At 45.5% G+C, this 52,307-nt stretch overlaps 5 protein-coding genes across 5 annotated transcripts; all 5 read left to right on the plus strand.

Moving 5' to 3' along the window:
- Positions 1-21: 21 nt before the first annotated feature.
- On the plus strand, positions 22-1,707 carry LOC119345853 (receptor-like protein EIX2). The gene has a single exon (XM_037615711.1). It carries the CDS (start codon positions 22-24, stop codon positions 1,705-1,707), a length of 1,686 nt encoding a protein of 561 aa, XP_037471608.1.
- A 10,247-nt stretch (positions 1,708-11,954) lies between these two features.
- On the plus strand, positions 11,955-13,997 carry LOC119345851 (LRR receptor-like serine/threonine-protein kinase GSO1). Its single transcript, XM_037615708.1, has one exon. It carries the CDS (start codon positions 11,955-11,957, stop codon positions 13,995-13,997), a length of 2,043 nt encoding a protein of 680 aa, XP_037471605.1.
- Positions 13,998-14,682: 685 nt separating this feature from the next.
- On the plus strand, positions 14,683-16,510 carry LOC119345854 (probable LRR receptor-like serine/threonine-protein kinase At4g36180). The gene is made up of 2 exons (XM_037615712.1): positions 14,683-14,723; positions 14,797-16,510. Exons 1-2 carry the CDS (start codon positions 14,683-14,685, stop codon positions 16,508-16,510), a joined length of 1,755 nt encoding a protein of 584 aa, XP_037471609.1.
- Positions 16,511-20,887: 4,377 nt separating this feature from the next.
- LOC119345855 (LRR receptor-like serine/threonine-protein kinase GSO1) lies at positions 20,888-22,996 on the plus strand. Its single transcript, XM_037615713.1, has one exon. It carries the CDS (start codon positions 20,888-20,890, stop codon positions 22,994-22,996), a length of 2,109 nt encoding a protein of 702 aa, XP_037471610.1.
- A 5,830-nt stretch (positions 22,997-28,826) lies between these two features.
- LOC119345852 (receptor-like protein 46) lies at positions 28,827-35,181 on the plus strand. Its single transcript, XM_037615709.1, has 2 exons — positions 28,827-28,860; positions 33,167-35,181. Exons 1-2 carry the CDS (start codon positions 28,827-28,829, stop codon positions 35,179-35,181), a joined length of 2,049 nt encoding a protein of 682 aa, XP_037471606.1.
- The last annotated feature ends 17,126 nt before the right edge of the window (positions 35,182-52,307 follow it).

Below are 52,307 nucleotides of genomic sequence, written 5' to 3' on the forward strand. Positions count from 1 at the left end.
AACCTCCCAGACTGCTGGTGCATGCTCCAGGCTCTGCGGTACATCAACCTGTCAAAAAACCAGCTCACAGGGAACCTCCCAGACTTCTGGTGCATGCTCCAGGCTCTGCGGTACATCAACCTGTCAAACAACCGGCTCACTGGGGGCCTCCCAGGATGTTGGTGCGGCCTTCATGCTCTATGGTTCATGAACCTGTCCGAAAACTTGCTCATTGGGAAGCTCTCGGACTGCTGGTGGAATTTGCAAGCTCTGGAGTACATGAACCTGTCCAACAATTCCTTCTCAGGTGAAATCCCAGCTATTATGGCAGGCCACAATTGTTCTCTCACTTTCCTAAATCTTGCCAAAAATGCCTTTGGTGGAACCTTCCCACACCTAGAGGGTTGCAACTCATTAGCAATCCTCGACCTCAGTAGCAATAGTTTAAACAGCACTATCCCGCCACAGCTCGGTGACATCAATAGCCTCACCGGCCTCCGACTCTACAATAACAACCTTGTCGGCACCATTCCGTCACAGCTCTGCGGGCTCCTCTCCGTCAGGGTACTCGATCTATCAAGTAACCAGCTCATGGGCGATCTCCCAGCCTGCTGGTGCAACTTCCAAGTTCTGCGGTTCATGGACCTATCCAAAAACATGCTCACTGGGAAGCTCCCGGACTGCTGGTGGAATGCTCTAGAGTTCATGGACCTGTCCAGCAACTCCTTCTTAGGTGAAATCCATGCGGGTAAATCAAGCCACAACTGCTCTCTCAAGTCACTGTATCTTGCCAAAAATGGCTTCAGCGGTGTCTTCCCACAGGTCCTATGGGGTTGCAAGTTGCTAGTCACCCTAGACATCGGGAGCAATAGGTTCTTTGGTGCTCTCCCTCCATGGATTGTGATTCAAGTTCCATCATTGCAAATCCTTAGCCTCCGATCAAATAACTTCACCGGAGAAATTCCTTTGGAGCTATCACGGCTTCCACAACTCCAGTTGCTCGACATGGCAAACAATAGCTTTACTGGAGCAATTCCGGTAGCCTTCGGAAACTTGACCTCGATGAGGGATCCAGAAAATACGTCGACTCCGAGACGGCTCGACGGAACGAAATACCAGGATAGGATCAACATAAACTGGAAGGGGCAAGAGCTAACTTTCCAAAGAAACCTCCGTTTACTAACTGGTATAGATTTGTCGCGCAATTTCTTATCCCAGTGCATCCCTAAGGAGCTAACCAAACTTAAGGGCCTCCGGTTTCTGAACCTATCAAGAAACCATCTATCATGCAACATTCCAGAAGACATTGGTAGTTTGATTTTTCTCGAGTGCCTCGATGTGTCATCTAATGAACTTACAGGAAACATTCCTCTGAGCATCTCAAGCTTAACGGCGCTTAGCACATTCAATATCTCGAACAATCTTTTGTCAGGCAAGATACCTGTTGGGAGTCAGATGCAGACCTTGACCGACCCATCGATTTACTCCAACAATTCAGGGCTCTGTGGATTTCCTCTAGAAATTCCGTGTGCAAATACTTCGCTTGCACCGGATGAAAGAAATGATGAAGAAGTGGACCATTGGATGTACTACTTTGTGATTGCTGGGATTGTGTTTGGTTTCTGGTTGTGGTTTGGGGTGCTCTTTACAATCAAGACCTGGAGATGTGGTTTTCTCTTGTTTGTTGATGGCATGCAATGTAATTTTACAAAGAATGTGTCATATTAGTTATGTTTTTTTAACTTTGTTACACCGACGTGTGTAAAAAGTGTTAACGTGCGTATCCATAGGGATCCCAGGAAGACATCAAGAAGGTTGGGAGGCAGAGGGGATTTCGTTCAGTTTATATATCGTTTACTTTGTGTATTCTGCTTTCCATTATGTGATCCTCACGTAGATGTAACAATCTCATGTATGCATATCCATGGGATAAGCCCCATCTATATATATAACACGTGCACACTTCAAGAGGGTGCGACGCTTTTCACACAATTTACACAAGACACTCTTGTTTTTGCGAAAAGGATCCGGATATCTATTCTATTATATATAAAAAGTGCTTGACAAACTCACTAGAAAAAGAGAATATACTAAAAAATTCCATAATAATTAGAAACATCTAACCATTAATTAGGTGGTCCTTTTTCCAATCAACGAGCTATAACCGTCAGATTTTCGTAAACCAAGATGGGCCCTTAACCTAAAAAAACCTACTCCCTCCTTCCATCTATATAGGGCCTAATGCATTTTTCGAGGCTAACTTTGACCAAATATTTGAACAATAATATATGACATGCAACTTACACAAAGCATACCGTCATATTCGTATGTGAAAGGAGATTTCAATGATATAATTTTCACATTATGCATGTCATGTACTATTAAGCTTGCCAATAGTCAAAAGCGGTCTTGAAAAACGCATTAGGCGCTATATAGATGGAAGGAGGGAGTATACACGATCTAGACAAAACCATACATATGCAATATCTTACGATCCAACAATCAATTAAAGCTCCACGTCCCTGTAGATATGCAATCTCTCACGCCTCGGTCGCTGCCGCCGTCATGCATGCATCTTGGTAACTTCCTTGTGATTCCTCTTGTCTTCGTCTGCATGGCCGGAGATCCTCTACTCTCCCGGACACTCCTGGCTCTACCAACACCCATGCCAGAAGCGGAACTAAGCAGTGGGGTGCCGGCGGCCTGCCTCAGTCGTCGCTCATAGGACTGCATGGACAAGTAGGCGTGCTTCAATGGTGGACGAGGAAGCGAGGACGATGGTGATTTAAAACATCCAAGCGACGTACTCCTGCATGAGGAAAAAATCAAGAAAGTCAGCACCGTGTGTCCTCTTATGTGAATTCAGATCATCTCCTAACCAACAAGTACGTCCATGATTGATTTTATTTAATTTTTCATACAAAAAGATAGGACCACAAGATGATCCTCAATAGGGAAGCTCCCAGACTGCTGGTGGAACCTGCAGGACCTGCAGTTCATGGATCTGTCGAACAACTCCTTCTCAGGTAAAATCCCTGCAGTTGTGGCAAATCAAAACTGCCCTCTTAGTTCGCTTTAACTCGCCGGAAATGGCTTCGTCAGTGGCTTCCCACCGGTCCTAGAGGGCTGCAATTTGTTGTCCACCTTGGACATGGGGAACAACATGTTCTATGGTTCTATCCCTATATGGATCGGGAGTCACTTCCCATTGCTGAGAATTCTTAGGCTCAAATCAAACAATTTCACCGGAGTTATCACAGCTATTGCAACTTCAATTGCTTGACATGGCAAATAATAGCTTGTCTGGCTCCATTCCTATAGGCTTTGCCAACTTGAACTCCATGAAACATCCACAAAATCTGTCGACTACGGATACACAAGGTAATTTGAAATATAATGACACTGGTAGAAAAAGGGCCTATAGTCCCGGTTCGTAAGGGCCTTTAGTCCCGGTTCCTGAACCGGGACTAAATTGTCGGTACTAATGTCCCGACCCTTTAGTCCCAGTTCAATCCAGAACCGGGACTGATGGGCCTCCACGTGGGCAGTGCCGACAGCCAAGGCAGGGGGGCCTTTGGTCCCGGTTGATGACATAAACCGGGACCAATAGGCTTCCACGCGTCAGCATCTGGCTGGAGCTGAGGTTTTTCTTTTTTTTTAAAAAAAAGTGGCTATTTTAGGGGTTTAGGGGGTTATTTTTAGGTTGTTATTAGCTAGCTAATAGAGAGAAGTGTCCTTTCTTATATCTTCATCCTTGGTTTACCTACGCTACTGCTATGTTCATTTCACCCGCAGATATATATATAATAACTCATGCATGCTCGCATCATACATCATCATATATAATAACAAGTCCTACTAATTAATCAAGCATCATCATACAACTTCTACTCGTTATTAATATTAAGTCATACGATCATCATCCTCATAGTCATCGAACCCAACCCTACATAATTATTCTTAGCACATGATCATCAGTATCAGGTAGGACCTAAACACACTTAAGGTAAAATAGCATAAAACAATATAGACCCTGACTCTCCATTATGAAGAATGGAGATCATCCTGTCTCCAATTCTTGCGCCTCGCTTCCTTTTGCTTCCAAGAAGCTCCTTACGACTGTCCATATATTTTTTCCATCCTTTGATTGTCATGTCTCCACTTCTTTTAGAAATCCGGTATGGACAGTTGAGATTCGTAGGATGACCTGGATATATGTTCAAAACACGAAGGCTGCCGCCATTCTGATACATCAAATGAGGCACACAATCCTCTGAGATTCTCTGTTGAAAAACATAGTAATAACTTCGTAGTAAGCAATGATGTACTAGTTTTAGAAGTATGCAAAAAGATGCACGGATGTCGTAATAGTAAAAAAACTTACCAGGGTATCTCCATGGTAGTTACCATAGTTCAACACGTGCACTAGTGGCACGTATTGACCATAATGTTGAGGAGTTCGATTGTAGATATTGTAATTCTCAAGATCATTACAAAATCCAACCAGATGAGTTTTCTCCTTGTAAGTTAACTCAGAGCCATCGGTGTAGTAAGTTCTATCTACCATCTTCTGCACATTCTTTGATACTTCAAAATAAGCTGTCAATGGAAATAAGCTGTCAACTATTTTGAAATGAACAATATAAATTAGTTAATAATTAACTATGTTTGAGAAACTCACATAGCGGTAGAACTGGAGGAGTATCAACAAGGACCCAAATGTCCATATTGTCTTGCTCGATTTCAGGATCACCAAGATCCATGGTGACAAGCATACCCTCATCAAAACCATACAATTTGCAAAATGCTTCCCAATTTTTGCAACCAAAATGAGTTACGCTCTCAGCATTATACAACTTTATTTCAAAATCCACATCATGATGGGTCCTTAGATGAATTTTCTTCGTTTCAAAATTTTCATGGTCTTCAAAATCCATCCTCTCCAAGACATAGCGTCTTGCATGGCATGGGATAAACTATACTCGAATTGTAAAAGATAAAAATTACACGTTGAAATAGTTGAAGTCATGCTTAATTATGAAAAAAAAACACTTGTCGTCGTTGTGTACCGTTTCAACTTCGAAGGTCTCCTCGAGCTTAATGCTGAAGCGCCGACCATCATCCAGGTGAGGCCTGTCGCACTCACCTCGATCGTCGTGGCACCAGTCGCACTCCCCCGGGAGACTTTCGTCGTCCGACGATGACATTTCCTATACGTTCATAATTCGAAGACTAAATTAGATCATTATTATTCAATTAATCATATGCATATGCCTTGCATAGTGCTCTCCAATTTGAACATTCAATAAGAAAAATCAAATCGCAAAATAAAGTAGTATTCAAATTAGGATGCCTTCAATTATAAGAAAAACTACATCATCTCCATGTGTCCGTACATCGAATATTATCACACTAATACACGTCGAATACTATATATCATACATATCGCCAGTACAGCTAGAACCGTAGTGCCCGACGGGTGTTGGCGCGGGCGGTGGACACCCAAAGGGAAGGAACCATCACATGATCATAGCTCCAGTGAGATCCCTGAAGAACCTGCCAGGTATTCTCGAACCTGCCCTCCAACGCAACCATGTAGCGACGGACGTGCTCGTCCTCCTTGCTGACACGGTGACGTACCACCTCCGCGGTGTCCGGAAGCCTCGGCACCGTCACTGGCCCACGCGACCGCCGCCAAACAAGGATCGGGTCAACGACGGGCTGGCTCCTCACCAAGCTACGCCCCCCGGAAGGTAGCGCCTCCCAGTACCACCCCGGCGGAGCCCAGTCCCGGACATGGCCCATCTGGTCAAGCAGGTGTCGTCCGCCGCCGACTCGACGACGAGGATGCGGGATAGGCATCGTCCACGTCGATGCGGGAATAATTGCTTTAACTAAAAAAATAAACTAGTTCTATTAATTTTCTTGCTAAAAATAAACTACTTCTATAGTAAAATAAACCAGTTTTATTAAATCAACTAGTTCAATTACTAAGCACTTACTATAAATAGAATAATGTAGTACTTACTAAAAATAAACAAGTTTACCTAGTTCTAACTAATTCCATTAAACACTTTCTAAGTAGTACTAATTACTAAAAGTTAATTATCGGGGAGGGGGGTATGTCGACAACGACATACCCGATAACAAAAAATAAGAAGAGGAAGAAGAAGAAAAAAAGAGGAGAAGAAGAAAGGAAAAGGAGAAGAAAAAAAAGAAAAAAAAGGAGAAGAAGAAGGAATAATAGAGGAGAACAAGAAGAATTCTTCTTCTTCTCCTCTATTCCTTCTTCTTCTCTTCTTTTTTTTTCCTTCTTTTTCATCTTCTTATTTATTTCTCCTGTTATTTCTCTCCTCTTCTTCTTCTTCTCCTTCTTCCCCTTCTTATTTTCCTTTTTTCTCTCCTTCTTTTTCTTCTAAATATGAACATATACATAAATGACTTTGATCATACATAACGTTCAGATTCCTACACAATATGAACAAAATTACAACAGAAAAAAATAATAAAAATTCTATGAACAAAATAAAAATTCTATGAACAAAATTACAACAAAAAAATCATAAAAATTATATGAAAAAATTGACATATTATTTGCATATATATGAACACACAAACTTTTGCATATGCAACAATAATATCACCAAAAAAATGTATGAACAGAAAAAAATTCTAACTTTTGCATCTAAAGTATACATCTAAATTAAGTACAACTAAATTAACTATACATCTAAATTAACTATACATCCTAACTATACAACTAAATTAACTATACATTCTAAATTAGGAAATTACGCAAGCCGGGGCGGCGATCGACGAGGAGGGGCACGGCATCGGCGGCGAGGAGGCAGGGGGGCACGGGGCGGCGACGGCGACGGCGCGGTCGGGGGCGACGGCAGGGGCGGCGGACGGCGACGGTGAGGGGCATGGCGTCGGCGGCGAGGAGGCAGGGGGGCACGGTAGATGCATTGGAGGTTTGTATCCCATCACATCCGGAGCACTTAGTCGAAAGCGTCATCACCAAGTCTACTCCGTCGTCAATCCCTCCTTGGCAAGATGGCATCAAAGATTAGGACATCCTTCTTCGGTCATAGTCAAGCAAGTAGTGAATAAAGGCAATCTTCCATTATCATCTAGTCAAAATATTGAGTTTGTTTGTGATGCTCGTCTGTGTGCAAAGAGTCACAACTCCCTTATCCTAGGTCAAATAGTGTGTCTCGTGCTCCATTGTAACTTGTTTTTAGTGATGTATGGGGTCATGCAAGAGATTCTTTTGGAAGAAAGAAATATTATGTTAGTTTTATTGACGACTTTAGCATGTTCACTTGGATATATTTGCTTAAGTTTAAATCTGAAGTTCTTTCCATCTTCCAAGAATTTCAGAAACTTGTTGAGCGTCAGTTTAACAAAAAAGATTATTGCAGTCCAAAGTGTCTGGGGAAGAGAGTATGAGAAACTCAACTCTTTCTTTCGTGATATTGGTATTAGTCATCGTGTCTCTTTCCCTCATGCTCATCAGCAGAATGGCTCCGCTGAGCGTAAACATCGCCACATTGTCGAAGTAGGTCTATCCCTTCTAGCTCATGCATCCATGCCCTTAAAATATTGGGATGAAGCCTTTATTGCTGCCACTTATCTTATAAACCGTCTTCCTAGTAAAGTGATTGGACATATTACTCCCTTGGAAAAATTGTTTCATCAAAAACCAGACTACAATTCCTTGAGAATTTTCGGGTGTGCCTGTTACCCTAATCTTCGTCCATATAATCATCACAAACTTGAGTTTCGTTTTACTCAATGTGTGTTTCTTGGTTATAGTAACCTTCACAAAGGTTACAATTGTCTTGAAATCTCTACTGGACGAATCTATATTTCTCGTGATGTTATATTTGATGAAACAATATTCCCTTCTGAAAAGCTTCTTCCAAATGCCGGAGCTCTACTTCGTGCAGAAATTGCACTTTTTCCAGAGTATATGTCTAGTCCAGATCACGGGGGTGAGTTAAATAGTGCTGATCATGTGACTAATCCTAAAGAAAATATGATTTTTGATGATAAAAGTGTAGCTTCAGGGCGTGATTTCATGCAAAGGAATGCAGCCAAAGTTGTCATGGGATCCCAGGAAGATTTGGGTAGCAGCAGAACATGATCCGAGGAAAATCCTTGCGTCAGGGTGGCAGGCGCATGATCCCAGGCGATTCCCTCCACGTCGCACGCGCCAGCCGCCGACAGCCCAGGCATCGTTGGCCCCTCTAGCCGAGCCAGCACGGGCCAGTGCGGCTCCCCGAGCGCCACGCGCGTGGTGGATGGGCTGGTGGCTGACCAGGCGACAGGCGCGGGGCCCAGTGCCAACGTCTCGCCCCGCGCGTCCGAGGAGGCAATCAGCGAGGGCGACCCGCGACGTGGTTCTAGTGGAGCGTCGATCACGAGGGAGATCCCTGTCTCCTGGGATCTGGAGCGATCTAACGCAGCGGATCCAGATCGGTCTGGTACAACGGATCCGGCCGGATCTTCTGTGGTTGCGAATTCTGCTGAGGGTTCTGATGCACCAGGTATTCCACTTCGACACACAAGATCCCAGTCCGGTATTGTTAAGAAGAAGGAATACACCGATGGCACTATAAGGTATGATAAAATTAAACGTGCCTTTCTCACTAGTATGGGTGAACCAACTCATTTGCATGATGCACTTGCTAGTAAAGAATGGAAAAAAGGCCATGGATGTTGAATATGAAGCACTTATGAAAAACAAAACTTGGCGCCTAGTACCACCAACAAAGGGCATAAATGTCATAGATTGCAAGTGGGTATACAAAATTAAGAGAAAATCTGATGGAAGCATAGACAGATATAAGGCAAGGTTAGTTGCAAAAGGTTTCAAGCAGAGATTTGGTATTGATTATGATGATACTTTTAGTCCTGTTGTTAAAGCAGCTACTATCCGAGTTGTGTTATCTATTGCGGTTTCCAAGGGTTGGAGTTTAAGGCAGCTAGATGTTCAGAACGCGATTCTTCACGGTGTTCTGGAAGAAGAGGTTTTTATGCGGCAACCATCAGGTTATGAGAACAAATCTCACCTCATTTTGTTTGCAAGTTAGATAAAGCTTTATATGTTTTGAAACAGGCCCCAAGAGCCTGGTACTCAAGATTGAGCACTCAGTTGCAACAACTTGGGTTTACACCATCTAAGGCAGATACCTCATTGTTTTTCTATCAAAAAGGAAATGTCATTATCTATGTTCTAGTATATGTTGATGGCATTATTGTTGCTAGTTCAAGTTCAGATGCGACCACTTGTTTGCTTAAGGATTTAAAGATGGAGTTTGCTCTTAAGGATCTAGGAGATCTTCATTATTTTCTTGGCATAGAGGTCAAACAGATAAAAGATGGTATACTTCTTTCACATGAGAAATATGCTCATGACATACTCAGGAGAGTAGGGTTGGAAAACTGCAAACCTATAAGTACACCAATCTCTACTTCAGAGAAACTCACTGTTGATAGTGGAGAAGCACTCGGACCTGAGGATGCAACAAACTACAGAAGTGTTGTGGGTGCATTACAATATTTTACTCTTACACAGTTGATAGTGGAGAAGCACTCAGACCTGAGGATGCAACAAACTACAGAAGTGTTGTGGGTGCATTACAATATTTGACTCTTACACGTCCTGATATTTATTACTCCATAAACAAAGTGTGTCAATATTTACATGCACCTACAACTACTCATTGGACTGCCGTTAAAAGAATTGTGAGGTATCTAAAGTTCTCAGAAGGACTTGGACTTAGAATTGTCAAGTCTTCGTCTATGCTTGTGACTGCATACTTAGATGCAGATTGGGCAGGATGTCTTGACGATAGGAGATCCATAGGTGGATTTGCTGTTTTTCTGGGAACAAATCTCATATCATGGAGCGCAAGGAAACAGGCTACAGTTTCAAGGTCAAGTACTGAAGCAGAATATAAGGCTCTAGCAAATGCCACTGCTGAAGTCATGTGGATTCAAACTTTGCTTTATTAGCTCGGTATTAAGACTCCACAAGCTGCAAGATTATGGTGTGATAATATTGGTGCAACCTATCTTTTAGCTAATCCTGTTTTTCATGCACGCACTAAACATATTGAGGTTGATTTTCATTTCGTCAGAGAAAGAGTAGCTCGCAAACTGCTTGATATAAAGTTTATACCCACTAGTGATCAACTGGCTGATGGCTTTACAAAACCTCTCACTATGAGAAGGCTGGATGAATTCAAGTTCAATCTCAACCTTGGAGTTTCGTAGGGTTAGATTGAGGGGGAGTGTTGGAATAATTGTATAGAGATAGAGTTGTATAGAGAGAAAACTCCTCATGTTTAAGCTTGTATCTCTTCACTATCTCTTCTTCTCTCTTTACCGACCTTCCTGTAATCGATCTATCGATCGTTTCCTTGTTGTAAGCCACGGCATTGCCCATATAAATATAAGTGCGGTCCGAGCAAAGGGTTTAACGCTTTCCAATATTCTTACACCATGGTATGCATCTCCTTGGGCGGGAACCCGCCCTTGAGCGTCGGGTCCGGTAGCTAAGCCACCACAAGCCTGCTGTCCCGCAGCCGCGACGTCACCCACATAACTAGGCTCTCGTCCGTGCCGCCACCCCTCTTGTGCATGGGCTGCCGGCTGGTGATGAGCTCCAGCTCCACCACGCCGAAGCTGAACAAGTCTGACTTGAGCGACGCCTTGCCGACGATGGCGTACTCGGGCACCAAGTACCCGAAGGTGCCTAGCATCCGCGTTGGCAAGCTGGAGGAGCTCGCCACGCCATAGTTCATCAGGCACTTGACCATGCCCTGTCATTGAGGAGGATGTTGTTGGACTTGATGTCCCGGTGGAGGACGCGCGGCGCCGCCGCCTTATGGAGGCACCGGAGGCCCCTCGTTACGTAGGATTTTTGAAGGGTTAGAATCTTTATGATTTTTTTCTACATCGGTTGTTTGATTCATAGGACTGAATCCTATAGAAAATTTTCCTTTGGTAACGTGTGTAGTATATTTCATTGGGAATCTAGCATTCACTCCAACTTTTTTTTTACTTTCTTTGTTTTTATTGGCATCAAACGCTCTGTGCTAATTCTATGGGATTGAAGCACTTCAATCCATTATTGGAGTATAAGAAGGACGAGTCATGGTACCGTCGCCTGGATGTTGGCGTGGCGCAACATTGCGGAGTATCTTTACACTGGAACTCGGCGAAGCTTGAACTTCGTAGAGTTTCTTGATTCACTGGCAACTCTGATGTTTGCCAAGTTACGCAGCACTGCCGAGTTCAATTATCGGTGTAGTCGACAGACGTTTTCTGGATAAAGAAAACTTGACAAACTTCGGAAATTACTCGGCAGATGTTTTCTAATGCCGAGCTCCGGATAAAAGAAACTTGACAAACATCAGAAATTCGGCATGCACAATGATTCAAATAGTGTCGAACGCTAGCAAATACCACCTTCGCTCTTTTACCGATTCTGACGCCTGTGGAAATGAACTAACAACTTTTTTTCTGACTGATTTTTGACCATAATCAGCGTAGGCTGCCCACACGCCCCACGTGAAAAAAGACCTGCTTGTCGTCGTTTGATCGGAGGCGCCAGTCGTCGGCCTATCGCTGTACCTGCCGGCCTGCGTATGTTAAATAACTTCGGCACAACGTACTCCATACTAAGCTTCAGAACTGGCATGTGATGGACATTTGGATGATCGGTAGGTGTGTGTGTACCTTCCTTGGTAAGTGCTGTTTGTGGTGCCATTCGTCGCCCTGTAGTCTTCGGTGCCTACCTGCCGGCCGTACGTATGCTACAGACGACGAGGGCAAGGACACTCGTGTAAAGCCAAGCTAGAAAGTGTGTGCTCGACGTCGGCACCAGTACGTCTGTTATATATCGTGCGATCCAGTGTGTGATCCTCTTCGGACTGGACTTTTTCCCTACGTCTGGGACAACCATGACAAGACCAGGCGCCCTCGCTCACCTCGCCGCTGCTGCCGCTGTATTCCTACTGGCGACCACCACCATCCCGGCGGCCACTATTGGCACCGTGGTGCATTCGGAGGCCGATGCACTGCTGGCATGGAAGGCCAGCCTCATCGAGGCAGCTGCGCTCTCCAACTGGGCCCGGGACACGCCGGTTTGTGATTGGGATCGGGTGTACTGCGAGAAACAAGACATCACGAGTCTATGGCTCCAGGGACTCGGTCTCTCGGGCGGGCTCGGTATGCTCGATACCGTGGCCTTCCCGGCGCTCATAACTCTGGACCTCAACGACAATAACCTCAGCGGCACCATCCCGGCAAGCATCTCGAGGTTGAGCTCCCTCGAATCACTCGACCTCAGCAACAACACATTAAGCGGCTCCATTCCACACCAGCTCTGCGGTCTAGTCTCCGTCAGTTTGCTGGTCCTGAGCAACAACCAACTCAGTGGAGAGCTCCCGAACTGTTGGTGCAACCTCCAGTCTCTGCGAGTCATGGACCTTTCAAGCAACAGGCTCATCGGGAAGCTTCCGGACTGCTTGTGGAACATGGAGGCTCTGGTGTACATGGACCTGTCCGATAACTCCTTCTCAGGAAAATTGCCGGCAGCTACAGCAAGCCAGAACTGCTCTCTCACATCACTATATCTCGCCAGAAATGCTTTTGTTGGAACTGTCCCACTCTTGGATGGTTGTGACTCGCTGGTCGCCCTCGACATCAGCAACAATAGGTTGAGCAGCTCCATTCCGCCGCAGCTCGGTGACATGTGCAGGCTCTACGACCTCCGGCTCTACAATAACAGCCTCATCGGTAACATCCCGCACCAGCTCTGCAGGCTCCTCTCCATTGATATTCTAGATTTGTCCAACAATCTGCTCACCGGAGAGCTCCCGGACTGCTGGTGTAACCTCCACTCTCTGGCGTTCATGGACCTGTCGAACAACCGGCTCACGGGGAAGCTCCCGAACTGCTGGTGGAACCTCAAGGATCTGCAGTTCATGGATCTATCAAACAACTCCTTCTCAGGTAAAATTCCCGTGGCTGTGGCAACCCACCACTGCTCTCTTAGGTCACTTTATCTCGCCGGAAATGGCTTTGTTGGTGCTTTCCCGCCAGTCCTAGAGGGTTGCAAGTCACTGACCACTCTGGACATGGGGAACAACATGTTCTTTGGTGTTATCCCTCCATGGATCGGAAGTCAAGTTCCAAAGCTTAGAATCCTTAGCCTTAGATCAAACAACTTCACTGGAAAAATTCCTCTAGGTTTATCACAGCTTTCAAAACTTAAGCTGCTCGACATGTCCAACAATAGCTTGACTGGCTCGATTCCTATAGGCTTCGGTAACTTGACGTCCATGAGGCATCCAGAAAACCTTTCAACTATAAAACACCTCTATTGGAATAAACGTGATGATAGGCTCGGCATAATCTGGAAGGGCCAACAGCATATTTTCTCAAACGCAATCCGATTATTAGCCGGTATTGATTTATCAGACAATTTGCTATCACAATGCATCCCTGAAGAGTTAACCAATCTTCAGGGCCTTCGCTTCCTAAACCTATCAAGAAACCATCTGTCATGCCGCATTCCCAAAGACATTGGTAGCATGTCTCTTCTTGAGTCCCTCGATCTATCATCTAATCAACTTATAGGAACCATTCCTCCAAGCATCACACAATTATCAGGGCTCGGCGTGTTGAATGTCTCAAACAATCTTTTGTCAGGCAAGATACCCGTTGGGGGTCAGACTCAGACCTTCACAGACCCATCGATTTACTCCAACAATTCTGGGCTCTGTGGATTTCCTCTAAACATTTCGTGTGACAATACTTCACTTGCACCGGATAAGACAAATGGTGAAGAGAAGGACCACTGGATGTACTATTGTGTGATTGCTGGGATTGTGTCTGGTCTCTGGTTGTGGTTTGGGATGCTCTTTACAGTTAAGTTCTGGAGATGTGGTTTTCTTTCCTTTGTTGATGGCATGCAATGTAAAATTATGAAAAAGTTGTGACATTAGCTGTGTTATCTGTAATGTTGTACCTCTTTCATATTATGTTTTGGCGAATGTACAATGTTATACTCCCTCTGTAAACTAATATATTACTTTATGGAGGGAGTACCAGTTAATACCATCGAAATCCCTTGGTAAATTTGGTCGCAATGCGTTTCACTCCCATTTTTCTTCTCAAATTCATTTGATTACGTTTTTGCCTGTACAAAGATAGATCGATCCCGCCATGGCACCATGCCATGCATGCACGCGGAGGATCGCAGCAGAGTTTCACGTGCTACTTGACTATTCTATCTATCTCTTCTACGATCGATCTGCTTCACCTGTAGAGGCTCGTCGCTGTCGTCGGCTGCGTGAACGTCTCCAGCCGCGGCTCCATGAGGTCCACCTCCTCCTGCTCTGACGACCGCCAGATCCGGCCCATCGTCGTCATCATCGTCACCGCGTGCCAACATTAACCGCGACCTCGCCCGACACGACAACGCCCTTGGCGTTGCTGCCGTTCCTTCCGTGCAGGTGATCGTGGTGACGGCCGTCGTCGTCACCGTCCTGCCACACCGAGCATTCCCGCGGCCTCTCGGTTTGGAAGCCCGGGCCGAAGGCAACGGCGGCGGCGGGCAGGTGGTGCCGGCGGCGCTTGTCAGCGAGGGGCGCGATGGTGGAGAGGATCTGGACGACCTCAGTCATGGTGGCCTCGGGGTCCCACTGCAGGCACTCCCTGACCAGGTGGGCCATGATCTGCATGTCCTCGGGCGGGAACGCGCCCTTCAGCGCCGGGTCCGGACCTCAGCGGCAACAGGTTCAACGGCTCCATCCCGCCACAGCTTGGTGACATGCCCAGCCTCGCCGCCCTATCTCTCTACGAGAACAACCTCATTGGTAAGATCCCGCGCCAGCTATGCAACCTTCTCTCCATCCAGTCACTGGACATGTCCAACAACCGACTCATCGGGGAGCTTTCGAACTGCTGGTGCAACCTCCAGTCTTTGCGGTACATGAGCCTGTCGGACAATCGGCTCACCGGGCAGCTCCCGGACTGCTGGTGGAACCTCCAGGCTCTGGAGTCCATGTTACTGTCCAACAACTCCTTCGCAGGTGAAATCCCGGCGGCTAAGGCAAGCCACAACTGCTCTCTCATATCACTATATCTTGCCGGAAATGCCTTTTCCGGAGCCCTCCCACTCCTAGAGCGCTGCGACTCGCTCGCTATCCTCGACCTCAGTAGCAATATGTTTAACAACACCATTCCGCCGCAGCTCAGTGGCATGGGCAGCCTCACCGACCTCCGGCTCTACAATAACAACCTCGTAGGCAACATCCCGCACCAGCTCTGCAGGCACCTCTCCATCCAGATACTGGACCTGTCAAATAACCGGCTCACCGGTGATCTCCCGGACTGCTGGTGCAACTTCCAGGCTATGATGTTCATGGACCTATCATACAACCGTCTCACCGGCAAGCTCCCGGACTGCTGGTGGAACCTGGAGGCTCTGTTTTTCATGGATCTATCCAACAACTCCTTCTCAAGTAAAATCCCCGCAGCTGTGGCAAGCCACAACTGCTCTCTTAGGTCTCTTTACCTTGCCGGAAATGGCTTCATTGGTGCCTTCCCACCGGTCCTGGAGGGCTGCAACTCGTTGTCCACCCTAGACATGGGGAATAACAAGTTCTTTGGTGTTATCCCTCCATGGATCGGGAGTCACATCCCATTGTTGAGAATCCTTAGCCTGAAATCAAACAATTTCACTGGAGAAATTCCTCTAGAGTTATCACGCCTTTCGCAACTTCAGCTGCTCGACATGGCAAACAATAGCTTGACCGGCTCGATTCCGGTAGCCTTCGGCAGCTTGACCTCCATGATGCATCCACAAAATCTATCGACTACGAAACCGTCTAACAAGTGGTATTACTATGATAGAATCGACATAATTTGGAAGGGCCAGTACAAGATATTTAGAAAAGATATCCAGTTATTAGCCAGTATCGATTTGTCGGGCAATTTGTTGTCTCGGTGCATTCCTGAAGAGCTAACCAACCTTCAGGGCCTCCTATTTCTAAACCTATCAAGAAACCATCTGTCATGTAGTATTCCTAAAAACATTGCTAGTTTGACTTTTCTCGAATCCCTTGATCTATCATCTAATGAACTTACAGGAGACATTCCACCGAGCATCTCGAGCTTGTCGTGGCTCGCCGCGTTGAATGTCTCGAACAATCTTTTGTCGGGCAAGATACCCACCGGGAATCAGCTTCAGACCTTGCCTGACCCATCAATTTACTCCAACAATTCTGGGCTCTGCGGATTTCCTCTAAACATTTCGTGTGTCAATACTTCGCTTGCACCGGATCAGAGAAATGGTGAAGAGGAGGACCACTGGATGTACTACTGTGTGATTGCTGGGATTGTGTCTGGTCTTTGGTTGTGGTTTGGGATGCTCTTTACAGTTAAGTCCTGGAGATGTTTTTTTCTTTCCTTTGTTGATGGCATGCAATGTAAAATTAGGAAAAGTTGAGGCATTAGATGTGTTATCTGCAATGTTGTACGTACCTCTTTCTTTCTTTCTTTTTGGCAAATGTTATACCAGTTAATACCATCAAATCCCTTGGTAAATTTGGTCGCAATGCGTCTCACTCCCATTTTTCTTCTCAAATTGATTTGATTACATTTTTGCCTGTACAAAGATAGATCGATCCCACCATGGCGCCATGCCATGCATGCACGTGGAGGATCGCAGGTACAGGCTGACTACTACCGCCGTGAGAACTCGGTGACATCTATCATCGGCAGATGGCGTAACGCAATCCCGACTTGGAATCCATTATCAGCCTTAATTCAGCTCCGTTTGTCATTACCTATGTACTTCAAGTGCTGGTAGTGCAGAATGTGTAAGCTGTCAAGTGTAATATTTGTGCTTCAGAATCTGTGTTTTGTACATGTTATGAAAATGTCAAGTGTTCAGCAAATTAAGTATTGGTAGTGCAGAATATGTAAGCTGTCAAGTGCAATGTCTGTACATGTTATTAAATTGACTGCTATGTTTTAGCAGTCAAGTGCAAGATCGTACATATATTGAGCTGTACATGTATGGGTGGGGAACTGATATAGAACCATAGGCTAAAACCATAGTTCCTAGAATGGGTTAGTTTGGTTTTGGGGAATTTGTCATGTGGTTTAGTTTGGGCTGGGTGCCAATGCCAATTACGGGGGGGGGGGTAGTTTGGTTCAGTTTCCAAAACGTCATCATGTGGGTTCAGTTCAGGTTTGGTTTGGTTACCCACCCATTCTCAGATTTAACTGGTCTAAAAAACCAATGTTATATATTTAAGAATATTGTCGGATGTTTCTTGGTGGAAAGATTAATGTGGAGTCTATTTTTCAACATAATATTGTGTAGTGGCATTGAATTATATCGAACATATACAGTATATTACTATATTTGACAGCTTTTGTGAGTAAGTTTACTTGATTTGAACCATCTCAAACCACAAGCTAGACATATGATTCCGAAATTATAAATGTTTATTAATAAAGATAAATCAAAACAAAAAAATTGTAAATAAAAACCCTACCTTGATTACTATAAGAGTTTATAGACAAGAGAACTTACAATGACACATGACGGCAAGCTCTAAAATAATAGCTTTCACAATTCTAAGACTATAGAAAATACAAAATGTGAACTTAATTAATTTCTGTATTTTAAAATATAACTAAAATACGGACGTAGACAGTTTAAAACAAATATGGAAAAAAATATGTCTCCCATGTGAATAGAAATTTGTGTCGAGACAATTACATTACAAACTCGACCAAAAATAGCATGAAATATATCTATAAATGAAATTTAAATACATAGTGAATTGCATTTTCATGTTTACATTTTGGAAATTAACCAAGCAAAAACAAATTGTATAGAGCCAATATTGCATTAATAATAATTATTTCAAAAGATATGTGATGATTATACTTCTAATGCATGTGACCTTTTTATATTGTTAATGTTTATAATTATTAAATACCGTATAAAGTTGTATTGCATGCTAGCCCATGCGATTCGCATGGGTTGACGACTAGTATTAAGCAATTTCTATAGTGGGTGTGAGAGATATATTTGGTAGTTATAAATTACACGGTATCTCTACTCCTAATGAACGAGTTGGTGAATAGTCTCTGCGGTTTATTTTCGCTGGGTTTTTTCGTCTCTCCTCCCACCACCCCCTCCCACACAGGTCCATCGGTTTATTTTTCTCTCCACTCTTTATTACAACCAAAACTTTCCAAACGTATAACAAATCACAGATCTAACTTCCTTAAATTATGCAAATCAATCGATTCATTTTATTGGTTCAATTTGTCTTAGGAAACAAATAACAGATTTTCAGGAAACAAATAATACATTTTAATCTAACTTTCCTAACTTATTTAAATCAATCGATTTCTCTTATTAGTGAAATTTGTTTTAGGAAACAAATAACAGACACGTCACAACTTTCCTCCCAATAAATGGTTTCTTAACATTTACAAACTTTCCTAATCAGACACGTCACAAACGGGCAGGTACTGATATCACGTTACCAAACAATAAAACCCCATTTGCATAGAAATCAGTTCAAAAATCTTAACTTTCCTAAATTTTTACCTTTCCTTGATAACAACCAATATTTCCTATGTTTTCCACCTATTGAAGGAAATCACCCCTCCATCGATATTAGCATTTTTTGGAATGAGATCTCCGGGTTATGATTTTTTTTTTGCGATTCTTTCCAATTGTGACCTCTCCTTCCACTACGGCTCCTTCTAGCATAAACACCTCCACCACAGCCAGGTGACACCACCCTAGACCTTCTGCCTCTCCATACCTTCTCCGCCACCTCCTTCTCGTACTCCATTAACAATCCCTCCGCCACATTTCTCCACGACGGTGTCTAGGGCATGGCGCAGCAGTGTATCAGCGGTAGAGCAGCGCATAGCAGCAGGAAGCAGCATGCAGCAGGTGAGGCGAGCGGCCGACGGTGAAGGGCAGAGATGCGGCCGGCGTGGCTAAGGGGGCGGCCGGTAGAAGATGGCCATGACTGGAGGCGGCGCGAGGCAGGGGCGCGACAGCGGGGCGAGCGAAGGGATAGACGGCAACAAATGGGGCGAGCGCAGCCAGCGAGAGTGTGGCACGCGGCCAGGGTGTGTGTCGCGCGGGGCATAGTGGTGCGGTGGCTGTGGCGAGCGCGACGACAGCGACGGGCGCGACCGACGCGGTGTAGCACGGGCGTGGGCATGGAGAGGGAGTGGCCCCGCGGGCGCGGAAGAAGAGCGGCAGGCTCGGGCATGGGCGTGCATAGGAGCGGGCATGTGCCACGGGGTCAATCCAAGGAGCTCGGTGGCTACCCCTGCAATGGCCATGGCGGACGGCGGTTCTCGACCACGGCGAAATACCTAATGAGAGCAAACGAGAGGGGAAAGAGGGGAAAGGCAAGAGGAGATCATGGCGGTGTCAATGGCGCCCTAGGGAAAGACATGGGAGCTCGGGGCGGCGCGGATCGAACGACAATGTCGCGGTGGCCCAAGGTTGAGGAAGACGGCAGCGACGTGGATGCGGGGGTGCTGGACTTGATCTAAATATATTGGCTAAATAGGCTATGCTGATTGGCACTAAAGTTGAGCTAGCACCGCTTGATTATGTTACATATAATCGCCAAGATCTTGTCAGCGACGTCATCTCTTTTATGTGCTTTACTGCATCACATATGTGAGAATTTAATGGTAAAAAAGGTTGTCAACGTCACTTAAATGTAATATTAACATAATTGATATTGAACACTTAAAGTTAATGTGACCCCGTTGCAACGCACGGGCGTTCTTCTAGTTAGATAGGAATTCTTCTCATCTTATCTCTAGAAGCCTTCTTGCCCTCCAAGTCTTGTACCTCTATATATATTCGCCCTCAAGGCTTAGTAATACACACACCGCATTATGTCAATTATCTCCTTTCTAATCCTCTTACAGTCTTGTGTTAACTTCCATGTGGAAGCACACGCACCATGGTCTGACCTCGCTCGGAGAAAGAAAATTTGATTCTCGCGATGCACGACTTGATCAGGAGGGTGTTCGGAGTATTCCCTAGAACCATTACACTCAACTATACAGGGCTTTGTTCTTCTGTACCGTTAACACTTGGATTCACCATAAGACGGCAAGCAATTTTAAATTGGTTTATTATGAACTATACAGAATTGTGTTGTCACTAAAAAAAAAAACTTGGATTCAGCATGAACGAGCCGGCCGGATCGGAGGCAGCATCTTACAGGCTGTCTTCGACGTAATCTCATACCTACCTCGTAAGGTGATATACTCTACTTCTAACAGCCGTTAGGTTATGTTCAATTAACAGTCCATATCAGTTTAGGTGCACCTTGAAATTATCAGCTGGATACTGTTCGAGTAGAGATGGGCAACATTGAAATGTGGTTAAATAGTTCTGTAACCATATTTTATATTTCCTTTCGTATCAAACTACTCTTTAAGTTTGTTTGAGACTAGGTTGTTAAAGAAGTTGAGCACAACGTACTTAGTCTCAGACTAGGCTTTCTAAACATTCATTTGATTGGACATTATTGGACCCGGTGTATGTGTGTGTGTTGCTTGATTGGTGCTCTTCGCCGGCGCTAGTCGTCACGGTGCCTGCCTGCCGGCGGTATGCACACAGATGACAAGGGCCAGGACACTGGTGTAAATAACTCGGGTACGGTGCAGACCACATGGAGTATGATTTTCTGCCGCAGGAAACGGACGCGCTCGGCATTTGCCGCCGGCCGATCCATCCATATATACGTGTGTGCGCGCGATCTTCTGCGGATTGGATTTTCCCTACTCAACCATCGCGCTCAGGGTCGGGGCCATGAGAAGACCAACCCAAGCGCATCTCGCCGGCACTGCCGTGCTCTTCCTACTGGCGGCCGCCATCTCCGCGACAACTGTTGCCGTGGTGAACTCGGAGGCCGATGCCCTTCTAGCATGGAAGGCCAGCCTCGTCAACGCGACCGCGCTATCTAACTGGACCCGGGCCACGCCGGTCTGTGGTTGGGTAGGCGTGTTGTGCAACATCAATGGCCTGATCAGGGAGCTAAATCTCCCGGGACTCGGTCTCTCGGGCGAGCTCGACACGCTTGACACTGTGGCGCTTCCGGAGCTTGCCACTCTGATCCTTTGGAGGAACAACCTCGGAGGCCCCATCCCAGCCAGCATATCACAGCTGCACTCCCTCGAACATCTCAACCTCGGCGGCAACGGGTTCAACGGCTCCATCCCGCCGCAGCTTGGTGACATGCCCAGCCTCGCCTTCATCTATCTCTACGAGAACAATCTCGTTGGTGAGATCCCGCGCCAGCTCTGCAACCTTCTCTCCGTCCGGTCACTAGACATGTTCCACAACCGTCTCACCGGGGAGCTCCCGAACTGCTGGTGCAACCTCCAGTCTCTGTGGTACCTGCGCCTGTCGAACAATCGGCTCACCGGGGAGCTCCCGGACTGCTGGTGGAGCCTACAGGCTCTGCAGTTCTTGTTCCTGTCCAACAACAACTTCTCAGGTGAAATCCCGGCGGCTAAGGCAAGCCACAACTGCTCTCTCGCGTCACTATCTCTTGCCAATAATGCCTTTGCTGGAGCCCTCCCACTCCTAGAGGGTTGCGACTCGCTCGCTATCCTCGACCTCAGCAGCAATATGTTTAACAACACCATTCCGCCGCAGCTCAGTGGCATGCGCAGCCTCACCGACCTCCGGCTCTACAATAACAACCTCGTCGGGAACATCCCGCACCAGCTCTGCAGGCACCTCTCCATCCAGATACTGGACCTGTCAAACAACCGGCTCACTGGGGATCTCCCGGACTGCTGGTGCAACTTTCAGGCTCTGATGTTCATGGACCTATCAAACAACCGTCTCAACGGTAAGCTCCCGGACTGCTGGTGGAACCTGGAGACTCTGATTTTCATGGATCTATCCAACAACTCCTTCTCAAGTAAAATTCCCGCAGCTGTGGCAAGCCACAACTGCTCTCTTAGGTCTCTTTACCTTGCCGGAAATGGCTTCATTGGTGCCTTCCCGCCTGTTCTAGAGGGTTGCAACTCGCTGGACACCTTGGACATGGGGAATAACAAGTTCTTTGGTGTTGTCCCTCCATGGATCGGGACTCACATCCCATTGTTGAGAATCCTTAGCCTCAAATCAAACAATTTCACTGGAGAAATTCCTCTAGAGTTATCACGCCTTTCAGAACTTCAGCTGTTGGACATTTCAAACAATAGCTTGACCGGCTCGATTCCGCTAGGCTTCGGCAGCTTGACCTCCATGAAGCATCCACAAAATCTATCGACTACGGAACTGCCCAACGAGTGGAAATACTATGATAGAATCGACATAATCTGGAAGGGCCATGAGCAGAAATTTGGAAAAGCGATCCAGTTATTAACCGGTATCGATTTGTCGGGCAATTTGTTGTCTCGGTGCATTCCTGAAGAGCTAGCCAACCTTCAGGGCATCCAATTTCTAAATCTGTCGAGAAACCATCTATCATGTAGCATTCCTGAAAACATTGGTAGTTTGACTTTTCTTGAGTCCCTTGATCTATCATCTAATGGACTTACAGGAGCCATTCCGTCGAGCATCTCGAGCGTACCGTGGCTCACCACGTTGAATGTCTCGAACAATCTTTTATCGGGCAAGATACCCACCGGGAATCAGCTTCGGACCCTGACTGACCCATCAATTTACTCCAACAATTCTGGGCTCTGTGGATTTCCTCTAAACATTTCATGTACGAATACTTCGCTTGCACCAGATGAGAGAAATGGTGAAGAGGAGGACCACTGGATGTACTACTGTGTGATTGCTGGGATTGTGTCTGGTCTCTGGTTGTGGTTTGGGATGCTCTTTACAGTTAAGTCCTTGAGATGTGGTTTTCTTTCCTTTGTTGACGGCATGCAATGTAAAATTATGAAAAAGTTGTGACATTAGCTGTGTTATCTGCAATGCTGTACCTCTTTCATTTTTGTTGGCGAATGTACAATGTTATACCAATGTAATAGCATCGAATCGTTTGGTAAATTTGGTCGCAATGCATGTCACTCACATTTTTCTTCTCAAATTGATTTGATTACGTTCTTGCCTGTACAATGCATCTCACTCACATTTTTCTTCTCTGGCTCTACTTGACTATTCTGTCAATCTCTTCTACGACGTATTCGATTCATCTCACGTTCACCTGAAGGGGCTGGCTGTCGTCGTCGGCTCCGTGAACGTCTCCAGCCGCGGCTCCGTCAGGTCCACCTCCTCCTGCTCCGCCGACCGCCAGCTCCGCCCCATCGTCGTCATCATCGTCACTGGCATCCCGACGTTAACCATGACCTCTCCGGACAAGACGGCGCCCTTGGCATTGCTGCCGTTCCCTCCGTGCAGGTGATCGCGGCGATGGCCGTAGTCGTCGTCGTCCTGCCACACTGAGCATTCCCGCGGCCTCTCGGCGTGGATGCCCAGGGCGAAGGCGCCGGCGGCGGCGGGCAGGTGGAAGGGCCAAGAGTATAATATCCGAGAAACGCCGTTGTACCAGGATAGGATCCGCATAACCTAGAAGGGCCAAGAGCTAATTTTCCAAAGAACACTCAGTTTACTAACGGGTATTGATTTGTCGGACAATTTGCTGTCCCGGTGCATCCCTGAAAAGCTAAACAACCTTCAGGGCCTTCGCTTTCTAAACCTAACAAGAAACCATCTGTCATGCGGCATTCCTGAAGATATTGGTAGTTTGAAATTTCTTGAGATCTTAGATCTATCATCTAATGAACTTTCTGGAGCCATTCCTTCGAGCATCACGAGCATATCTGGGCTCAGCGCGTTAAATGTCTCAAACAATTTTCTGTCAGGCAAGATACCGGTTGGGAGACAGATTCAGACCCTAACAGACCCATTGATTTACTCCAACAACTCTGGGCTTTGTGGCCTTCCTCTGGACACTCCATGTGCAGATACTTCAATTGTACCGGATGAGACAGATGGTGAAGGGGAGGACCAGTGGATGTACTATTTTGTGATTGATGGGATTGTGTTTGGTTCCTGGATATGGTTTGGGATGCTCTTTACAATTGATACCTGGAGATGTGCTTTTCTCTTCTTTGTCGATGGCATGCAATGTAAGATGATGAAGAAGGTGTGACATTAGTTGTGTTCTCTACTTTGTAATACCAATAGAAAAATGCATGAAGGAAAATTCATTTACTTTGTTATGCAACAGACAAAAAAACTCCAAAAGACCATACATTCTATCTTAAAAAACTCTTAAGTAGTCATTAAGATTGTACAATATCTTCTATACAATCCTTTTGAACATAAGCTTGAACCCGTGCTTCACTTCTCACTATGATTGTGTAGTTTGCTGGAAAAAAGGCAAACTGCCAAGTTTCAGAAAGTTCTGAACATTGTGGCTTGAGAATAGCCTAGCTAGCTAAGTGGTTCACACATTTGTGAGACTAGATTTGCTATTGATTGATATATCATTGAATGTATGGAAAACATTGTACGCCCTCCGTTCCAACTTACTTGAAGTTATGGCCAATTTTAACACGGTCCCTCTTATCTCCTGTTTTCACATGAGAGGTAAGAAGGTAAGAGTTTTGTCATGAATCAAACTTCATTAAGTTTGACTGAGTGTACAGAAACATATATTAACATCTACAACACCAAATTAGTTTCATTACATTCCACGCAATATATGTATTTGATGTTGTAATATTAGTACATCTTTATATATATTTGGTCAAACCTGAGGAAGTTAAACTTAATTCGGACAAAATTAGAACTTTAAGTATTTTCAGAATGAAGGTAGTATGTATTAAATAAACACATGATACAATTTTGTTTGGAAATTTTACCATCAAATGTGCATTATATTTCTTTGTATTCTCTTTCTTTTACCACCTTAGCTCTATTAAATTACGTTACATGTTCATGGTACATGGATGGAATATTCACCCTGGTCATAGCTTGTTCTTTTTACACCTTCATATTGGTTTGAATAGACCTATATTTTGATAGAATGGAAATAAAATTGAATAAACGAATTTATTTAATTTTAATTAATTTATGTTTCACATTTCAATCTTAGGTTCATATAAAATATAATTATTTACTTCTATTTTGAATGAATGGAAATAAAATTGAATAAATAAATTTAATTTAATTTATGACTAATTTCTATTCCATATTTCAGACTTAGATTCATATAGAAATATAATTATGTACTTCTATTTTGCTTAAATGAAATAAAATTGAATAAATAAGTTTTATCTAATTTATGTTTAACTTCTATTCCAGATTTCAGTATTAGGTTCATATAAAAATATAATTATATACTTTTATTTTGATTGAATGGACGTAAAATTGAATAATTAAATTTTATTTACTTTACGTTTAATTTCTATTCCACATTTTTGTCTTAGGTTCATATAAAAAATAATTATGCACTTCTATTTTGATTGAATGGAAATAAAATTGAATAAAAAATATTATGTAATTTTTGATTAATTGCTGTTCCAAATTTCACTCTCCTGTTCATAAAAACAATATAATTATGTACTTCTATTTTCATTTTATTACGCAGTTTAGCTACTTATGGATTTCATGTTAGAAATACCAAAATTCAATCATGTTTGACCTTCAATTGGAAATTTATAGATGGTTGTTGTCTCTTATTGGTTTCAAAACGTTTTTTTTACGGGAAGGTTTCAAAAATAGATTTAGATCTCTATAAAACTAATAAAGATGTATCAGTCGTAGATTTTTATGCAGAGCTGGATTTTTTTTACATAGTACAGACACAAACACTTCAGTTTGAGATTGACGAGTCACCAGAGGTGCCTCCATAGTCGTCGGGACGTTTCCTCTCACTTAATGAATATCACAGGATACCCAAAATAAATCCAGAAAAATGCGAGCACGAATGTCAAGTCTAGGACTTGAACCATGGTGGGCTTCTTCCACCACAAAAAAGCAAACCATCTAAGCAAGGCTAAGTTTGCAAGCTGGATTGTTGTATACCGTTAACAGTTGGATTCACCATAAACGACATTGAGGTGAACGTCTTTCCGGTGTCTTTCATGTTATTCTGCTACTACTCCTGTGCTTGAAAAGAAAGCGTAAAAATTTTGTCTGAAGTCAAATGATGCAAAGGTTGACCAGGTTTGTAGGAAAAATAATGAAGAACCACAAATATCAAATTAGGATCATTATATTAGGAATAAATATATTTTGATATTATATTTACTTAGTCTTGTAGTTGTTGATAGTTTTCTTAACAAAGTTGGTCAAACTATGCACAATTTTTTTTTGAGGGAACAAACTATGCACGGTTTGACTTGGACAAAATTTATAGGCATTGTTTACCGAAAAAGGCTTTCATCCCGCTTTACAAATAAAGCAAACCACCGAAGTACAACGTCCAACATCAGTGACAATACAAACACACCCACACACGCCGCACGCCGCACGCACGCAAAGTAGCACAACACATGGTTCGGTCGAAACCTGGGCATCGCAAAGTTTAGCAGGCCGAAGAATATCATGATTCGGCAAATGGACGAGAAAGAGGAGGAGGAGGAGGAGGAGGCCAGGAGAAGAAGCCGGCGTTTCTCGTTGCCCTCGACAGTGATGACGCGGTGATGGCGAGGTTCGTGCGGGAGCATCCGGAGTATGTCTAGGCTGAGCGCTAGTTCTTTTGGAAGTGTGAGGCCCTGCGGAAGAAGAAGGCGGTGAAGGAGGACGAAGCCGGCCCCTCGTCGGTGATCGCCATCAAGTCTGACTCCTCGGGCTGGGATGACTCGGAGGAAGACCACGAGTGTGAAGACCCAACCAAAGGACGAGTATTGGGAGCAGTTGAACAACGACGATGAGTTGTTTTATGTTTGATGTAGTTCAAGTAGACTTGGAGTATGGGTAGCCTAGTGGGCTGAGACTGGAACCACTTAGCAGTAGCACTGTGTGGACAGCCAACGCTACTGCTATGGAGATACCTGTAGCGCGGGTTCATGACAAGTGCTGCTGCTATATTGCAGTAGCGCTGCCCCTCCACCCCACGCTACTGCTAAGGTTCTATCTATAAGGTTTCTCCTAGTAGTGCAGCGACATCCCGCACTAGCGTTGCATGCTCCTTCCCGTCAGCATACTCGACCTGTCAAACAACCGGCTTACCGGGAACCTAAAGCCAGGCAAGCGCCTCTTATCTAAAAAAAATAAGGTTAAGCTTTGACTAGGAAACAAAAAAGAGACAATGAGAGAATTTATTTGTACAGGGAGAGAAATAAAGAAGAGAATGTACAATGGGACCAGGAGGTGCACTTTCTCTTCAGAAGCTGCTTGCCTACGTCCACTTAGCCAAAGGATCCTCCTAACTAGTGAACGATTCTTCAGGATATGTGACACATGCAAACAATTTGATTGCATTTTTAGTTCTGGTGAAGTGGGGAGAGATGACATTTTCTTTAGAAGACATGCCAGTTCTTTCCGAGAAGGCAATTTTCATTCGAACACTATCGTTGTTTCATCCCGTTTTACAACTAAAGCTGCCAGCAAAGATCGTTCGTTTGTCACCCCCTCTCAGGGAACGTTCGTCGGGTACAATTAACAATTACCGTAGGGAAATGCATTCATGCGCGACGCATGTGAAGCTGGCGCGAGCAAATTAAGCACGGAGGTAGCCAAAATGCATTCATGCGTGACGGCCTCAATAAAAAGCCGTCGGCTTATTAGGTAATTTATGTAGTGGATGTTAGAGATGTATTTGGTAGTTATAGATAGATTAGAAAAGAATTCTTCTCATCTTATCTCTAGGAGCCTTTTTGCCCTCCAAGTCCTGTGTCTCTATATATACTCACTCTCGAGGCTCAATAATACACACACTACATTATGTCAATTATCTCATCTCTAATCCTCTAACGGTCTTGTGTTAACTTCCTTGTGGAAGCACACGCAGCATGGTCTGACCTCGCTCGGAGAAAGAAAATTTGATTCTCGCGATGCACGACTGATCAGGAGGGTGTTCGGAGTATTCCCTAGAACCATTACACTCAACTATACAGGGCTTTGTTCTTCTGTACCGTTAACACTTGGATGCACCATAAGACGGCAAGCAATTTTAAATTGGTTTATTATGAACTATACAGAATTGTGTTGTCACTCAAAAAAAAAAAAACTTGGATTCAGCATGAACGAGCCGGCCGGATCGGAGCCCAGCATCTTACAGGCTGTCTTTGACGTAATTTCATACCTACCTCGTAAGGTGATATACACTACTTCTAACAACCGTTATGTTATGTTCAATTAACGGTCCATATCAGTTTAGGTGCACCTTAAAATCATCAGTTGGATACTGTTCGAGTAGATATGGACAACATCGAAATGTGGTTAAATAGTTCTGTAACCATATTTTATATTTCCTTTCGTATCAAACTACCCATTAAGTTTGTTTGAGACTAGGTTGTTAAAGAAGTTGAGCACAACGTACTTAGTCTCAGACTAGGCTTTCTAAACATTCATTTGATTGGACATTATTGGACCTGGTGTATGTGTGTGCGTTGCTTGATTGGTGCTCTTCGCCGGCGCTATTCGTCACGGTGTCTGCCGGCCGGCGGTATGCACACAGATGACGAGGGCCAGGACACTGCTGTAAATAACTCAGGTACGGTGCAGACCACATGGAGTATGATTTTCTGCCGCAGGAAACGGAGCGCCGGCCGATCCATCCATATATATGTGTGTGCGCGCGTGATCTTCTGCGGGCAGGGTCGCGAACATGAGGAGACCAACCCAAGCGCATCTCGCCGGCACTGCCGCGCTCTTCCTGCTACTGGCAGCCACCATGCCGGCGACGGCAGTTGCCGTGGTGTCTTCCTGCTTAGTGCTCCATGTTTGGGATAACAAACTTTTTCTACCCAGACTGAAAAATATATTGGATAACAAATTAAAAATAGATGTGTACATATATACATACCTCCTCTAATCGCTTCGTTTCCAACATCAATAATGCAAAACATACAAAGGTTTTTATGCTTTTACACACTGCCTAGAATCTTTTTAAATTAACTAACCTCCCCCCTTCCCCCTGATTTTTATGAAGATGGGCCCATTCTCTCTGTTAATCTCCAATCAAAATCCACCTTTATGTAAAAGCATGTATCTTTTTGTACGTGTAGCATTATTCTTTCCAACATGCTTCTGCATTCGCGCCTGCCGCTAAGGGAAGGGGATATGTAGGTGCCTCGTTTTGATCTACCGTGCATTCTGGCCGGCCGGCCGGCCGCATGAATGAGCAATCAAATTATGGTTAGTTTAATTTTAGCATTAGATTAGTTTGCATCTTTCAAATCATAGAAGAGTAATACTAATTTCGTGCTGGTTTATTGACCCCTTTGTATTTTATGCCTGATTTTGATCATAGATTTTAATAAAAATATGTTAATGCATGTTACAAAAAACGATATCAATGAATCCGTATTTGAACATAGTTTCCGGTAATACTAATTTTCCTACGTATAACTGATATTTTATTAGTTAAACTTATGGTCAAAATATGACCCTAAACACGAGGGGGGCTAATAAACCAGGACGAAGGTAGTAATAGATATACAAACATCAAAGACTAGATAAAAAACTTGATCTTTGATAGTGTCTCGTAAATCAGATTTTGAATTAACTATCTCGGGCCAAGTTTGGATCAGAGCCTCAAAGTGCCTGACAAAATATTTTGGCGTTGATGAAAGTGATAGTTCTGTTTGACTGAGATCCAATTATTTGGCTCTCCCAAGCTTGGTTACCTCATCCTGTTTACACAACCAAATGTTTGACGAGGCGTTGGAGCCTTGCAGGTCCTTTTCTCCACCAAAATTTGGCACGGGTTGGTTGGCTGGATGACACAACGCAATTGAAATGGATCCTAGATCTTCCAATATGTAGTACTGTATGTATCTATCTATCCTATGATTTTTAGTCTTATAGTTCTGGCTCCATTCCAGCTGGTAAGTTAATCCGGTCGAGTGGTATCTAGAGAAATTATCAAAGCCAAGGGCAGGCCAAAACCTGGGATTGTGATATATAGCACCGTTTGTCCAAGTAGCTCCATTATCTATTTTGACGCTTTTAGGAGGATAGAAAACAAACATCCCTCTAAACTTCGATGGCTATTTTATACTCCCCCATTTCAATGGATTCATGTTTGATCATAAATTAGACCAACTAAATGTGAATTATATGTGGTAATAAAAATTACTTTTTAAGTCACAACAATATATATTATTCATATAATTTATGGTCAAAGTCTGATTTTGAGAAGTGTGCCCATCTTATTCATTGGAATAAGCATTATGCAGCACTAAATCGTCAAAAGAACAGTTCCAAAACACAGTCAGCAAGTCAGCAGTCACGCCAACTCCACCGCGCGACCCCATCTTGTCCGGGTGCGTCCGTTTGGGGTAGAACGGACGAATAGCGCGGCTCCAAACGGACAAATGTCCGGATTCCGTCCGTTTTCGATCCATCCCCGGCCCAAACTTGCGTCGAGTTTGGGGTCAAACGGACATCGCGCGGACGGGCTCGCCGCACGCCCTTGTCCTCCCATGGCCCGCCTGTCGGGGACACTAGCAGTCCCTTCGCTTCCAACGCCTCCACCCCCTCTCCCCGCCCCGCCCCCCGACGGTGCTGCCGCTATTCTCCGGCCACCTCCTCATTGCGCAGGCCACGACCGTCCATACCAAACAACGTCTCGACATGGCCGCCAACACGCCCGAGCTTTCGTCATAGTTTTGGCTGTCGATCGGAGGAGGTTTGGCCGTCGCCGTCTTTGCCGGTGGCAGAGGGGATACGACCGCCGGCGACGTACCACGGCGGCCGTGGCAGCTTCCGACGAGAGCTCCAGAGCGGCCAGTAGCCGGTCGGCAACCACCCCTGCTGCGCCGAGGTGATCATCGCGGCCTCTTTGCCACCACGACCGCAAGGTGTTCGACATTTTGCCCACAAAGGTATGGACAGTGGAGATGAGTTTTTCTTCCATCACTTCATTTGTTCATCGGACGATTTGTCGTCGGATGATGAAGATCTTGTGGTGACTGCACTGGTCGTTCACGACCACATTCAACAGTAGCTTCCTCGGTACAGGGGGTCAGTCCCTGGCCGTGCCCCCAATCTGAACCGCAACAGGGAGAGAGGTCACGCCCTGCTCTATGCCGATTACTTTTCCAACACCCCGCTCTTCAAGCCGGATAAATTCCGTCGCTATTTTCGAATGGCGAGGCATGAGTTCAATCATATCCGAGAGGGAGTGGTTGCTCATGACCCATACTTCGGGTGCAAGATGGATGCCCTTGGCAAGCTTGGATTCTCCTCTTACCAGAAATGCACCGCGGCCATCCGCATGCTTGCACATGGAATTTCAGGCGATCTAGTGGATGAGTATGTGCATATGAGTGAGACAACATGTCTGATGTCAATGTGCAAGTTCTGCCAGGCTTTGATCGAGGTGTTTGGCCCGGAGTACTTGAGGCAGGCAACTGCCGCTGATACAGAGAGATTGTTGGCGACCAACGCAGCTAGAGGCTTTCTAGGCATGCTTGACAGCATAGATTGTATGTACTGGGAATGGAAGAATTGTCCGTTTGCTTGGCAGGGCCAGTACAAGGGGCATGTCAAGAAGTGCACTGTCATATTAGAAGCGGTGGCTTCACAGGATCTTTGGATATGGCATTCTTTCTTCGGCATGGCAGGTTCTCACAATTATATCAACGTGCTGCAGCGTTCTCCGGTCTTCGCAAGGCTTGCAGAAGGCCACTCCCTACCTATCAACTTTGAGATCAACGGCCACCAGTACAACAAGGGATACTATCTAGCTGATGATATATATCCTCAGTGGTCAACTGTTATGAAGACAATCTCGAAAACCCAAGGTGAGAAGAGAAAGAGATTTGCTCAAATACAAGAGAGTGCTAGAAAGTATGTGGAACGTGCTTTTGGTGTGCTTCAATGCCGGTGGGGTATCGTTCAGAACCCTGAACTGTCATGGGATGAAACAAAGCTTTGGAAGGTGATGACTGTTTGTGTGATCATGTGCAACATGATCATCGAGGACGAGCGTGATGAGAGTATCTTCGACCAAGGATTTGATTATCAAGGTGAAAATGTTGAACCCCTGCACCAAGAACTGGACACATTTGAACAATCTGTTCAATTCCACCGTGAGCTGCGTGAGTGGCACACTCATTTGGGTCTTCAAAATGACTTGGTTGAGCACGTGTGGGATCACATTGGCAACCAATAGATGTATTGGTTCATTTTATGTTCAGTCAAGACAATTTTGATTTGGTTGTAAAACTATTTTATTAGAGACAATTTCAATTGGGTTATAAAATTATTTTTATTTTCAGACAAATATTTGGACGTGCAAACTAGTTTTGATATGAAAATGTGGGCATTTTTGGTCCCGGCGGACAGGATGGGGCAAACTATTTTATTAGAGACAATTTCAATTGGGTTATAAAATTATTTTTATTTTCAGACAAATATTTGGACGTGCAAACTAGTTTTGATATGAAAATGTGGGCATTTTTGGTCCCGGCGGACAGGATGGGGCAAACGGATGCGGCCGCGCATTAGGGGCACGGCCACCGCATCTCAAAACAGATCCGGACACGACCCCATCGTCCTACCCAAAGGGATAAAATTCGGCCAAACCGAACGTTCGTTTGGGGTCGCGCGGTGGAGTTGGCCTCAGTACGCCCATGTGACCGAATCTGGATCTTGGGTAGATAGGAAGCGCGGGCCGGCGGCGTTTGGGGATCTTTCGACTTGTCCTTGATCGGTGCTGTCTGAATCGAAGGCACCATTCGTCTTCCTGTCGCAGTGCCCAGTCTGCCGGCCGGCATATGGATACAGTCATACAGACGACGAGGGTAAGGACGCTGGCGTAAGCCAGATTAACTAAAGAGTGTACGCTCGACGTTGGATGCGCCTGCCAATGCATATTCATTATAAGTATATTGTGCGGTCCAGTGTGTGATCTCCCGCGGTCTTGACTTTTCCCTACACACAAGCATCTCTCTCCGGGTCCGTCCGGGGACATGACAAGACTAGCTCACCTCGCCGGCGCGGCCGCACTCTTCTTGCTGGCAGCCGCCATCCCGGCAACGACTGTTGCGGTGCTGCCCTCAGAGGCCGATGCCCTTCTGGCATGGAAGGCAAGCCTCATCGACGCAGCCGCGCTCTCCAGCTGGACCCGGGCCACACCCGTATGTGACTGGCATCGGGTGTACTGCGACAACAAAAGCGTCGTGGTGGGTCTAGGACTATATAGACTCGGTCTATCGGGCCGGCTTGATACGCTCGACACCGTGGCGTTCCCGGCGCTCACCCATCTGGACCTCAGCATCAACGACCTTGGCGGCGCCATCCCGGCCAGCATCTCGCAGCTGCGCTCCCTCAAATCACTCAACCTCAACAATAACGGCTTCAATAGCACCATCCCGCCGCAGCTCGGTGACATGCCCAACCTCCTCTCCCTCGAGCTCGGTAGAAACAGGCTCGTCGGCAATATCCCGCGCCAGCTCTGCAGGCTCATCTCCATAAGGTCACTGCAAATTTTTGACAACCAGCTCAGCGGAGAGCTTCCCAACTGCTGGTGCAACCTCAAGTCTCTGCAAGACATGGACCTGTCCGGAAACCTGCTCACCGGGGAGTTCCCGAACTGCTTGGGCAACCTGGAGGCTCTACAGTACATGGACCTGTCTGATAACTCTTTCTCAGGTGAATTCCCGGCAGCTACCGCAAGCCACAACTGCTCTCTCATCTCACTATATCTCGCCAGAAATGCTTTTGTTGGAGCTTTCCCACTCTTGGATGGTTGCCACTCGCTGGTCGCCCTCGACATCAGCAGCAATAGGTTCAACAGCTCCATTCCGCCGCAACTCGGTCACATGCCCAGGCTCTTCATCGTCCTTCTCTACAATAATAGCCTCGTAGGTAACATCCCACATCAGCTCTGCAGGATCGTCTTCATTTTAACTCTAGATTTGTCCAACAATCTGCTCGACGGGGAGCTCCCGGACTGCTGGTGCAACCTCAACTATCTGCGGTACATGGACCTATCTAATAACCGGCTCACGGGGAAGCTCCCAAACTGCTGGTGGAACCTGAAGGCTCTGCGTTTCATGGATCTATCCAACAACTCCTTCTCAGGTAAAATTCCCGCGGCTGTGGCAAGCTACAACTGCTCTCTTACGTCACTTTATCTCGCCGGAAATGGCTTTGTTGGTGCTTTCCCGCCGGTCCTAGAGGGTTGCAACTCCCTGACCACTCTGGATCTAGGGAATAACATGTTCTTTGGTGTTATCCCTCCATGGATTGGGAGTCAGGTTCCAATGCTTAGAATCCTTAGTCTCAGATCAAACAACTTCACTGGAGAAATTCCTCCAGGTTTATCACAGCTTTCACAACTTCAGTTGCTCGACATGTCCAACAATAGATTGACTGGCTCGATTCCTTTAGGCTTCGGCAACTTAACCTCCATGAGGCACCCAAAAAATGTTTCCGCAATAATTGAATTGTTGTGGCATAAATATGATGACAGACTTGGCATAATCTGGAAGGGCCAGGATCAGATTTTCAAAGGCACAATCGGATTATTAGCTGGTATTGATTTATCAGACAATTTGCTATCACAATGCATCCCCGAAGAGTTAACCAATCTTCAGGGCCTTTTGTTCATAAACCTATCAAGAAACCATCTATCGTGCCGCATTCCCCAAGGCATTGGTAGCCTCTCTTTTCTTGAGTCCCTCGATCTATCATCTAATCAACTTATTGGAACCATTCCTCGAAGCATCACACAATTATCGTGGCTCACCATGTTGAATGTCTCGAACAATCTTTTGTCAGGCAAGATACCCATTGGGGGTCAGCTTCGGACCCTGACCGACCCATCGATTTACTCCAATAATTCTGGGCTATGTGGGTTTCCTCTCGACATTTCGTGTGATAATACTTCGCTTGCACCAGATGAGAGAAATGGTGAAGAGGAGGACCACTGGATGTACTACTGTGTGATTGCTGGGATTGTGTCTGGACTCTGGTTGTGGTTTGCGATGCTCTTTACAGTTAAGTCCTGAAGATGTCGTTTTCTTTCCTTTGTTGATGGCATGCAATGTAAAATTATGAAAAAGTTGTGACATTAGCTGTGCTATCTGCAATGTTGTACCTCTTTCATTTTTTGTTGGCGAATGTACAATATTATACCAATTAATAGCATCGAATCGTTTGGTAAATTTGGTCGCAATGCATCTAACTCCCATTTTTCTACTCAAATTGATTTGATTACATTTTTGCCTATACAAAGATAGATCGATCCAGCCATGGCGCCATGCCATGCATGCACGCGGAGGATCGTAACACAGTTTCTGGTTCTACTTCACTATTCTATCTATCTCTTCTACGACGCAATACATGACAGACGGTAGGTGTGGCCAGGTGACCAAGATGAGCATGCCACTGTGACGGAGATACCCGAACTCCACTAAAAACGTGAGCGACACTAGGATGCTCCAGACAATAGAGGCCCTGGCACAACCGCCCACTAAGAAGACTGTCCCTTGTGCCCCGATCCTTAATAAAAAGATCAAAAGGATGAAATTCACAAAGCACGTTATTATCACATGTGAGTTTAGGAACTGAAAGAAGATTACGCGTCACAGAAGGATCTCTAAGAACATTGCGAAGCTGAAGACTCCTATTTGCATGACTAGTGAGAAGAGATGCTTGACCAATATGAGAGATGTGCCTACCTGCTCCATTGGTGGTGTGGATCTTGTCGGAGCCATGATAGGGTTCACAAGTGTGAAGCTTCCCCATCTCACTCGTCAGGTTCTCCGTTGCCCCAGAATCCATGTACCAGTGAGGATGGATGAAGTAGGACTGAGTGTCCCCTTGTTGCTTCGGCGGCGCCGGACGACCAGCCATGGCAACCTGACACGCAAAGTTGCGAGTGTCCTTGCCATCATTGCCGAGACCAAGAAAACTCCGCTGAAAGCGTTTGTGACACTTAGAGGACCAATGCCCCTCAATGCCATACTACTGACACAAACGTCGACCACCAGACCCGGGCAGGGTTGCGGATGGTGGGGGAACTGAAGATGACGAAGACGATGCAGGGGGCGGCGCCTTGGACGAGCTGCGGCCACCCTTGGTGGCGGCGTTCGTGGACAGAGGGCTGTCACTGGCCTTAGAACGGCGAGCCTTGACCCGTTGTTCGGTGAGGAGGAGGCGGGAGTAGACCTCATGTGCCATCATGGGAGTCGAGTTGCCTCGCTCATTGATGATCTCGACCAGTGCATCATACTCCTCGTCTAGCCCATTGACGATGAAAGAGTTGAACTCGGAGTCGGTGGGCGGCTGTCCAATGGAAGCCAACGTGTCAGCAAGGCCCTTGACCTTGTTGTAGAACTCCGTGGCCGTGCAGTCAAGCTTCTCGCACTCGCCAAGCTGATGGCGGAGCACGGACACACGAGCCTGAGACTGCTCTGCAAACGAGCGCTCGAGTATGGTCCATGCCTCATGAGACGTCTTGGTGAAGACGACAAGCCCAGTGACAGCCGGAGAGAACAACCCCTGGATGGAGGAGAGGTTCGCCTGGTCCTGCCCCGTACAAACACGGCGAGCCGGATTATAGACCGGACCGTGCACGCTGTCCACTAGCGCGGGGGGGGGGGCAAGGGAGAGAGCCGTCGATGTAGCCGAGCAGGTAGTAGCTCCCAAGGAGTGAAAGAACCTTCGGACGCCAGAAGATGTAGTTGTTCGACGACAACTTGATGGTGATGAGGTGGCCGAAGTGACATTGCGGCGGCGGCGACGATCCCATCTAGGAGACGGCCTGGGGCGAGGACACCATAGAGGCCGTCAGCGTGATAGAGGACGCGGCCGGAGGAACAAAGGGCGCGGGGGCAGATGGTGCCGCAGCCGGGCCCGACGCCGACAGCCCCGCCATCAAGGCGGACTCGGGGGCCATCGGCAGTAGCGACGGGACAGCACCCGCGGCAAGAGAGGCGGACGACGTAGCAGCGTGTGCACCGCGAGCTCGCGCCCAAATGACGAGGCCGCTGGAGGAGTCGAGAAGAAGGAGCCGACGATCTGAAGGAAATATGCCCTAGAGGCAATAATAAAGTTATTATTTATTTCCTTATAATCATGATAAATGTTTATTATTCATGCTAGAATTGTATTTTCCGGAAACATAATACATGTGTGAATACATAGACAAACAGATTGTCACTAGTATGCCTCTACTTGACTAGCTCGTTAATCAAAGATGGTTATGTTTCCTAACCATGAACAATGAGTTGTTATTTGATTAACGAGGTCACATCATTAGTAGAATGATCTGATTGACATGACCCATTCCATTAGCTTAGCACCTGATCGTTTAGTATGTTGCTATTGCTTTCTTCATGACTTATACATGTTCCTACGACTATGAGATTATGCAACTCCCGTTTACCGGAGGAACACTTTGGGTACTACCAAACGTCACAACGTAAATGGGTGATTATAAAGGAGTACTACAGGTGTCTCCAATGGTCGATGTTGGGTTGGCGTATTTCGAGATTAGGATTTGTCACTCCGATTGTCGGAGAGGTATCTCTGGGCCCTCTCGGTAATACACATCACATAAGCCTTGCAAGCATTACAACTAATATGTTAGTTGTGAGACGATGTATTACGGAACGAGTAAAGAGACTTGCCGTTAACGAGATTGAACTAGGTATTGGATACCGACGATCGAATCTCGGGCAAGTAACATACCGATGACAAAGGGAACAACGTATGTTGTTATGCGGTCTGACCGATAAAGATCTTCGTAGAATATGTAGGAGCCAATATGGGCATCCAGGTCCCGCTATTGGTTATTGACCAGAGACATGTCTCGGTCATGTCTACATTGTTCTCGAACCCGTAGGGTCCGCACGCTTAAGGTTACGATGACAGTTATATTATGAGTTTATGCATTTTGATGTACCGAAGGTTGTTCGGAGTCCCGGATGTGATCACGGACATGACGAGGAGTCTCGAAATGGTCGAGACGTAAAGATTGATATATTGGAAGCCTATGTTTGGACATCGGAAGTGTTCCGGGTGAAATCGGGATTTTACCGGGTTACCGGGAGGTTACCGGAACCCCCCGGGAGCCATATGGGTCATCATGGGCCTTAGTGGAAAGGAGAAAGGGGCAGCCCAAGATAGCTGCGCCTCTTTCCCCTCCCCTAGTCCTATTAGGACTAGGAGAAGGTGGCCGGCCCCCCTCTCTCCCTTCCCCTCCGAGGAATCCTAGTTGGACTAGGATTGGGGGGAGGAATCCTACTCCCAGAGGGAGTAGGACTCTCCTGCGCCTCCCTCTTGGGCCGGCCAGCCTCCCCTCCTCTCCTCCTTTATATACGGAGGCAGGGGCACCTCTAAACACACAAGTTGACACAAGTTGATCCACGTGATCGATTCCTTAGCCGTGTGCGGTGCCCCCTGCCACCATATTCCTCGATAATACTGTAGCGGAGTTTAGGCGAAGCCCTGCTGCTGTAGTTCATCAAGATCGTCACCACGCCGTCGTGCTGACGAAACTCTTCCCCGACACTTTGCTGGATCGGAGTCCGGGGATCGTCATCGAGCTGAACGTGTGCTCGAACTCGGAGGTGCCGTAGTTTCGGTGCTTGATCGGTTGGATCGTGAAGACGTACGACTACTTCCTCTACGTCGTGTCATTGCTTCCGCAGTCGGTCTGCGTTGGGTACGTAGACAACACTCTCCTCTCGTTGCTATGCATCACATGATCCTGTGTGCGCGTAGGAAATTTTTTGAAATTACTACGAAACCCAACAGTTAGCAATTGCCGCATTTTATGATTATGAAATTTGGCAGATGGATGTCAAAACTGCATTCCTGAATGGATTTCTGGAAGAAGAGTTGTATATGATGCAACCAGAAGGTTTTGTCGATCCAAAGGAAGCTAACAAAGTGTGCAAGCTCCAGCGATCCATTTATGGACTGGTGCAAGCCTCTCGGAGTTGGAATAAACGTTTTGATAGTGTGATCAAAGCATTTGGTTTTATACAGACTTTCGGAGAAGCCTGTATTTACAAGAAAGTGAGTGGGAGCTCTGTAGCATTTCTGATATTATATGTGGATGACATATTACTCATTGGAAATGATATAGAATTTCTGGATAGCATAAAGGGATACTTGAATAAAAGTTTTTCAATGAAAGACCTCGGTGAAGCTGCTTACATATTAGGCATTAAGATCTATAGAGATAGATCAAGACACTTAATTGGACTTTCACAAAGCACATACCTTGACAAGATTTTGAAGAAATTCAAAATGGATCAAGCAAAGAAAGGATTCTTGCCTGTATTACAAGGTGTGAAATTGAGTAAGACTCAATGCCCGACCACTGCAGAAGATAGAGAGAATATGAAAGATGTTCCCTATGCATCAGCCATAGGCTCTATCATGTATGCAATGCTGTGTACCAGACCTGATGTGTGCCTTGCTATAAGTTTAGCAGGGAGGTACCAAAGTAATCCAGGAGTGGATCACTGGACAGCGGTCAAGAACATCCTAAAATACCTGAAAAGGACTAAGGATATGTTTCTCGTATATGGAGGTGACAAAGAGCTCATCGTAAAAGGTTACGTTGATGCAAGCTTTGACACTGATCCGGACGATTCTAAATCGCAAACCGGATACGTGTTTACATTAAACGGTGGAGCTGTCAGTTGGTGCAGTTCTAAACAAAGCGTCGTAGCGGGATCTACATGTGAAGCGGAATACATAGCTGCTTCGGAAGCAGCAAATGAAGGAGTCTGGATGAAGGAGTTCATATCCGATCTAGGTGTCATACCTAGTGCATCGGGTCCAATGAAAATCTTTTGTGACAATACTGGTGCAATTGCCTTGGCAAAGGAATCCAGATTTCACAAAAGGACCAAACACATCAAGAGACGCTTCAACTCCATCCGGGATCTAGTCCAGGTGGGAGACATAGAGATTTGCAAGATACATACGGATCTGAATATTGCAGACCCGTTGACTAAGCCTCTTCCACGAGCAAAACATGATCAGCACCAAAGCTCCATGGTTGTTAGATTCATTACAGTGTAATCTAGATTATTGACTCTAGTGCAAGTGGGAGACTGAAGGAAATATGCCCTAGAGGCAATAATAAAGTTATTATTTATTTCCTTATAATCATGATAAATGTTTATTATTCATGCTAGAATTGTATTTTCCGGAAACATAATACATGTGTGAATACATAGACAAACAGAGTGTCACTAGTATGCCTCTACTTGACTAGCTCGTTAATCAAAGATGGTTATGTTTCCTAACCATGAACAATGAGTTGTTATTTGATTAACGAGGTCACATCATTAGTAGAATGATCTGATTGACATGACCCATTCCATTAGCTTAGCACCTGATCGTTTAGTATGTTGCTATTGCTTTCTTCATGACTTATACATGTTCCTACGACTATGAGATTATGCAACTCCCGTTTACCGGAGGAACACTTTGGGTACTACCAAACGTCACAACGTAAATGGGTGATTATAAAGGAGTACTACAGGTGTCTCCAATGGTCGATGTTGGGTTGGCGTATTTCGAGATTAGGATTTGTCACTCCGATTGTCGGAGAGGTATCTCTGGGCCCTCTCGGTAACACACATCACATAAGCCTTGCAAGCATTACAACTAATATGTTAGTTGTGAGATGATGTATTACGGAACGAGTAAAGAGACTTGCCGTTAACGAGATTGAACTAGGTATTGGATACCGACGATCGAATCTCGGGCAAGTAACATACCGATGACAAAGGGAACAACGTATGTTGTTATGCGGTCTGACCGATAAAGATCTTCGTAGAATATGTAGGAGCCAATATGGGCATCCAGGTCCCGCTATTGGTTATTGACCAGAGACATGTCTCGGTCATGTCTACATTGTTCTCGAACCCGTAGGGTCCGCACGCTTAAGGTTACGATGACAGTTATATTATGAGTTTATGCATTTTGATGTACCGAAGGTTGTTCGGAGTCCCAGATGTGATCACGGACATGACGAGGAGTCTCGAAATGGTCGATACGTAAAGATTGATATATTGGAAGCCTATGTTTGGACATCGGAAGTGTTCCGGATGAAATCGGGATTTTACCGGGTTACCGGGAGGTTACCGGAACCCCCCGGGAGCCATATGAGCCATCATGGGCCTTAGTGGAAAGGAGAAAGGGGCAGCCCAAGGTGGCTGCGCCTCTTTCCCCTCCCCTAGTCCTATTAGGACTAGGAGAAGGTGGCCGGCCCCCCTCTCTCCCTTCCCCTCCGAGGAATCCTAGTTGGACTAGGATTGGGGGGAGGAATCCTACTCCTAGAGGGAGTAGGACTCTCCTGCGCCTCCCTCTTTGGCCGGCCAGCCTCCCCTCCTCTCCTCCTTTATATACGGAGGCAGGGGCACCTCTAAACACACAAGTTGACACAAGTTGATCCACGTGATCGATTCCTTAGCCGTGTGCGGTGCCCCCTGCCACCATATTCCTCGATAATACTGTAGCGGAGTTTAGGCGAAGCCCTGCTGCTGTAGTTCATCAAGATCGTCACCACGCTGTCGTGCTGACGAAACTCTTCCCCGACACTTTGCTGGATCGGAGTCCGGGGATCGTCATCGAGCTGAACGTGTGCTCGAACTCGGAGGTGCCGTAGTTTCGGTGCTTGATCGGTTGGATCGTGAAGACGTACGACTACTTCCTCTACGTCGTGTCATTGCTTCCGCAGTCGGTCTGCGTTGGGTACGTACACAACACTCTCCTCTCGTTGCTATGCATCACATGATCCTGTGTGCGCGTAGGAAAATTTTTGAAATTACTACGAAACCCAACAGTGGCATCCGAGCCTAGGTTAATGATGTTGATGTTATATGCACGAGTAGAACACAAGTGAGTTGTGGACGATACAAGTCATACTGCCTACCAGCATGTCATATTTTGGTTCAGCGGTATTGTTGGACGAGACGACCCGGACCAACCTTACGCGTACGCTTACGCGAGACCGGTTCCCTCGACGTGCTTTGCACAGAGATGGCTTGCGGGCGACTGCCTCTCCAACTTTAGTTGAACCAAGTATGGCTACGCCCGGTCCTTGCGAAGGTTAAAACGGAGTCTATTTGACAAACTATCGTTGTGGTTTTGATGCGTAGGTGAGATTGGTTCTTACTTAAGCCCGTAGCAGCCACGTAAAACATGCAACAACAAAGTAGAGGACGTCTAACTTGTTTTTGCAGGGACTGTTGTGATGTGATATGGTCAAGGCATGATGCTGAATTTTATTGTATGAGATGATCATGTTTTGTAACCAAGTTATCGGCAACTGGCAGGAGCCATATGGTTGTCGCTTTATTGTATGCAATGCAATCGCGATGTAATGCTTTACTTTATTACTAAACGGTAGTGATAGTCGTGGAAGCATAAGATTGGCGAGACGACAACGATGCTACGATGGAGATCAAGGTGTCGCGCCGGTGACGATGGTGATCATGACGGTGCTTCGGAGATGGAGATCACAAGCACAAGATAATGATGGCCATATCATATCACTTATATTGATTGCATGTGATGTTTATCTTTTTATGCATCTTATCTTGCTTTGATTGACGGTAGCATTATAAGATGATCTCTCACTAAATTATCAAGAAGTGTTCTCCCTGAGTATGCACCGTTGCAAAAGTTCTTCGTGCTGAGACACCACGTGATGATCGGGTGTGATAGGCTCTACGTTCAAATACAACGGGTGCAAAACAGTTGCGCACGCAGAATACTCAGGTTAAACTTGACGAGCCTAGCATATGCAGATATGGCCTCGGAACACGGAGACCGAAAGGTCGAGCGTGAATCATATAGTAGATATGATCAACATAATGATGTTCGCCGATGAAACTACTCCATCTCACGTGATGATCGGACATGGTTTAGTTGATTTGGATCACGTGATCACTTAGAGGATTAGAGGGATGTCTATCTAAGTGGGAGTTCTTTAATAATATGATTAATTGAACTTAAAATTTATCATGAACTTAGTCCCTGATAGTATCTTGCTTGTTTATGTTGATTGTAGATAGATGGCTCGTGCTGTTGTTCCGTTAAATTTTAATGCGTTCCTTGAGAAAGCAAAGTTGAAAGATGATGGTAGCAATTACACGGACTGGGTCCGTAACTTGAGGATTATCCTCATTGCTGCACAGAAGAATTACGTCCTGGAAGCACCGCTGGGTGCCAGGCCTGCTGCTGAAGCAACGCCAGATGTTATGAACGTCTGGCAGAGCAAAGCTGATGACTACTCGATAGTTCAGTGTGCCATGCTTTACGGCTTAGAATCGGGACTTCAACGACGTTTTGAACGTCATGGAGCATATGAGATGTTCCAGGAGTTGAAGTTAATATTTCAAGCAAATGCCCGGATTGAGAGATATGAAGTCTCCAATAAGTTCTATAGCTGCAAAATGGAAGAGAACAGTTCTGTCAGTGAGCATATACTCAAAATGTCTGGGTATAATAATCACTTGATTCAATTGGGAGTTAATCTTCCAGATGATTGCGTCATTGACAGAATTCTTCAATCACTGCCACCAAGCTACAAGAGCTTCGTGATGAACTATAATATGCAAGGGATGAACAAGACTATTCCCGAGCTCTTCGCAATCCTAAAAGCTGCGGAGGTAGAAATCAAGAAGGAGCATCAAGTGTTGATGGTTAACAAGACCACTAGTTTCAAGAAAAAGGGCAAAGGGAAGAAAAAAGGGAACTTCAAAAAGAACGGCAAGCAAGTTGCTGCTCAAGAGAAGAAACCCAAGTCTAGACCTAAGCCTGAAACTGAGTGCTTCTACTGCAAGCAGACTGGTCACTGGAAGCGGAACTGCCCCAAGTATTTGGCGGATAAGAAGGATGGCAAGGTGAACAAAGGTATATGTGATATACATGTTATTGATGTGTACCTTACCAATGCTCGCAGTAGCACCTGGGTATTTGATACTGGTTCTGTTGCTAATATTTGCAACTCGAAACAGGGGCTACGGATTAAGCGAAGATTGGCTAAGGACGAGGTGACGATGCGCGTGGGAAACGGTTCCAAAGTCGATGTGATCGCAGTCGGCACGCTACCTCTACATCTACCTTCGGGATTAATATTAGACCTAAGTAATTGTTATTTGGTGCCAGCGTTGAGCATGAACATTATATCTGGATCTTGTTTAATGCGAGACGGTTATTCATTTAAATCAGAGAATAATGGTTGTTCCATTTATATGAGTAATATCTTTTATGGTCATGCACCCTTGAAGAGTGGTCTATTCTTATTGAATCTCGATAGTAGTAATACACATATTCATAATGTTGAAGCCAAAAGATGCAGAGTTGATAACGAAAGTGCAACTTATTTGTGGCACTGTCGTTTAGGTCATATCGGTATAAAGCGCATGAAGAAACTCCATGCTGATGGACTTTTGGAACCACTTGATTATGAATCACTTGGTACTTGCGAACCGTGCCTCATGGGCAAGATGACTAAAACACCGTTCTCCGGTACTATGGAGAGAGCAACAGATTTGTTGGAAATCATACATACCGATGTATGTGGCCCGATGAATATTGAGGCTCGTGGCGGATATCGTTATTTTCTCACCTTCACAGATGATTTAAGCAGATATGGGTATATTTACTTAATGAAACATAAGTCTGAAACATTTGAAAAGTTCAAAGAATTTCAGAGTGAAGTTGAAAATCATCATAACAAGAAAATAAAGTTTCTACGATCTGATCGTGGAGGAGAATATTTGAGTTACGAGTTTGGTGTACATTTGAAAAACTGTGGAATAGTTTCGCAACTCATGCCACCCGGAACACCACAGCGTAATGGTGTGTCCGAACGTCGTAATCGTACTTTACTAGATATGGTGCGATCTATGATGTCTCTTACTGATTTACCGCTATCATTTTGGGGATATGCTTTAGAGACGGCCGCATTCACGTTAAATAGGGCACCATCAAAATCCGTTGAGACGACGCCTTATGAACTGTGGTTTGGCAAGAAACCAAAGTTGTCGTTTCTTAAAGTTTGGGGCTGCGATGCTTATGTGAAAAAGCTTCAACCTGATAAGCTCGAACCCAAATCGGAGAAATGTGTCTTCATAGGATACCCAAAGGAAACTGTTGGGTACACCTTCTATCACAGATCCGAAGGCAAAACATTCGTTGCTAAGAATGGATCATTTCTAGAGAAGGAGTTTCTCTCGAAAGAAGTGAGTGGGAGGAAAGTAGAACTTGACGAGGTAACTGTACCTGCTCCCTTACTGGAAAATAGTTCATCACAGAAAACTGTTTCAGTGACACCTACACCAGTTAGTGAGGAAGCAGCAAATGAAGGAGTCTGGATGAAGGAGTTCATATCCGATCTAGGTGTCATACCTAGTGCATCGGGTCCAATGAAAATCTTTTGTGACAATACTGGTGCAATTGCCTTGGCAAAGGAATCCAGATTTCACAAAAGGACCAAACACATCAAGAGACGCTTCAACTCCATCCGGGATCTAGTCCAGGTGGGAGACATAGAGATTTGCAAGATACATACGGATCTGAATGTTGCAGACCCGTTGACTAAGCCTCTTCCACGAGCAAAACATGATCAGCACCAAAGCTCCATGGGTGTTAGATTCATTACAGTGTAATCTAGATTATTGACTCTAGTGCAAGTGGGAGACTGAAGGAAATATGCCCTAGAGGCAATAATAAAGTTATTATTTATTTCCTTATAATCATGATAAATGTTTATTATTCATGCTAGAATTGTATTTCCCGGAAACATAATACATGTGTGAATACATAGACAAACAGAGTGTCACTAGTATGCCTCTACTTGACTAGCTCGTTAATCAAAGATGGTTATGTTTCCTAACCATGAACAATGAGTTGTTATTTGATTAACGAGGTCACATCATTAGTAGAATGATCTGATTGACATGACCCATTCCATTAGCTTAGCACCTGATCGTTTAGTATGTTGCTATTGCTTTCTTCATGACTTATACATGTTCCTACGACTATGAGATTATGCAACTCCCGTTTACCGGAGGAACACTTTGGGTACTACCAAACGTCACAACGGAAATGGGTGATTATAAAGGAGTACTACAGGTGTCTCCAATGGTCGATGTTGGGTTGGCGTATTTCGAGATTAGGATTTGTCACTCCGATTGTCGGAGAGGTATCTCTGGGCCCTCTCGGTAATACACATCACATAAGCCTTGCAAGCATTACAACTAATATGTTAGTTGTGAGATGATGTATTACGGAACGAGTAAAGAGACTTGCCGTTAACGAGATTGAACTAGGTATTGGATACCGACGATCGAATCTCGGGCAAGTAACATACCGATGACAAAGGGAACAACGTATGTTGTTATGCGGTCTGACCGATAAAGATCTTCGTAGAATATGTAGGAGCCAATATGAGCATCCAGGTCCCGCTATTGGTTATTGACCAGAGACATGTCTCGGTCATGTCTACATTGTTCTCGAACCCGTAGGGTCCGCACGCTTAAGGTTACGATGACAGTTATATTATGAGTTTATGCATTTTGATGTACCGAAGGTTGTTCGGAGTCCCGGATGTGATCACGGACATGACGAGGAGTCTCGAAATGGTCGAGACGTAAAGATTGATATATTGGAAGCCTATGTTTGGACATCGGAAGTGTTCCGGGTGAAATCGGGATTTTACCGGGTTACCGGGAGGTTACCGGAACCCCCCGGGAGCCATATGGGCCATCATGGGCCTTAGTGGAAAGGAGAAAGGAGCAGCCCAAGGTGGCTGCGCCTCTTTCCCCTCCCCTAGTCCTATTAGGACTAGGAGAAGGTGGCCGGCCCCCCTCTCTCCCTTCCCCTCCGAGGAATCCTAGTTGGACTAGGATTGGGGGGAGGAATCCTACTCCCAGAGGGAGTAGGACTCTCCTGCGCCTCCCTCTTTGGCCGTCCAGCCTCCCCTCCTCTCCTCCTTTATATACGGAGGCAGGGGCACCTCTAAACACACAAGTTGACACAAGTTGATCCACGTGATCGATTCCTTAGCCGTGTGCGGTGCCCCCTGCCACCATATTCCTCGATAATACTGTAGCGGAGTTTAGGCGAAGCCCTGCTGCTGTAGTTCATCAAGATCGTCACCACGCCGTCGTGCTGACGAAACTCTTCCCCGACACTTTGCTGGATCGGAGTCCGGGGATCGTCATCGAGCTGAACGTGTGCTCGAACTCGGAGGTGCCGTAGTTTCGGTGCTTGATCGGTTGGATCGTGAAGACGTACGACTACTTCCTCTACGTCGTGTCATTGCTTCCGCAGTCGGTCTGCGTTGGGTACGTAGACAACACTCTCCTCTCGTTGCTATGCATCACATGATCCTGTGTGCGCGTAGGAAATTTTTTGAAATTACTACGAAACCCAACAGTTAGCAATTGCCGCATTTTATGATTATGAAATTTGGCAGATGGATGTCAAAACTGCATTCCTGAATGGATTTCTGGAAGAAGAGTTGTATATGATGCAACCAGAAGGTTTTGTCGATCCAAAGGAAGCTAACAAAGTGTGCAAGCTCCAGCGATCCATTTATGGACTGGTGCAAGCCTCTCGGAGTTGGAATAAACGTTTTGATAGTGTGATCAAAGCATTTGGTTTTATACAGACTTTCGGAGAAGCCTGTATTTACAAGAAAGTGAGTGGGAGCTCTGTAGCATTTCTGATATTATATGTGGATGACATATTACTCATTGGAAATGATATAGAATTTCTGGATAGCATAAAGGGATACTTGAATAAAAGTTTTTCAATGAAAGACCTCGGTGAAGCTGCTTACATATTAGGCATTAAGATCTATAGAGATAGATCAAGACACTTAATTGGACTTTCACAAAGCACATACCTTGACAAGATTTTGAAGAAATTCAAAATGGATCAAGCAAAGAAAGGATTCTTGCCTGTATTACAAGGTGTGAAATTGAGTAAGACTCAATGCCCGACCACTGCAGAAGATAGAGAGAATATGAAAGATGTTCCCTATGCATCAGCCATAGGCTCTATCATGTATGCAATGCTGTGTACCAGACCTGATGTGTGCCTTGCTATAAGTTTAGCAGGGAGGTACCAAAGTAATCCAGGAGTGGATCACTGGACAGCGGTCAAGAACATCCTAAAATACCTGAAAAGGACTAAGGATATGTTTCTCGTATATGGAGGTGACAAAGAGCTCATCGTAAAAGGTTACGTTGATGCAAGCTTTGACACTGATCCGGACGATTCTAAATCGCAAACCGGATACGTGTTTACATTAAACGGTGGAGCTGTCAGTTGGTGCAGTTCTAAACAAAGCGTCGTAGCGGGATCTACATGTGAAGCGGAATACATAGCTGCTTCGGAAGCAGCAAATGAAGGAGTCTGGATGAAGGAGTTCATATCCGATCTAGGTGTCATACCTAGTGCATCGGGTCCAATGAAAATCTTTTGTGACAATACTGGTGCAATTGCCTTGGCAAAGGAATCCAGATTTCACAAAAGGACCAAACACATCAAGAGACGCTTCAACTCCATCCGGGATCTAGTCCAGGTGGGAGACATAGAGATTTGCAAGATACATACGGATCTGAATATTGCAGACCCGTTGACTAAGCCTCTTCCACGAGCAAAACATGATCAGCACCAAAGCTCCATGGTTGTTAGATTCATTACAGTGTAATCTAGATTATTGACTCTAGTGCAAGTGGGAGACTGAAGGAAATATGCCCTAGAGGCAATAATAAAGTTATTATTTATTTCCTTATAATCATGATAAATGTTTATTATTCATGCTAGAATTGTATTTTCCGGAAACATAATACATGTGTGAATACATAGACAAACAGAGTGTCACTAGTATGCCTCTACTTGACTAGCTCGTTAATCAAAGATGGTTATGTTTCCTAACCATGAACAATGAGTTGTTATTTGATTAACGAGGTCACATCATTAGTAGAATGATCTGATTGACATGACCCATTCCATTAGCTTAGCACCTGATCGTTTAGTATGTTGCTATTGCTTTCTTCATGACTTATACATGTTCCTACGACTATGAGATTATGCAACTCCCGTTTACCGGAGGAACACTTTGGGTACTACCAAACGTCACAACGTAAATGGGTGATTATAAAGGAGTACTACAGGTGTCTCCAATGGTCGATGTTGGGTTGGCGTATTTCGAGATTAGGATTTGTCACTCCGATTGTCGGAGAGGTATTTCTGGGCCCTCTCGGTAATACACATCACATAAGCCTTGCAAGCATTACAACTAATATGTTAGTTGTGAGATGATGTATTACGGAACGAGTAAAGAGACTTGCCGTTAACGAGATTGAACTAGGTATTGGATACCGACGATCGAATCTCGGGCAAGTAACATACCGATGACAAAGGGAACAACGTATGTTGTTATGCGGTCTGACCGATAAAGATCTTCGTAGAATATGTAGGAGCCAATATGGGCATCCAGGTCCCGCTATTGGTTATTGACCAGAGACATGTCTCGGTCATGTCTACATTGTTCTCGAACCCGTAGGGTCCGCACGCTTAAGGTTACGATGACAGTTATATTATGAGTTTATGCATTTTGATGTACCGAAGGTTGTTCGGAGTCCCGGATGTGATCACGGACATGACGAGGAGTCTCGAAATGGTCGAGACGTAAAGATTGATATATTGGAAGCCTATGTTTGGACATCGGAAGTGTTCCGGGTGAAATCGGGATTTTACCGGGTTACCGGGAGGTTACCGGAACCCCCCGGGAGCCATATGGGTCATCATGGGCCTTAGTGGAAAGGAGAAAGGGGCAGCCCAAGATAGCTGCGCCTCTTTCCCCTCCCCTAGTCCTATTAGGACTAGGAGAAGGTGGCCGGCCCCCCTCTCTCCCTTCCCCTCCGAGGAATCCTAGTTGGACTAGGATTGGGGGGAGGAATCCTACTCCCAGAGGGAGTAGGACTCTCCTGCGCCTCCCTCTTGGGCCGGCCAGCCTCCCCTCCTCTCCTCCTTTATATACGGAGGCAGGGGCACCTCTAAACACACAAGTTGACACAAGTTGATCCACGTGATCGATTCCTTAGCCGTGTGCGGTGCCCCCTGCCACCATATTCCTCGATAATACTGTAGCGGAGTTTAGGCGAAGCCCTGCTGCTGTAGTTCATCAAGATCGTCACCACGCCGTCGTGCTGACGAAACTCTTCCCCGACACTTTGCTGGATCGGAGTCCGGGGATCGTCATCGAGCTGAACGTGTGCTCGAACTCGGAGGTGCCGTAGTTTCGGTGCTTGATCGGTTGGATCGTGAAGACGTACGACTACTTCCTCTACGTCGTGTCATTGCTTCCGCAGTCGGTCTGCGTTGGGTACGTAGACAACACTCTCCTCTCGTTGCTATGCATCACATGATCCTGTGTGCGCGTAGAAAATTTTTTGAAATTACTACGAAACCCAACACGATCCGTGTCCCAAGCGGGGACGGCACAGCGACGGCGTCCAGCGGAAGGGACAACAGCGCCGCGAGGGAAGCCGGTAGGAACCCCGCGGTGGTGGAACCAGACGTGGCGGCGCTAGACATGGCGGCGGCGCGATCGGCAGCGGCGGCGGTGTCGGTTATTAGGGTTTTACGGAAGTGAAACATAAACTAGTGTGATACCATGTAAGATAATAGGTTTTGGGAGGAACCGACACAACCCTCTAGCCGTGGCCTATCACACATATATATAATGAAGGGTTACAATGTTTCACAATACGTACACATATACGGGAACAATATAGTCTAACAGTTTATATCTTGTGTTCTATTTTTCTTTTTGTGATTCTCGCGTCCATGTAACAATCTCATGTATGCAGAGTAAGCGCCATCTCCATCTAGATATATAACTCGCGCACACTTCAAGAGGGTGAGACGCTCCACACAATTCACACAAGGTTCTCTTATTTTAGCGAAAGGATTCAGATCTATTATAAAGGTCTAAAAAAAGTACAAAGCACATCAAACATAATAAAAAAAATACAATGAGGGTCCCTGTACCCACCGAACGAGTACCGTCACTGTCAGACCAAGCTGATGTCATCACTCCCATACGGGAGTCTGCCCGACATTGTCGATGACAACCGAGAAATCTTCGTGCATGTGGCCCTAAAGACTAGCACACCACAGCGCCTCAATCATCGTCGTTGAACCCTTGAATTTATCAGAAGAACCTGACACAAAATCGTCGTCAACGCGAACTCCTGATTTTGAGTTTTTCGGATCTATAGTCGCGACTTTTGATTTTGAGTTGTTCAGATCTGTAGCGCACTGGCGAATGTTTGCTAGGTATCGCTGTACAATAAATGAGATTCTGGCAAAATAAGGAGGATTCTGGCGGCCGGCGATGGCCGTGACGTGAAGTGAACATGCCGACGAGGCAAAGATAAGGTGAATTATTTGACTCCGCCGACAAGGCCAAATTTTAGCTTACGGCGTGCCCGGGCTTTGGCAATTTGCTGGCTCTGTCACTGGGCGCCAAGGTGGCGAATCGTCCGGTACCACTAGTGGGAATTCAACTCCGGCTCGATCGGACGTTGGGTCTTCACCGTCGACACTAGCGACACGAGCAGCGGCAGTGAACACTCAACCTGTTCAAGAGGCATCCAATAGCAGACTGCCAACAATTAGGGCTAGAGGCAAGCGACAACTAGGTGAGTTATATTTGTAATTTAAGAAGTTGTGCATTGGATTGCTTGCCGACTCTAATTATGCTTGTTAAAATTTTAGAGTTGAGCAGATTTTTTGTTGACACTAGAAGAAGAACCGCCACAAGACCCACAACCAAGTGATGTTCATGAACATGATGACGACATGATAGATGAGGTTCAGAACTGGATTGAGCAGTAAATGCTGGATGATGGCGATGATGATGATGATGAGGTAAATTTTGAGGACGATGACGATGATGAGTTTAATCTGGCTGAAATTGTGTGTGATCCCGCTCATAGGCAACTAATTGCTGATTATCATCCGAATATTCAAGATCAGGTGAGAAGAGCACACATATTGAAGGGTCCAACCCGACCAACTGTCAAATTTGATCGCAAAAAAATTGGTAGCAAGAACCGTGCATTTTCTAAAA

Source organism: Triticum dicoccoides, unplaced genomic scaffold (genome assembly GCF_002162155.2).
Source record: "Triticum dicoccoides isolate Atlit2015 ecotype Zavitan unplaced genomic scaffold, WEW_v2.0 scaffold31534, whole genome shotgun sequence".
Classification (NCBI taxonomy): domain Eukaryota; kingdom Viridiplantae; phylum Streptophyta; class Magnoliopsida; order Poales; family Poaceae; genus Triticum; species Triticum dicoccoides.

What these genes read in the sequence shown, in the direction of transcription:
- LOC119345855 (XM_037615713.1), top strand. Translation starts at nt 20,888, where the DNA reads ATGAGAAGACCAACCCAAGCGCATCTCGCCGGCACTGCCGTGCTCTTC.
- LOC119345852 (XM_037615709.1), top strand. Translation starts at nt 28,827, where the DNA reads ATGAGGAGACCAACCCAAGCGCATCTCGCCGGCA. An exon ending in CCAAGCGCATCTCGCCGGCA is followed by an intron (nt 28,861 to 33,166) that starts CTGCCGCGCTCT and finishes ACCTCGCCGGCG; the next exon opens with CGGCCGCACTCTTCTTGCTG.
- LOC119345854 (XM_037615712.1), top strand. Translation starts at nt 14,683, where the DNA reads ATGGTGGCCTCGGGGTCCCACTGCAGGCACTCCCTGACCAG. An exon ending in TGCAGGCACTCCCTGACCAG is followed by an intron (nt 14,724 to 14,796) that starts GTGGGCCATGAT and finishes CAGCGGCAACAG; the next exon opens with GTTCAACGGCTCCATCCCGC.
- LOC119345853 (XM_037615711.1), top strand. Translation starts at nt 22, where the DNA reads ATGCTCCAGGCTCTGCGGTACATCAACCTGTCAAAAAACCAGCTCACA.
- LOC119345851 (XM_037615708.1), top strand. Translation starts at nt 11,955, where the DNA reads ATGACAAGACCAGGCGCCCTCGCTCACCTCGCCGCTGCTGCCGCTGTA.